Genomic DNA, 60,948 nt, shown 5'->3' with positions numbered 1-60,948 from the left:
GCAATAAAACCCCTCAAATCACATTGAATTTAGGCTGCCTCTTGTCACAGTCAAGTGCATGGCACCTCCTTGGAGCAGGTCCTTAAATTAAAATATTGTAAATTTTTTTGCAGTTCAAACACTACTGCAGAAACATGAGTGGCCAAGAAGAGAGGATTTTTTTTTTTTTTCCTCCTGCTGGAATTTTTCACTATAACCATCCTCAGGGGAATTCTCATCTTCAAAAGAAACATTCTTTCTATACAAGCTGCAAAAAGAATTATTTAATGACATCATAAATTAATACAGAGAGGCACAAATTTTCCAAAATGTGGAGAGAGAGAGAAAAAAAAAAAATAGCGTTTGCCAAAAACACCCCAGCTCTTCCAGACTCAGGCCTCTCTTGAGCCTGTGAGCTGCCAATGATACCAAATTGAATGGTGGGGCTTTTGGCATGACTTGAGTTTAGCTTGTTTAAATTTTGGCAAATATTCATATTACTCACATACTCAGCAAGCTGATACAAATATTTGTTCTATTTAGAGTGAAGTCCAAACTCAGTGCTGGCATAAGTGCTGTTGGACTCGGTGGAACTAAGCTTGCTTGGGCCAATATTAAATTTGGACATCTACCTTAAAGAAAAACAGAATAAAAAAATCCCCTAGCCTTTTAGTGCAAATTAGAATACATCAATGGAAAACAGACCTCATGTGTTTCCAAGTTTTCCTCGCTTGCTAATTTTTGCCTTAATCTGATTTGAAATGGATCTAGTTTTTCTGCGTTTGGATTGCCGTTCCTTGCTACGATGCAACAAGCCATCTAACCAGGGGCTGGAGCTGAAAAAGCCTCCACACACATGAAGTTCTCCACATTCTTGAGAAGTAAAAGCTGTTTAAACTGCAGTAAATCAAACCCGGACACAGTAAGCATACTTGATCTATTTTAATGCTGTGCAGGTTGTTGGGATTTTTTATAAATGATGTCCACAGTTTAGTGTTTCTGATTTGAAAAACAAATAGAGCAAATCCTCAAGGGCCCTTGGATGTCGCTGTGCTCTCTGTTTGCCCACGGCTGGGCAGCCGGGTGCTTGACAGGGACTCACACACTCACCAACTGCCAGACTCACCCAGATGGGAAATGCAGCAGAAATGAAGTGGAACCTGGGTGCTTCATCTGGACAGAGCAGTGCTGCCCGCCTTGCCCATGAGCTGGCTCTTGGGATCGGATACATAAACAGATTAGAAATTTTGTAATATGTAAAAAAAAAAAAAACAACAAACAAACCCACAACCCAAACAAATCCAAACCAAAAAAGAACACCACATTTCCATTCCATGAATTAATACAACCAGAACATGCTTCAGCAATGTGCTAGCTATGGATTTGTGCTCAGGTCGACTGTGATTTGTAAACTGACCTCCATTTAATGCCAGCTGAATGCTTTTATCAGTGTCACGTAGAAGGGGGATGCCACTAACTTAACTTTAGCCATTTAGAAAGGGGAAATCTAGTTTAAGTGGCTGAGCTAGATCCTCTCTGAGTGGAAAAAGATCATCACTAGAGGATGATTCATCCCATTTTAATCTAAACGTCTGATCTCTCTCCACTGACTATAAAAGGAGCCCAGATGACCAGATTAGCATATATCCAAATTTTGCACATTTATGTGCTAACTCAGCCTTTCACAATCAGGCCCTGTACTCGCAAATGTCATGTACTATTTTTAGAACTAAAAGCTTTTTCTTTGCCACAGGGTTTCACAGGGCACTTGCTCAGCCCCAGTGGCTGGCCTGGGACCGAGCCTTGGCTCTGCCCTTTACAAAAAAACCTGAGAGCAGTGCCTGCTGGGTGCCCCCAAGTTAAAACTTGGATTAATTACATGTTCAAGTCTCCTCTACAGCCCCTGCATTAACTGAAAGCTGCTGGAACAATTCTTATAGGAGTTACTTTTTAAACCGCCTTAAATCAATAAATATTGCATTGATGAGCAGAAGCTATATGAGAAATGGCTAAAAAAAAGCAGCAATGGTTATTCATTTAAAATGACATTGTTATTCTGTTAATCATATTTGTAAAACAGGCAAAAGATCTGGTTTATCCTGTCATTTGGACTCTGGGCTGCTGACCCCATTAATTTTTAGGTTATAGTGGCAGCATTTGTCTTGTTTGGTGTTGATTCAGTGTCACTATGAGAAATGAACCGAACATTTCAAATAATGGTTAGTGACACCCTCAGACCTCTCCCCCCACCTCCAACCTTTAATTCTTCACTATTGCCATTGTAACTGGTCTGCACTAAGTATAGGAACATCATTTGGGGGCTCTTGTTATCAGGCCAGTGGCTGCTTTTAAGTTAGCCTCGTAGTGCTCGATGTATTCAGCTCAATTCATGTGTCCATTAAAAAAAAAAAAAAAGAAACACAAGATACCACAAACAAACCAACCCCCTTTAGTCTTGCAGTGGGCAGTTAAAGCTTGATGGTGTAGCTATGAGATGGTAAAAAAAGGGTCAAGTGTGCACCCTGGGGAAGTGTGAGGTTGGTATATTCCCACCGTAGGAGACAGAAGGGAGACGAGACATCCAGTAATTCACAACAGAACATTTTTATACTAATTATTGAAATGCACCCAGAGACAGCTTATAGTAGTAAAATGACTTTATGTTCTGATATGTAAAATAAAATGTCCATGCTATGTAACAAACATTTAAAAATTCCATACCACCTGTATCTAATGTGGTTTCTAATAAAGATTTATCTGTAGTATATATGTTTTTTTTATCTAACCAATTCTTAGTTTTTACATCAAAGGTGTGTAATAAAAAAAAAAATCTTAAATAGATGTCTTTCCAAAAAAAAAACCTTGCAACATTCATTTTTATTAAGTATTTCATTCATAAAAAGCAAAGCTGAATTGGACACGTGGCCTGCATTTGTGATATATATATATTTTTATATATATATATATAATATATATGTATATAAATAGCTATTCAGCATGCAAAAATTGTAGTGATTTCCAACATCTGATTACAAAATCCACACCGGTCACACACGTAGTCTGCTGAATGGGTGCATGAGTTTATCCTGGTTGAAACGTGACCTCCACTTTAGTGGCCTCAGGGTTGTCTCACTGCAAGGAGCCGCCCTCATCCATCAGCCTCTCTTCACTGGAATGGATTCACCAAAACGCAGAAGTACCTCCCAACTTCCAAATCTCTATTTCCGCTTTTTGCCTTCGCCCATTTGGGAAGCAGGGGTGGAGGAAATAAAAACCCCACTGTGCCTGACTCAAACTTAAATATTGTGCTCTTTAGTGGGACCAAACTCCCAGCATCGCCTCAGCGTTGCCATCCCCTGGGACGGCATCGCCTGGATGCGCAGCGGGCTGGAGGAGGATACATCCCAGCTCAGGAGCATTTTGGGTGAAGGCAATGGGAGTTTCGTTCCAGAAAGAGCCCAGCTTGCTTTCCCACGCGAGGCCATTCCACGCCGTGGCTGTTGCTGAGTGATCCCTCCTCACCTCGCAGGGACACCGGTAGGCAAAGCCAGCGCTGAAGGAGTCACTTCGAGATACTTCCACAGTAAACAATAGTAGCAACGTATACACTGGTTACAGTTTTTTTACCTGTTCTACAAATATTTGTACACTGTAAAGCCTGACAGGTAATGGGAACTCTTCCCACCCCACCCCACAATTAAGAAAATACGCCTCCTTTATGCTGAAAACAATTCTTTCTGAGTTAGCTGCAAAAGAGAAAAACATAGCACAAAAGGCACATTTCAGCTGAATACGAAAGAAATCAAGGACCAGCAAATACAGAAATCGTTTCTGGAAAGTATTAGCAACTTTTAAGCTTAAAACTTCATAAATATATTGCAATAAGCAAGTGTGATTCAATCAACGGATGGGAGTCTGAAGACACTGCATCTGTTCCTAATGCTGCAATTAATTTGCTGTTTGGCCTCGGGCGTAACGCTTCACTTCTTAGTTTCCCACAGCCATAAACGATGGTGGTGTGGGGGGAAGAAGAGACATTTGTGCATCGGTGCCTTCTCCTCTCGGTGCCATGGCACGAACCCTGTGCTGCGCCGGGGAGGTACCAGAGTGGCACCACAGCTCCCTGACCCCACCGGCGAGCCTCCCCGCCGGCCCCTGCGCTCCTATGGCTCCATCACTTCCAGAGGAAGAAGTTATTTCTACAGATAAAAGAGCTAAAGATGTGCTGCTACAGCAGTCCTTGAACTACACAACCGAATGGATCGCTTTTTCTTTTGAGTTTTGGGATGCTGTGACTTCACAAACCGAGTACCATAAAAAGTGAAGCTCGTGGGGGTTTTTTCCCAAATAGCCAAAATTTGCTCATGGATGTTTAATATTACAAGCAAAAGAAAATGACTAGCTACTTCACTTGTTAGTCATGAAGATGATTTCTACTGGATCAGTAATGAAGACGCGAGAATTAATTTATTTGGGAGTCAGTAAGAGACTGATGAATCCAGCCCACCGAGACAGGAGATGTGATTCTCTGTGTGTCTGAAGATACAAGCTCTTCACCCACACAAATCCCTCTGGAAATGCACATTTGTCTCACCGAAGTGCAAGTTACCCACAGGTATCAACACTGATTGAACACTGTCCTGGAGCAGTAACGTTGGCTGTGGCATCGCTTGGCCGTCAGAGTCATCCGTCAGTCCAGTTCTCCACAGTCCCCATCCCTGAATGATACTGCAGCGACGACTCCCTCGACAAGGAAAAGCTTTGTGAGTACAGGAATTCGTTCGCCGCGTTTAGGTGCGGAGAGGGGGGTTTTCTCTCGCACACAGACGGGTGCACCCTTTCCCTTGGGAAGGACGAAGCAGGAACGCGCTCCCGAACCTGAGACTGGGACAGCTGGTTGTAGACACTGAAGTGGCTGTTACCTGGTGGCTGCGAGCCTTGGCCCGTGATGGACGGGAGCCGTGGCATCATGGTGGTGGCAGTAAAATGAGCAGGGAAAGGCTGGTAAGGGACAGTTTCCATTGTCTGAACACTGTAGCTGGTGTAAGGTGCGACAGAAGTCCACATATTGCAGCTCAAGGGGGGAGGTGGAGGCGGCAAGTCGTCGACCGCTGAGACACCAGCAATTTCAGCCCCAGAACTAGAGTACATGCACGCTTCCCTCGGAGTCACCTCGCTGCAATAGGAAGGGCTTAGCATCTGCTGGTCGTACGGAGGCGGGGAACGAAAATAGTGATCGTCTCCTACAGAAGAGGAGGCTTCCAGGTAGGAGCGTTTGCAGGGCAGGTCCAGGTGCCGAGCACTTTCTACAGACAAAAAAAAAAAACAAAAAAACGAACAACCCATGTTCAGGAGCAGCTCCCAGAGCAACGGCGTTTCACAGCCATCTGCTAAGAGCCCGTGGTGGTTTTATGGAGTCCCCTTAGAAGCCGAGCATGCAATCTGTGATTATTTTGCTAAACAACTGGTGCTCTTTTTCAGATTAATCCAGTTAAACCATTTTAGTTTGCAAAGACAATGTACAACATCAAAAAGACATTGTGTTGCAAATGTCAAGCTAATCCCCTCAGCCTCAAAGCGTTCTGGTGACATTTATCAGGTTAAGTGAGTGACTTGGGCTACTATTCTCACATCAGAGATTACTCCACGTTCATCCAGATAACAGAGGTCCCTGACACTCTTGCAGTGTTACTCCTGACAAATTCAAGAAGTCTCTTAAAGGGTCTTATCGCAGCCTGCCTTCCTGTCGTTACAAAAATGGCTATACATTCCCCAGATATTCATGTCAAAAGCTGCAGAAATATTTCCAGATAAAGGAACCCTTTTCCAGTCATCAGTCCTTCCCCTCAGCTTTAAGCTGTAGCCCCTCTCCTACAGATTACCATGTCCGTGGCCGTGTTTACCAACAGCTTTGTGTTAGTTGTTAGGAATATTCTCTGGATGAATTAGTGAATTCATCTGCAGATTAAACATCTGCTAAAATGACACATTTGCCTTGCAGTCCTCATTACTGGTGGTGTTAAGATTCTTCATTTGCCCATGATCAGAGGATTCTCACAGCTTAAAGAAATTAGTGGCCAATGAGACAGGCAAATAGAAGGATTTTTTTCTGTGCAAAATTTTTCCGTTTAACTTAAAACATGCCATGATCTCATCCAACGCTGGACTAAAAGGAAGAGAATCTAGTTACAGCTCACTTAAATTCGAGAACGAGTGGATGAGAAGGCAGGGATGCTTACAACCAGCTACCACAGTCCCACTAATCTGCAGACATCGAGAGAACTGCTAATGGCTTCATCCTGAAAAGTGCTGAACATGTGTAACTTCATTAATGCTAATGGCAGTGTCAGAACGTCTCAGGATAGATAAGGGCTCCTCCAAACAATTATCAATTCAGCTGATTCTGACAGTGGATGATTTTCTAGCGTAGCTTTGTGCCATCTGAATTACACGTTCTGATTATTTTTTCCAGCTCTGACTCCGAGTCTGAGTTTGCCTTCTATGGAACAAACCCAATAATAACTGCCCAAAAACCCAGCTCTTGGGCCCTGACCAACCCTCCAAAACACTTCGATCTCATCAGTATCTTTGAAGACCAAGGCCTAAGAGACCGATCCAAAATGAACTGGAATTACCAGTAAACTTTCAGTGCTCGTGCTCTTAGGTTTATTTGCTGTAGTATTTTTCTAGCTGTAAACTCAAGTTACCTCTTCTTTTTAGGCAATGATAGAAGAGCCCTGAATCTCTCTGTGCTGTGAAGGTGTTGAGTGGCAGATCTTGAGTATCTGAAGCTGCAAATTGCATGTGAGCACCATTCTCATACTGATAATGTTGAAGGGTCTGGTGATTCCCATGAAGTGGGTTAACATCTGGCTTTGTTGAAAGCTGGCCATGACTGGACACCAACCTCTGCCTCATGATGCTTTTGGAAATTACTGGATATTCTTTGCTAAAAGAGGTGAGAAAAATTATTGCCAGTTAGACAGCAATCAGCATTAATAGAAGGATGAAATACTAGTTTGGCTTCTCTAGAGCATCTCCATCCAATGACTTCAACACCCTTTGCCAAACACAATGAACTCATCACACGCAGCTGGGTGTGGGCAAGTATGACAACAACACATCCAGTGTGTCACTGAATCCCAGGAAGAGCTTTTCAGGGGTATAAATGGCATAAAAAACCCTAATGCCTTCAAGCACAAGAAAATATGATGCTCCCACAGCGTCGGCACCTTTTAAGTTCTTCTCCAAAGAGGTGCAGCACATCAGCAGCAGAATGAGGATGAAAGCCCAGCTATGGGGCTTGTTTCTGCACAGGGCACGGGGCTGAAGGGTGTGATGGCCAGCTGCGTGTCCGACAGTGCCTCAGTGCACCCCCAAGCACCCCCTGCACGCGGCAGCAGCTCCCCGAGCCCCGTGAGCGGGGCAGGAGGTCTCCCCGCAGCCCCTCTGGGCGCCGTCCCCTGCCCCGCGCCGCTCGGCCGTACCTTTGCAGCCGCGCCACGCGCAGGTCGCTGTCATCGCTCCCCCTGAATCCCTTGGCAAAGGGGTTGTTTTCAATTTTCAGCTGGGTTATCTTTAAAAAGAACAAAACCGAGCAGAAAGTGTTTGACAACGGGTCAGAACAAGAGGTGCTGCAGCGGGTCCGTGGGTCTGCAGCAGCCCTGTCCGACGCGACGCCCCGCGACAGGCAGAGTCCCCCAGAGTTTCAGCCCTCTAAAGACGTGGTGGCAGGGACAGCGTTTCTGCATCCAGTGCTGAGAGAGAAACTGAGCGGTGAGGTTTGGTGCTAGATCTTGCAGAAGCAGCTTTTAAAGCTGACAGAATTGCTGCTTATGGATGAGGACAGGAATATTTATAAATTTCCTTAAACCTGGATCCTGTGTTGGCGCTCGTTAGTGAGAATATATTTGTCTGATTTAAAAGACCTATATCAGACACGCCTACTCCTTATGGCATGGCTCTCCCTCATTTCCACACCAATTTTATATATCTTTACCTTCTTCATTCAGTCATTTTTCCTCTGTGAAAAGACTTGTATCTCAAATAGTGACTTGTCTTTGGGCAAGGGAAAGTTGCTGCCTTTTACAAGAGTTTCCTTTCCCACCCGGAGCTGCATTGTATTAAAAGGGTCAAAATGCCTTAGAATTGACTTAGATTAGACTTAATTTTGATGGAGCTCAGCTTTTGTAAGGGAACTGTTGAAAGCTCTGCCATTTCGTGAAAACTCTGTTAAAAAAATTATGTGTGAAATTTCCTTTAAAAATACTCAGTAGTTCGTCTGTCTTACAGCTCCAATAAATATAGTTTTCCCTTGCCAATCCTGCCACCCGATCCCTTCCCTTTATAAGGTAGGTACAAACCAAAGCCGTACAACGGTCAGGAATGCCGGGAAGAGGCACTTGACTGCCCAGTGAAAAAAATGAAGATAAACCCCCTCATAACAAAGGATTTTGTAAAGGCAAACAGGTAGTGAACAAGATCATCTGAGCAGCTCTCAGGAGCTGCACAATGCCAGAACAGCACTGGAACATTTGTAGGGACACAGGAGCTCCTTAAAATATCCCTCGTCCACCCCCAAGGAGATGCACGTGTGTCTGTGCACAAACGTACGCCCAAGGCTCCCTGGCAGGAAGGTTACAGACGGGTTTAACACATCTCACGGACAGAACTGGTCAGAAACGTCTTATCAGTGTCCTTCCCCACTCAGGGACACCAGTGGGTAGAATAATCTCCTTGGGGACTTTTTTGTGAGAAGGGGGTGCCCGAGGAGATGGTGACAAGGTGACAGCGTGGCAGAGCGCTGGTGGGGAGGTGAGGACACGTATCTCCCTGCAGACCCACTGCCCTCGGGGCCTCTCTCTGCCAGAGGCAGCACAGCCCTGCTCCCCCAGATAGCCGGGGGGGCACTACTCTGCATCTGATTTGAGTGGTGAGGATAACAGGCAAGTTCTGTGTTCAGAGGATTTTGCAAGAGTGTTGCTATAACAAGCAGCTACACTTTTAGCAAGGTTGAGAAATAGCCCTCACCAAAAAACTCCTGAGAAAACAGCTGGCCTGTATCTGTGATGGAGGAGGAAGGTGGTGACATGTGAATTTAACCAGCCTCGAGGGCCTGAGCTTTTCTGCTCTGCTCCCGCAGCCCCCAGTGGCTCCAGGGGAGTTCCCAGTCAGCTGATGGACCACGAGAACCGTAGGGCCCTTCCTAACCCACAGCCTGCTACCAGGTTTGTGCATCTTAATTTAATTTTGTTATTTAGTGAGCACAGTCTTCCTCTGACATGAGCAGAATCAGGGCTTCGCTCCCTCCTTGTCACCTTCCTCTGGCTTCATCCAACCCAGGAGGGAGTTTGAGGCAAACATCGACATCTTCCTCACGAGCTGCGCTTAGGGGTAGCCTCTGTCCTCGGCTTCCCACCTCTGGGAGCCCACAGTCAGCTCTGTAACCACAACTCTCACCGCTGTTTAGAAAGACAATATTTCACAAAGGACACTTCTCGCTAGAAGGATATTTCCGAGCTAAAAATAATGCGGTGGTTTGTTTTTGATAAAAGATGCCCAGACCAGGTTTTTAATTGTTAATGCCTAAGAGATTAAGTAAAATCATTTGGCTATTTCTCTGAGGTTGCAATTTACTCGAGACCACAGTGAGGTCGTGGTGAGACCTTTTGCCTCCCGCTCCCCCACTGCAGACCGCCGTGCTCCCCCCGGCCGGGCAGCATCCACCCCCCCCAGCCTGTAGACCACAGAGCCAGGGCTGGGCAGCACCGGGGTGACTCCTCACAGGGTCTTTGCAAAAGAATTAAGGTTCATCCGGGGCATTCTCCCTAAATCTGTCAGGTTCACTCCGTGCTGCCACCCAAGTACCAGTCTCCCCCCAGCAGTAGCTGTACGGCAATGACAGCGGATGTGTTAAGTTTATGAAGCACTTTGGGAACCTTAGGGATGAAAGGCACTATTGACACGTGAGACATTTAAAGTAGGTATTAAATAAGCTCTTTTGAGCCTTTTTGATTAACCGTGTTTGGGCAACTGGTCATTTTACACCAATGGCTACAACTTTTCTAACAGGATTCACTTCAGTGTCCAAATAGGGACTTTTTTTTTCCCTCCCCTGTCTTACCATAACACACACATCCATGTTTCTGCTCTGAGTCTTTTAACTGGCTCACTAATTGCAAAATCTTGCAAGGACCCTATGCTTCAAGCATCAAAGGGCATACAGGCATCCCGCTTGGGAGGAAAAGGTCTGGTCAGATTATTGGGGAGGAGGAATTTCACATATGTTCCCGTTCCTGTAGTATTGTCCTATGAACGTGTAGAAAAAGAGCTGATACAGTAACAAAGGGCAGATTTCACATTCAGGGTGACAGAAGGGCTCCGGTGGTGCTACTCCACTCTGCACCTTTATTTATGAATCCTGATGTACTTAAAAAACTCCAACTAAGCCTCATCCAGCTCTTCACTGTTAGGTAAAACTGCAGGGGAGCAGAGCTGGTGTGAAGGCAGGCACATCTGTAGCAGGACTGAAAATGGAGCCTAGGATCCTCTCCTTGACCTGGCGACTGTCACAGGGAGGTGACAATTAACTGTCACGTTGCTGTCCACCCTGCTAGTAACGGGGGTTGGTAAAACCCTTGGAACACTACCACCGCTACCAACATACTCAAACAAGAAGAGAAGCCAAATTCTACAATACAGGGGTATCTGTGACACACACCCAAAGCACAGAACCAAACCCTTTGTACTTTATATTCCCCCCAAAACAAACCCAAACCCCCTCCTGCCGTCATGTGCTGACCACAGAGCAGGCTCTTAGCTGCGTTTTTATGGTTACATTCCTTGTATGTCTCACTAAATACACATACTATAATTACTTTTCACTGTAGATTTATGAGCAAGCTTTACTAGTCATTATTAGATTTGCTTGCTGGTTTGAATGACATCTTAGCGTTTATGAGCACGCTGATTCATTAGTGTCTGGGCTCGCAGGGTTTGCCAAGATATTGTTACCCAACAATGTTCACGCTGCTCCTTAGCTGCATCCTCTGGCTCGTCGCTCGTGCTTAATGCTTGCAGGGCTGGGATGGAAACTTGTCTTTTAAAGCAGGCATTTTCTGCTGCACAATAGGCTTTCCCCCCTCCCTCCGAGCAAACAGATCCTGCTCATCAAAGCACAAGACTGCAGCGACGTCGCTGCGCTGCTGCAGTTGGGAGGATCATTTCACAGCCGTCGGCAGCAGAGGGCTGCGAGTTGCAAAAGCCCACAAACAGAAATTAAGCACCTTTAGCCAGAAAAGCTCCCTACCTTGTGATTCTGGTAGGAGGTCACCGATATAAAGGAGGTCTCTGGAAAAACATGGGTGCAGAAGGCTGTGTTCTTCGACCCGAAAGCGTTGTTCTCATCCGCCTTCACAATATGCAGTCGTGGTTGGTATTTATGCATCGAATTAAGAATGATCTGAAAAACAATTGATGCTAAAGTGAGAAATCCAATTTTTTTAAAAAAAAAAAAGGCAAGACACACTTTACTAGCAGGACACAAACTTCTCAGCTTTAGCTTTGCTTTCAAATTAGCTGGGAAAATTATATTATATAAATGCACATGAACCAAGACAGAAAAGGTATCTGCTGCTCTGGCAAGCAGAACTGAACTTAAAGCTTTCCTGGTAAACCCTCATTTTCTTATTGCTATTGGACAGAGTCAGTCTGGGTGGAAAAAAAAGTCATAAATTTTTTTTTTTCCCAGCTCATGCTGAAACTGTACAATATGTATAATTCACCAGCAGACTGGTCCATAAAGATTCCTAATAAATACTTTACTGAGCTGAAAAATACACAGTTTAGCAGAGGAAAAAAAAAAAAATCACACAAACCAAAGGAGGGGGGAAAAAAAAAAAAAAAAAAAAGGTAAGCTATTTTTCTTTTATCTGCCGGTAAAAGAAACCTACAAAAGAGGAGATTTGGAGATTTCTTTTTTGCCTCCTGTTTGTGGAGCGGCTCCGCGCGGGTGGCTGGGTCCAGGCACCTCTCGCAGCTACTCCACAGCTTCTGCCCCTTTGTGAGTCTCTGTGAGTGAGAGGCAGGAGCCAGCCAAGCAGGTTTTTTTTTTACAGCGGGTGCTAGGGGAGGTGAGAAAGCGCTGAGGTCTGGTGGATTTTGCACAGCCGGGGCATCAGGGGCCGAGTGGGGAGCGGCCGTGCTGCCCATCCCAGCCTGGCCCCCAGCACTGATCTGCCACAAAGCAAGGATGTGCCCAGATACAACAGAAGAAAATGGTTTTAAGAAATGGAATTTCTCTTAAGAACTGGGAGGGTTTTAAGAAAAGCCTTTATTCCTTTTATTGGGCAAAGAAGAAATATTGCTTTCTTCTAGTTTTCTTGGCATAACCCCTTTCAATCTCTTCTTCCCTCTCCTAAACTGGCTAATTGAGTCCGTTCTCCCTGAGCCCGGCTGGTCCTAGAGGCGAGGGAATCTCCAGCCAGGCTGACACCCCTCCCTTTACTGGGGTGCCCAAAGCAGCTCCCAAGGACACGTGTGTCCCCGATGGAGACACGGGCAAAGGGCCAAGTAGGGAAGACTGCAACGGGTGGTGTCTTCAGCTGGTGGTAGATACACGGATGGATGGATGGATGGATGGATGGATGGATGGATGGATGGATGGACGGATGGATGTTCTCAGTGCAGCAGAGCAGCATCAGTTTACACTAACCGTGGATTTAGCCATTTTTAAATGAGAATTACCAACAAACAAGACATCTGCTCTGTGATCAGCTTTTGTGTTCTGGAACCCTTTCTATTTCGTGCCCGTCCACGCTTGAGGAGAGCTGACGGCGGCAGCGCTGCTCCACGCGCCCCGGCTGGGACAGGAGGCAGCGTGTGGAGCTTGTGCTCTTTAAACCCCTTCATCTGGCTGCACGTAACTCTGCCCACAGTAGCTGGCTGCATTATATACCACTTAAATGCAATTTTTATTGTTGACATTTTCCAGACAACCCTCCCTGCTCCCCAGGAGAGAGAATGAGGAATTTTTGGCATTTTATCAGCTTTGCATCAGGTCTCTTAACCACTTTGTGGCTGTTGATGTGCAGGGTGTAGATCTGAGAGGGTCGGCTCAGGTTTGGGTTTGAAGCCTTTTCTCTGCTTTCATGTATCAGCCACTCGTAAAACAAAGCCAAGATGAATCATGCCAGAGGGCTGAGACTTTCATAAGAAAGGGCATTTTAATTTTCAATTAAGAGTTGAGCCAAGCTGATAAATAATGGTTGTCTGGAGCAGAAGCTGGGGTGTGCTAAGCTCTCCTCACTGCCTGTCCAGGTCTAACAAGGAGGGGTGACTTGTCCCCAGAGTCAGAGCAAATCAAAAGCAGGACAAAGAAAACAATCTTGAACTGAGATTTCAAAAGGGAAAATTAGAAGCCCAAGTTTCAATACTCTCTGGTTGAATAGTCTGTATTTCCCCCTCCAAAGTAGTATCCACTGGACTATAATGTCCCCCTTTTAAAAATCTTTTTTTTTTTTTTTTTAATCACCTCTTTAAACCCAAGGTGTTCAGACAATTTCTGCAATAGCAAGACATTACTTTTTGGAGCCTGCTAGACACATGCAGGAAAGGATTTCTGACAAGATGCTCAAGGTTACAGCTGTGGCTACAAACCTGCCTGGAGGTTCATGGTGAACTGCTTGATATCTGCGGGATGGGATATTTGGGGGGGGGGACACCCTAAATGGTTTAATTTTGTCACTTCATTTACAAGGTTGGCATTTCTGTCCTTTGCACCAAAGGGAATATTTGTGTCAGTACCCATCGGAAAGTGCCGAGTTTCTCAGAGACCCCCTTGAGATGTGCCAGATCAAAGGCCGACAGCCATCACTGAACATGAAACGTGATTAATAGATACGAGAACCGCAGAGTGCTGAGGTTAACTTCATCGAGTCAGTGTCCAGCAAAGCAAAGCCCCATAAAAACACGCTGTTCTCATATGACGAAGAAAAATCCCTTCAGCTATTTGGCAGAGCAGCCAGCACGTCCGATCGGGGATGAAAATGGGAAGTTGCGGTGCTGTGTTGGATGGCCTCCCTGTTCCTGCTGCATGGGTGATTGCTCACATCTTTTTCAGGGGGCAACAACCACTCTCTGCATACTCACAGCCAACATTTCAAATCTTGAAAACAAGAACTGCTGTACAGAGGCTGTGTCTGCACACACATCCTCCTCACCTGTGCTCGCTGTAAGCCTTTGTGCATTCAGAAACGCCACAAATCATTCAAAAAAAAAAAAAAAAAGCTTCCCAACTCATAGCTGCAAACACTGTGCCTGTGCAAAGTGAAATGCCAACAATTCAGGCTAAATAGTTTTCAAGGCTGCTGTGGAAAACTAGTCACTGGCTAAAAATACACAAAACAAATGTAAATTCCACTCTGATGACGAACATCAGTGGAAAGATTAACTTAAAGAATTGTGTCAAAAATGAGAAGTATTTTAATTGATGGGACAGAGCAGGGCTGCTGCTGGTTGGTGCTGGGCAGGCAGAGCTTCAGCAGCAGCACTGAGCAGGACAGAAGGTGATGTAGGAGCACCCAGCCTCAAAGATGATGCTAACCCAGTAACTTTGTATTTTCTTCCACTTATCTTTTTCATGGCGAGGGCACGGGGAGATTAAATCAGTGTCAGACACTGTCACACACGTTTTCAAATTGTTTTCGGTATAAAATGTAGGTGGTTGGCTACTAAAAAAGAAACGGTGTTTGCCATGTCTTGCCACTGAATATAGTTACTAGTGGGAAGTTAGAGAGGAATTTGAATGTGATAAAGGACAAGGAAACAAAATTCATAAGGGAAACCGGCAAACACTGTTTCTTGAGCAGCACTGAGGCACACTGGCATTGTAACCCAAAGCCTCTCTCCACAACTTGGTGATCTTGTCTATTTGGCTATGAGGGAAACAGCTCAGCTTACATGAAATGGCAGCACATTTAGGAGTCTAATAAATACAGTTCTTTTTCTGTATTAAAAAAATAAATAAATAAAATAACAACAAAAGGTAAATCAGATATCTCAACCAGAATCCTCGAATTAGATGGACAACCCCAAATTTAGGAAGTGGATGTTGGCTCAACGTGCCGACACAGGCCCCTGTGGGGATGACACCTCCCACCACCCAAGCACTCTCCCTGCCTGGAAAACACCCATTTTCAAGAAGCAAAATGGCTGCTAAAAAAAATACCCACAATGATAATGGCAACCTTCTTCAAGAGCATCAGTGCGGGCGGCGCCAAGAGGCTGCAATGAATCACCTGCACTGCTGCAGAGACCCAACGGTGGGGACCCTCCTCGGGCTGCTGGCTGAGACCCAAACAGCTCCTCCAGGATCCGAGAGACATTTAACGTGTCTTTCCTCCCAAGATGGTCACCACCATGCCCAGCCTGAAGCCCGCGGGGGTGCGCCCCCCCCGCCCGCCCCCCCCGCGCCGCTGCGTCGCTCCGTTAGCGCTGGCCAGAGAGGAGCCAAAGCGGATCTCGAGGGTGATGTCACTTCTACCCCCTCAACGTCCACATGCGGACCAGATTGTGAGAGAGAGAGACGAACTCCGAAGTCAAATGTGAGCTTACACAAACATTTTTTTTTTTCTTAAACCCCCCCGTCTCCCTCCTTTTGTGCTGATCACAGAGTTGGCAGCTGGAACTTAAGCTGTAATACAGCTCAACTTCTTTATTTTTTTGGCATTCCCTGGTCAGCAACAAATGTCAAAAAAAATGGTGTCATTTGCTCCTTCCATTTAATTTTACTTAGGAAAACATACTCCTTTAGCATCTAATCTCACACACTGCTGAGTAATGTCGGCTTCAGGGCTTGAATACATCTGCCAGTTTGCAGGATTGGGCCCAGAGGCCAGAAGCTTAGCGGGGTAACGGTACGGCATTGCTTGTTGCAATGCAAACTTGCCTTGAAATCACCAGTAAAATGTATTTACTTTCATATGAAATTTGGGGAGTTGATTTAAGAGCGCTCCCTGTTTTGCCAAGGTATCAAATGTCATATGATGCAGTGGTTGTTATGGCAACTACCCTCTTTATATTGAATAGTAAATGGCTACGAAAAAGCCATATAATTTTATGGTTGCTCCCAGGGGATCACCTAACTAATATAAAATCTCTCATTTTAATATATTTTCTGCTTCTTTCTTCCTTCCTTCTATTCTTTCAAAGTGAAAAAGCCTTTGAGCTGAGGCTGGGCCTTGTCCCACATCAGGACACTGAACTGAGGCGCAAAAGGACCAGAACAAAAACCTGACAATTCAGTCTCCCACATGGAAAAAAAAGAGCGTGGTAATCAATGAGGCTCTTCCAGTTCACCTTGATTAATATTTAGAGCATTTGATGGCATAAGCCATCCCAAACCCAACTTTTCTGTCTGGGTAAACAGTTCAGATACTCCACATGTCAGTACGGAGTTGCCCCCAGCAGCACTGCCCGGGGCGAACGGGATGTCTCCGTGGGACGGACGATGGGAGCGCGGTGCCGCTGCCCTCGCTGCATCCACCTCAGGAGCACCACCCCAAAGCAAGCACTTAAAATCATGTAGGTTGGAAAAGATCCATAAGATCATCGAGTTCAACCAAATCTGCTCAGACAACCTCTATATTGAGCAAAGCTCAAAAGCAGCTAAAACACTAGCTCTAAAATGACCTAAAGCTCATCTTATCTATTTTCAGTCACCTCCAGGAAACAATTCACCTTGCCCTGCCCAGAGCCAGGGTGGGGAGGGCTCAGCCCCAAAGCTGCTCCCCACCGGGCTGCTGGAGGAGGAGCCTCCCAAACCCACACGTTTGTCCTGGCAATCCGCACAATGGGGAAAAAAAGAAAGGCTGGAAAATCCTGGGAAAAGATTCAACATGAGCTCAGACAAATTGTTCCTTACGAGAGGGCCAAAGCTGGGAAATTTTTTTTATTTTTTTTTTTTTTTTCAGTCCTTTTTCATCTAATGTCAGCTGAAATTTGTCGTAGTGTTTCCTGGCCTTGTGATAGAGCTTTGGTGTGGAGGAGAAGTCCACCTCCACGCTACCTTGTGAGCATTTGTTTCTGAGAGGAGAGGACAGGGCGGACCCCGCGCGAGTGATTCTGGGACATCCATGGGTGTGAGAGCCAAAACATCCCTGCACCACCCCACACTGCCGCGGGGCCTCGTGTCACCCATGGACACAAAAGGTCTTTGGCAAGCTGTGACCTCTTCGCTTGCCCTTCTCCAGGCCAGCTCCCCACCCAAGACTGGAAGACAATTTCAGGATCTGATTCTAGTTAAACTTTACTAAAATCCACTGCCTTTGACTCATATAAACCAGTAATGTAACAACAAAAAGATTTAACACAAGAGATGTAAATCTTCTTTTCAACCAAGAACTCCACTGGTCATTTCTTACCCAGCTATTTAATTTGCACACTTGTGATCTATTCAACCCTGCAAAACAGATGCCACCCCCAGCAGCACAGAGCTCCGCTCCTTCGTTTGTGCAGGAACAAAGAAGACAATTTAAAACTTCACATCAGACTTTATAATTTATTTGGGCATCACTATTTCTCAGATAGGCTGTAAGACTTTTCCTAAAATAGATGGGTAAAAACAAAAAAAAAGAAAATAAACTTTTCATTCATATGAAAATTCTTCTTTCAGCAGAGGACTTAGTGATGCTCAAAAAAACTGACTTCAAATTTAGGGCTGGTCAAAAGGGTCGAAGTTTTAAACGGACTGAGAAAAGAGCTAGTTTAGTAATGGGAGAGATATATATATGAAATTCTTAGATATTTCTTATTTTTAAATATAAATATAAGAAAAATATATTTTTATATATATTCCTTATATATATGTATAAGAAATCACACAGATATAAAAGAAATCATATATATATATATATATATATATGTAAATGTAAGAATAGTAGCTGACGATAAGGATGTGAAACTGCTCTGTTGCTACAGAGATACTCCAGCGTGAGGACAAGCCGGGTGTGGTGAGGCCACGTCTCTTCCCACCCAGCAGGACTTTGCCCAGGAGGTGCCACGGCCCCATCCCTCAGGGGCAGGCGAGCCCCAGCACCGCAGCAGGGCCGTGGGGAGGCACAGAAACCTCACACCAGCCCCCAGCGAGGAAACTGCTTGGCCACAAGTCATAAAGCAAACAAATAAAAAAAGAAAAAATTCTAAATAAAATTTAGGGTTTCGTAAGGTTACTAGGACATTAACCTAATTAAAGTGCCTGAGCGTGCCCGACGAGCAAAGGCAGAAAAATGCTAAAATTGAATTAATTGAAAAATGAGAGGGAAACTCCAAGACTAGGGGAAAAATTAAGTCTTTCAGTGATAATCAAATAAAACCAAGTGTGCAAATAGTAAAACTGGAGAGAAATAACAAACTCATCAACATTAAAGAGTAAAGCCATTCAGCATTAAAGCCAGTAAATAGCAGATTTGGGTCAAGAAAACCAGGAATATCACTTAAAATGCTATCACAAGTGGCAGGCCATCTATAACATCCTGTAGCTTTAACCTACCTCAGCCAGTTACAGCTCAGAAACTAAAATAACCTCACACTTTAAAAGTAGATAAAGTCCATTATGGCAATTAAAAGGCACCGTCAGCAGCCAAGGAGCAAGGTAGGTACAGGGTATGTAACATAACCCAGCTCAGCAATACTGTGTTGGGGAGGTGGGGATTAAATTAAATATCTACTTTTGTTTGTCACGATCTCCACTTCTAATCTGTATTTATCACTTGTCTATTTTTTTTTTCCATAGGAATAGCTTTATATATTCTGTAAAAAAAAAAAAAAAAAAAAAAAAGGAAATCATTTCCAATAGATCTGGTCCCAGCTGAAGCCTGCCAGAAATACTGATGTGATGCTATCGCCCTTTCCAAGCCAGCCTGGCTGCAGAAGCCCATGAGAAAGGCTGATTCCTCTGGCAGAGGTTTAATTTCAGTGGAGTCATGAACAACAGCAGCAACAACAAAAGCAGAAATGCCTGATGCGATATGCTTGCTCCTCTGCCGTTTTCCAGCGTTACTCCACGCCTACGAGCGCTGGCCTTGCGGGGCTCTGTGTGTTCACAGCCTGCCTAAAACCAGGGGGAGAGGGCGCCTGAGAGTGAGATCCCATTTTCTTCCAGATCCACTGCATCTGGTGAGACGGGCTTCCCTCGGAGCCGCCAACCAGCTGGTCGCTGACTCCTCTGGATACTGAAGACCCCACTCAAAGGGCCTCAGAGGAAGATCCCGGCAAAGCTGGGCTCCTGCTCCTGCCAGCACGTCTGGGCCAGCTCAGGAGCCACCGACCCGCAGCCCTCCTAGAGCTGGGAGTCTTCATGACTCGGCCTCTCACCGATGCCTGAAAGACGCCCTCATGTCCTCCCTCTCCACCACGTACAGTGTCAAACCAAATTAAAGTCTGCCCTAATTAACAGTCTCCGCTTCCCTGCAGCAGCCCTTGTGTTCCAGGACACTGCTCACCCCTTGCGGTGTGTTCCAGCCCTTGCTGCTCACCCTCACCACCCCTCGAGGTGCGTTAAGTATCTTTATGGACATTATCACATCCCCTGAGCGGGAGGGCTGGCTGGGCTGGGGGTTGCTGGCTGTCGGGCAGGGCTGCTGCCCGGTGCCGGGGCACTGCAGGTGCCATCCCGGGGGAGCAGGGACCCTTCCTGGCCCCCTCGCCGGCTCTGCCCGCTGCTCGACCCCGGGGCAGGGTCTCAGGGAGCCAGGGCTGAGGGCCTGAGCGTGCCGCGGGGTTATCACAGCTCTCTGTGCCCCAGACACTCGCGCTGTACTGCTCAGCACTGCAAGGGGGACAGAAAACACATGATTTTTGCTTCAGAGAGCTGCCAGTCTCAGCAGCTTGAATCAAAAGATGAAGAAAAGCCCAAACAGTGAAACAGCAAAAAAGCCTGATTAGCTGAAACAAGTTGCACAGGAGAACAACCTCACCACGGGTCCGAGCCGAAGCCCCTCAGCAAACCCCCCGTGCCCCTTTGGCAGCTTCACACCCTCCCTGAGCATCCTTCACCTGCTGGGCCGGGAGCAGGAGCTGCCCACACCACCCCGCAGCTCGCCGGCCATAAGGACCATCTCACAAGCGCCCTCCCCCCTCCTGTTTACATACTTTAAACCTCTGAAGAAAGTGGAATTCCATTCATGAGCATTTATCACTACAGAGATGCTCGTCAGGACTCACTCAGTGTTTCCCCATATGCCCTGAGCCAACCTTCTGAGAGAAACACAAGTATTCCGTTATCCTTTCCCACGGAGAGGTTGGGTTTGTGCATCGTCTACGGCCGTTATTAACCAGCTGATCTGTTAGTGCTTGCAATGATATAACCTGGTTCGTGATGAAGGAGTCATTCCTGCTTTTCACCTGGAAAACACAGCTCGGTGCTTCCCAGGCAGAACACCCTGGGAATGGGTAAGGGCTGTGCCACCCTTGCACAGCTTGCTGGCACTCACGGAGTGTCTTTGCCTCCGCAGACAGACCATATCCAACTGCCCGTTATTCGCGTGGCGTTAGAGAGCGAAGCATTGCCTCGGCCAGAATCACTAACCCTGTCACTCACCAGCCCTGCATAAATCAGAGGCTCTATCAGCCTGATTATCTCTGCATGTAAAGATTTGAAAATACATAAATTAAGATTTTACTCTAAGCATAGGTGGCTTACAATGCTTTCTTTAGGCTCAGATAGACCTCGCCCTCGCTAAACATTACAGCGGCTGCTGATTTCTTAATCCATTCTCAACGTGAGCATTTCTCAGTTGTTAAGCCCGGTGTGAAAGAAGCCTTTCATGGTCAAAAAATCCCCCAAGAGGAAAATATACAGCCTACATTTTCAGGCCATGGTGCGTGAGCTGGGTACAGGCTTACCTGCCCCAAAACCTGCTCAGCCAGAGGGGCTTGCAGGAAGATTACAGGGCTCTGCACTTATTTTCTTCTTATTTAAAATCTGCACTTTTTAATGTGTCTGCAATGAAAAATATACCTCCCATGCCTCTGACTGTAACAAATAATTTACCACAATAGATAACTGGCCAGTGGAAGAAGCAAGAGTGGGTTTTTTGAGACTGAAGAGGAAGGGTTGGTGGCTGGGTTTTATGGGCTGAGTGTCACAAAGTGAGGTTTGCCAGCTCCACCTGTAAGGCATCTCCCCCCCCAACACAGTAAATAATCTTCAGTCTAATTCTGGGGATTGCAGCAAGGGCTTCAGCTCCATGTCTTATTAATTAAGCTGTTTAACTTACTTATTTTAAGCTTCAAATGTACCTACACTTCTCTTTACAGACTCCATCGGGCTGCTTGTCCCTGATGTTGAGTGTTACAGTGCACAGAGTCGGGGCATGGATTCATTTATCAACGAATTCATTGAAATAATGCAAAATTTCTGCCTGTTTATTTTTCAGGTAAGATCCCAGGTACTGGGCTCAGAGGAGCTGCACCCCATGCCAAGCTGAACCCCCAGGATCAGCTCCCCACACTCACTGTGGCAGGGGAGCTGGAAGAGCTCCTTTCTTTTTTTTCACCCTAATAAGGGTCTACCAAAAAAAAAAAAAAAAAAAAAAAAAGGTTAATCCAGAAAAAGAATATTTAGCGCAAAGATATTTCACCATGCACCTCTTGCCCACCTCCTCGCCCCTCCTGCCGCCAAGCAGCAAGTGGTTTCTGCCCCACCCTGCGTATCGGAGCATGGCATGAGGGATTGCTCAGACACGGCGAAGAGCTGCAGGTGGCTCTCCAGGATTTTGGGATGCCGGGAGGAGCTGGAGCCTGGGATAGTGGGATCCAGGTAGGGAGCCGGGTGCTGTGACACCTGCAGGTGCCCGCAGCGGCCGAGGGTGCCGGGGAGGGTGAGCTGGCACGGCTCTGGCTGGGCAGCTGCCCGCACACCAAAAAAAGCACCAGCAGCAGCCTGCAGAAATCATCCCTCCGCGTGGTTTTGAGGTTTGGAGAAAATCAAAGACAAAAGGAAATGTCAGGCAGGCTTCGCTGGAGCATGAGAAGGCAAACAAACCCTGTGGGTTTTGTGACTTGTTTTTCTTAGGGAGCTTTAAGAGAGTGTTTGCAATCGCTGGGAACAAATTCCTAGAAATGAGAAGCTGTTATTATTCATAATGCCTTCGCAGGCAGGGCTGGGAGGACTGCGCCGGGCAAACGCCTCGCAGGCTCTGCCTGGCCCGGGGACATCGCTCACTCCTGCAGCAGCAGGACAGTTCTCAGCAGGAGCTGATGGGAAGATTCACGCTCGCCTGGTACAGATGCCAGCTCTCCTCTGCGCACACAGCAAGAAGTGGGGTGCCACCTCTCTAAAGCAGATAATGAATATAGAAGCCTAACAAGGAACAGTCCGAGAAGGGGCTAAATCCCATTTAGCCAGGCAGGTTGTCAGTGCCTGAGTCACACAAAGACCTTGGGCACTTAAACCAGGTTATTCCAGGCTTTTCCCAGCAGCACAAGACGGAGCGTGCTGGGCTGGGCTCGAGGCAGGACGCGCATGGCATGAGGGGGCTGGTTTGGAGCATGGTCACTGCGTCGTGCTGCAGCTGTCACACCAAAACGCAAACCAAAGTCCCCTCTGTGTCACTAGGGAAGCTTTGTGGGAGGACAAACAGGCTGGTTATTAAAAGGGGGCGGCGGGGGAATCTCCCCTGTTAAAATGCGGTGTTAAAATCGCAGTTAAAAAAAATGATAAAGTCAGGAAAAGCAAACATTTAAAGTTGCAAAACCAACACTGCACATCCTGTTTGTTTTACGGCCACATCGAACATCCTGTATGTTTTATGGTTTACATTTTACAACGTAAACAGCCATATATTAAGCTACGCAGTTAACCAAGAGAAAAACACAGGAATTAAAAAAAAATGCCACGTGCAAAACAAGCAGGTCAGTACAGCTGCCGACACCGAAACGTCGACATTTGTGGGCTTTATGTAACTTTTACTGTGCAACCCTTAACACAGTTCTTTTAATTTCATTTCTGTGGTGCTTTGCCCCTTAAAAAAAGAGTGAAGGAGCAAGACAGCCTGTGATTAATAACGTCAGCATTAAATGGTCCTGATTAGCCTTTGAAGTTCACACATGTTTCACTGGGGTCAGTAGGTTGGGGAAGAGGGTCAGTTCCCGGCGCGGCTTTGCGCGGGGCTGGGTTATCCCCGTGTCACGCTGCCAGAGCTCGGCTCTGCCGCGGCACCGTGGCAGCGATGCGCGGGATCGGCCTCTTTGCTTTTTGAAGTTTGAAATTCGCAGAAAATTCCGAACGCAGCAAAAATATCGATTTTTTTTTTTTTTTTTCACGGCGTTTTAAGCTAGTGGGGTCACCCTGCCTCTGGAGTCAAGCCCCTAAAGCTCCTCCTGATTTAGCTGTGTCAGAACTGCACTTTCTGCACGGCTTCTAGATGGCATCAGGACAATTGGCTCCACGTGAAAAACCTGCTCTTCAGAGGCTTGATGCGTGGTCATTTTGAGCAAAACAGCTGCACCCCTTCTTCCTCTGCACCCTTCTTCAGGACCTTTTCACAGCCCCCCCTCACCCCCCAGACTGCTGCTGTTTAAAAGAGTGGCAGGTTAAAAACCACATTTGATGAAGCAAAGTAGATTCTCTTACCTGTGTTACTAGGAGGACTGATGGCACTAAACTTAAAAGGATTTTAAACTCTATCTTCCCTTCCTCCCGCCAGCAAGGTTTGTTTATTTTTACATGACTTTCAGCTCAGACACTGCAAACCAGACAGGTCCGTATTTTTATATGCATTATCTAAGCACTCGTTTGCCTGGCAGGCTGGAAGGGCCCTTGTGCTAAGTTATTAAACGCGCTGTGGTAGATAAATGTGTGCTTCCCACTTTCGCATTTGCAATACACATGAATTAAGATTTTCCAAATAAAATACTTCATCTTTGATACAGCTGCCAAAGCCAGCTTGGAAAATAAGAAGTTTATGCAACCTGTTTCTGCAAGCTGTATGTACAGCGCGCAGCAACAGCCGGGCTGAAAATCCCACAGCGCTGCCTGGAAAGTTCCTGGGCAGAAAAGGTCGGTGGCATCCGGCAGGCAACGACTGTGCAAGTCAGAGGCTGCGTTTCCAAGAGCAGGGGAAGCACACAGGCAGCAACGGCAACCCCCCTCCCTCAGCATTAAACACTCCCTCACTCAGCTGCACTGGCAGCACAAAATAAATGTTGCTCCTCGTTATTAAATTTACTGAGACATCCCAACCAGCATCCCAGTCCGGACACAAATTCAGCATCGCGGGCCCACCTCTGACCAAAACCCTTGCCGAACGTCTCTCTTACATGTCCGAAGGGATCCAGGTGGTTGTTGGTGAGTTTTAGCTTCTGAAAGGACACCAGCTGCCGCATCCAGTGCGCTCCCGTGGCCGGTGAGTCGGGGTGCACGTACAGCCGCCCCGGCATGGCCGGCTCTGCCTTTCCAGCCACCATCCTGCAAACACAGCGGTTACAGAATTGCATCACCTCGGCAGCGGTCGCCAGCCTGGATGTGGAAGAGCATTTTGTCCTTGGACTCAACCCAGCAACCCTCCCGTCAGCCCTGGGGGGACGCGTTGGGGCACGGGGGCTCAGAGAGGCTCCTGCTGCTCGTGGGGTTCCAGGGCTCCTCACTGCAGCACCACGGGCTGGCAGTGACACCGACTCTGCTCCCCTGCGGCATTTCCTCGGGGCAGTGTCACTACATGGCAATTGCGTTGGCATTGGTCAAGGAGGAAATCGCACCGGGGGGCTTGGAGAGGATGGAGGCTTCAAAGGCCATTCTGCGAGGGGAGATGGTCTCACACACTTCCCCGGCAGAAGGTACCCGGGAGCAGGACAGGTTCTGGTGTCAGTCCGCATCCTCCACCACCACACAGGGCTGCCGCAGCCCCCGGCCAGGCAGCAGCTCCGCTGGGCAGGGGCTGCTCCCCGCTCTGGAGCTGCGTCCTGGCACATGGTGCTGCCCCTCGTACCCTTCTGCCAGCTCCCCTGGCCCCCACACCACCACCACCACCAACTCTCACGGACACAAAACCCAGACATAAGACATCACTTAATGGCAACTCCTCCATTACTGTGCATTGTTCTCCTCTTAAAAAACACCAATAAAAGCAATATTACCAAAAACAACAGAGACTTTCCAGCAGCAATAAAATGAAAAGGGGAAACAGCTCTAGGGCTGGCAAAAGCTAAATTAAACAGAGTTAACAACTATCCATCTTCAAGGGCTTAATGGTTAAAACACAAAGTGGCCACCACGCCACGGAGCCCCTCAGTCCACTCCTCTTGCCCAGCGGCACTCCAAGACAAAAGCAAGCGGAAAAGGGATTTTTTGAAACTAGAGCAGCCTCAATGTGCAAGTAAATTGTTACAGTTTTATAGGATGTCACCAGGCTCCTTCCCATTAAGATGACTATGAAGTTTTCCATTGCTCATCTTTTCACCAGGCAGCACTTGGTGGAAGGGTTTGGGAAAAGCACAGAATAGTTGCAGTGAGGGAGGCTGCTGGGCGTATTTGGGGAAAAAATTCCTTTGTCAGAAAGCAAAAATCACAGCTGCCTCTCGGGTAAGTAACTTTACTATCAAAGGCATGGGAAAGGGAATAATAACAGAAGAGAAAGAAACTCCAGAGGAAGAATTAATTGAAAGAAAAAAAACCCCTCTAAACTAGATCTGGCTTTGGACTGTGATAGGGGGAATTGCTGCTCCCTTCATTTGCCAGATCAGCGTGGCTTTGAGTAAATCACCTCACGTTTTGCTTTATAGACTAAAAGCAAAATATTACTATAGAAAAACGGAATTTTAAACTTTTCTCGACTCACATAGATACCTAATTTTTAAGGCCAAAATGGACCATTAGATCACCTAGTCTGGCATCGTGCAGCCTGTGGCTTTATTCTCTTACACCTGCACATGGCCAGATAACCTATGCTTGGCCTAAAGCATCTCTTTGAAAAGACATCCAGTTGGAAATGAACAACACACCACCTCCATTAGCAGTTTGTTCCAGCAGTTAATCGCACAGCCTGTTACGAGTATTTTATTTTATATTTGTCTGGTTTTCACTTCCAGCCATTGGCTCTTGTATCTATCGCTGCTCCACAAAAGAGAACTCTGGGATGTTGGCATCTCTCCTGTGGGAAGGTATTTGTGCTGGTTTCTGAGTCTGCACAGCGAACAGTCAATCCAATTGCAATTTTCTGATGGAAAAGAAGGCAAACGGAAATGTTCTCTTACCATTTGTTGTCACAGAATTTATACCGGTGGTCATCAGCCGGGACAATGTCAATCAACAGGATGTACTTGGTCTTGGGGTTCATTCCGGTCACTTTAACCTTGTAACTAGGAAACATCCTCCTTAGGAAAAGCAAAGGGTTAACTCATTAGTGAGAGACCTAGAGCAGCGCTGGAACTGATGCAAACTTGGAGCAGCACCCCAAAAGGCAGATCCACCGCGTGAGGAATTCACACTAACACAAACGAGCTACAAAACATTATTGCTACTTATACATCACCTGAATTAAACGGACACTTTCCAGAGCGTGGGCTGCACGGGGCTAGTGCAAAATGGGGCACAAGGACGGGTGAGGGTATACAGAGTAGGGTTATGGGCCAGTGCCAGGAAAAGGTGGGTGTAGAGAGAGATATGGGGGGTCAACACATCCCTCCTTATGGGACATTCAGACAAGGAGCCCTCATTACCCTGGGAGGCTCCACATGGCTTACGGCAGCCTCAAAAATGTAGATTTCTTGTTGTCACAAAAGAGCGTGAAGAGTCATGAGATCTGACTCCATGTCAAAAGAAACGAAGCACATTCAGCTTTCTCATTCACACGTTCCCAGTGTCCACGACACCGAGTCCCAGCACTACTCCTACGCAGTAGCTGAACCTGTGATCCCTTCAACAGACTGAAAACGGAGGATCAGTAAAGCCAGAGGGGGAGACTAAGGGTTAAACCCTGCAGTGGTGCAGACAGCCACTGCTTCTCTGGCCTTCCCAAAGTTCCCAAATTCACAGCAGTCTGTTAAACCTTGTTGGAGCCAGGAGCATGGCAGAGCTCTGTGCCAAAAATGTGCCCGTCCCACTGATCTACCGTTGACTTTAGTGGACATTTAGCAACCAACACCAAAGGGGGACCGTCACAAAAACCAGCGCATCATTAAAGAACATTTACATAGATCTTACATATCTAAAGAATCTTTGCTATATTAAAGAATATTTTTTTTAGAAAGCTATGGCCGTGAAACCAGTATATATCATCACGTCTTGCGATCCAAAGGAGATGGCCCTGATGGGTACAGGCGCTGCCGTAGGCTTCCCAAGCCCTCGAGACTGCCTCAGCAGCCAGGAATTGCAGGATCAGGCACTTCACATCCTCAGAGTAACTATTTTCTTGGCTCCATCTTCCCAACCTCCTCCTCATCCAGTAAAAAAAACAAGTCAGTTGAGCAAACTGGCTCACCACAGCCTTCAAGCAACTAGCCAGAACAGAAAATTCTCCTTTCCACCGGCGTAAGGAGAAGGAGGATGAGAATTGCTGGAGTCATTCTAATTACCCTAATTAACAAGGGCCCAAATCCTGATGTCGTTTCTCCATCGGACATCAAGGCCACTTTGCCCCCCACCTATTTCCCTTCTCCCCCTGCACGTTGCCCCCGTGCCCAGCCGAGCTGGCCCAGGTCTGTGGCACCATTTTGTCAGTGCTTGGGGAGAAGGCAACAAAATGGGCCCTGTTCGAAATCATTTCAATTGACTCTTTTAACCGCCCTGCATAAATTCCAGATGTTTACCATGTAATTAGCCGGGACTAAAAAGGGGTGGTTTACCAATGTCCGTATTTGATTTTCATTCATAAACTCTGCACTCCTCTTAACCTTGTCCTCCTACAGGTAAGCACCTGGATAAATACAGTAGGACATTTCAATTTGTGAATACACAGCCCAATTCACGCATTGAAAAAAATTGCATAAGGAATCCAATCTAAATGCCAAGATTTTTTATTTTAAAAAAAAAAAAAATTAGGCCTTAAAATGACATTTTAAAATGAAACAAAAAAAAGACGAGAAATTGATTCAAAACCAGATGATTCGACAGTTACTGCATCGTACCAGGCAAACATCCTGCATGGGGGATTTTTATAACATCTAGCTTCTGAATTTCTTTTTTTCTCAATCATTTCATTTACTGTAGTACATCCAAGCTGCTAAAGTAGCTGGACTGATATATTGTAAATGTTAAGTGCTTTTTTAATGGCATTTAAAATTAAGCTTCAGCATATGGAGTTCATATAGCATGGACATGCCTGCGTTTATAATGTTCTTTAGTATAGCCCTCTAAAATAAATACAAAGAGCCAAAGTACTACTATAATATATACAGCAGAAATTCTTTAAGGATAACAAATGGGGACTCACATCTGATTGAAGGTGTTGCTTAACTTGCAAACCGCTCGCTATCTTGCAGTGGTAGCATTGTACTCGGCAGTCGACAGACCCAGCTACAACCAAGTTTGCCAACTCTCCGCATTCTTTTCCAGGAAAACATGGGGTAGATTTTAGCAATTTGGCTGTGCACGGACATTTCATCATTATTATTAGCTGCTGCATTTTGGCCTTAAAAAAAAAATATGCGACTAATGTGCTGTCCAGGGACTTGTCAGTTTAATTTTCTTAATGAAAACATATTTCTCAACCCCTTGGCAGAGGCTCATTTAGTAAATATCTCTTTGCAATACGATACAAACATGGGTTGTGCATTTCTGGTGGGAAGGCATGACAAGCTGAAGAGCTGGGTCCAAGAAAATGCAGTCATAGAGTTTCAATTAAGGGGAAAAAAAAAAAAAAAAAAAAAGCAAGAGAGAGCACCTAATATCATGTCCTGGCCCTTATTAAATGTCCCATTTGAAAGAGAGGAAATAAAATCACGGTGGAGGCACTGGGCTGCACCAACCCTGCCCGGGAGCGAGACCGTGCCTACAGTGGGTCTATACAGCTCCCTGTCAGCCCTGGGAAAGGGCCAAAAACCTGCCTGCTTCCCCAGATTTACTACAGGTCAATGGAGCTACTCACAGCCATGGGCTCCATGCTCAGTAGTAGCTTTGCATAACCAGCCCCTCTGCCAAATCTCTGCAGGCAGGAGCTCTGGGGCGGATGGGCGTCTCCGCAGAGGATGCTTCTCTTCGGCCAGCTTTCCCTGACAATAGCTTGCTTCATCATCTATTGCTCGGGGACCAGCAATGGCAGAAGAATAACCCAGTGCGGCAATAAAAACTTGCCAATGTCTTGCCAAGCTCTGGGAAAGCTCAGCCCGGCTTTGGTGGGAGGTCTGAAGCAAGACCCGAGCACATCCACAGCTTACCCACCCTCCTGCCCGCTGCCACGCAAGACTCCAAATTGGGTGAGAGCTTCGCTGCGCGGAAACCGGTTACAAAAATTGGGAATTTGGGGCTTCCCGGGGAGTGTGTCCGAGCAGGCGGCATCTGATTCTCAGCAACGCCTCCCGTGCCAAGCGGGGAGGCTCACCGGGGTTAAGCTCTGGGCAGGTGTGCAGCTCAGGATAAACCGATTATTAGGCGAAGTTTCAGCCACCAGTAATCAGGAGATTAAAAGCAGCAATTCCTGGCTTCATCGTCTTTTGTTCAGACCCAAAGCCTGGTCAGACACGATGTCCAGGGGCTGCAGCAAATGCCCTGAATGTGCAAACGCTGCTGCCATCCCTGGGGCCGGAGAGTCCAGGAAAGGACCAATTTCTTCTCCTTTATGCTCTTTTTTTTTTTTTTTTTAAGCCAGACAAGGTGTGTGTCTAACCCACCAGCACACAGTAGGTGTGATGGCTGCTCCCAGCCAACACCAGGCAGCCAGTGCAGCTGCTCAGTGAGCAGGAGCCACCACCGGCCCCGTGGCTTCCCTGCCTGCCCGTGGACCGGCCACAAGCCCATGGCACGCCTGGGCTTGGCACAAGCGGCCAAGCATCACCCCGACAGCCTCTTCTGCAAAACACCGAGACAGACTGCAATTTCGGACACGTTCAAAAGCCACTTCTCCCTCCCTCCAGCTCAAGGCAGTGAAGAAGGGACCATCCAGGCTCCTCGGCATCACCCTGATGGTCTCCTACACCCCTCAAAGCTCTCCGCTGGGTTTAGTGTCTCTGACAAGCATTTTTCTACCTCCCTCCCCACACTGGCAGGGGCATAGCGCTGCCAGCAGCAGCTCTCACTGCCCTTCAGAGGGGAAAACTTAAACCACTTTTTACGTTCTGATGCGGAATCTGCCCTCAGAGAAAGCAATCACAGGAAAAAGGCTACGGTGTCTCACTCCTGTGTGAGCAGGACATCTGGGACAGAATTAAAATCCCACGGTCTGGCACCCGGTTGCTGGGAGCTGAAGTGCAGGGTGATGCCCGGGGGAGGGCAGAGGGGCTGAGCCTGGCTCTGGGGACCACAAGCAGCAGGAACGGGGCCGGTGTCACCGGGGCTTGGCACTGCACTGTCACAGCCCCGGTTAAACCCTTCCCTGCAGCTCCGTGCAGATGAAATGTAGCAAAAACAGTAAAAGCCAAGAAAATAAACAAGCAGCACAATTCTGTAGCCCTCCCAAGCTTCAAAGATGATGTGCGAGTGAATTATTTGCTCTGATAATGAAGCAGTCATTGCTTAGCTAAGTTTATGCTAGGCACATTTTATCTCTGCATGATATTCACAAATTGTTTTAAAATGAACTGTTAGAATAAGCATCTCTTGTTTATTTATTTATTCTATTACTATCCAATCCCCTTAACCATGGAGCAGTTACTGACATGGAGCCAAAGCTTCTATTATGTTCAAACAAAGTTTAATTAATGTGTAATTGGTTGGTTGGATTTGGAAGCGAGCGATAAGAGGAAAGCTTTGCTTTGCTTTCGTTCGGGGCAGCAGTTCCCAGTCTCTCAGGCTCTACAGGCTTGGCCACTTCGTGGGCATCTTGTGTTTTAATCCCCGTGTGAGCAGGCCTGGTTGCTCCTGGAAAGCTGGGCAACTGCAAGGTTCCCAGGTCCTATAAAGTCTTATTTTTGCACAGGGGACAGAAATCCAGTGCAGCCAGAAAAGCTGAGAGCATCGGAGCTGACCGAAGAGCTCAAAGCACTCATCTGAGCACCAACCGCCTGTGGCACGCTGCACGCCGGGACCTCAGTGTCCCAGGGACGCTGGCGCATGGCTTGGTACTGCTGGGCGACAAGGTGGCCTCTGCAAACCCCTCAGGCCCCACCACCCTCCTGCTCACAAGGATTTGATCGAACTTTCCATGCTTAGATGCAAACATCATTTCTGATGCTCCTACTCATACATGGGAAGGGGTTTCTCTGACCAGCACGCGGTAAGCGGGGAAGTTACGAGGAGCTCAACTGGTATTTCCATAGAGAAAACTGCATGGAAACAAGACACCTCGGGGGCAACCCAAGTCATGTCCTCACCAAAGGCTGTCGGTGCTCTCTGAAGCTCTTAGGAATGTGCACACTGGTGCTCACTGCGTGTCCCTGTGGTGTGGATGATGTTTCAGATACTACCAAGAGCTTCCTTCTGTCCTTTCAAGGGTAAAAATGTCCCCCAGCCCTTCAGCAGCTCATCGGCTGAAGTCCCATTTTCAAAAGGAGTTTCAGTAAGACAAAGCCTTCCAAAGACAAACAGCGATTTTACAATCCTCAAGTGTGGGGTGCTCAAGTAAAGCAACAACTGGATTTTCAGAAGCTGTCTGGAAAGGTGATGCTTATGGCATATCAGGTTCAGGTGAAAGGATCAGAAAAACAAGAAATCACTCAACATCTTGGCTAACAAGCCACATCATGGCTGAAAGCCCACCTCCTCAGAAGCTGCTGGGCATGCCAAGATGCCTCCAGAGATGGTTTCAAAGCACCAAGGCAGATGACATGCCTACATCCCTGATAATAACTAATGCGGCCCCAAATTCTTCTTGAGAATTGGCCATGGCTGCTTAAGGATGCTTCTCCATGTCTTCATTGTTAGGAGGGAAAGGAATGGTGTGCAGAGGCTTCAAGAACCACGTTTCCATTCTGATGACCTTTCTGCTTTTTTTCCAATTTCCCTTCTTTTGACAAGTATTTCTTCCACTGACTTAACGCATCTTTAAAAATAATATTCTCCGGGGCAGATTAAAACAAATTTGGGGATGTCAGCTGTTTCTTTTAGCCTTTTAAAATGGCATTTCCTTTTTGATAGATTCTTGCTTTCAGAAAATACTTTAAAGAGATCAAAGAGTTTTTCAACAGGGTCCCATTTTCCCAGTGTATCCTAGCCCTCAGTCCCTTATTTCTCTTATCACCCACGCCACTCCGCTATGACGCTCTGTATACAAAGTAAGAGCAGTTAACTTTGAAGTGCTGGATTAGCCCATGCCAGATCCTTGCCTCAGAATAACAAACAATACAGGTTCAACAGGAGTTCTCATCAGTAGTTCATTTTTCAGCCCCAAATTCACTGTCACTAACACAAGCAACATTGAACTCTCAGTCTATGGACAGATAGGAGAGATTTATCTGGTGGCAGGACCATGACCTAGTGATGAGAAGGTCAGACAGTTAAGGGATTTTTATATTTTGGAATGGCGAGGTTATGTTTTTTTCTTCTGGCTAGCGCATCTAATTTTTAAATAAAACATTGTTTCTCACATACTTGAGAACTTGGTTCGCTGGATGGCTGCTTTCATGCTCTAGAAACATTTCCTCTTTGCCTCATGGTAACTTGAAACACAGGCAGGCTTCTTGACATGAGATGCTTCTCCGGTGCTTTCATTTTGCGGCAACTGAAGTTGAGCAGCAAAGGTCCCACAGTGCCAGAGGACGGGCGAGGTGGGTGCCCGGAGCCCCCGGCAGCACAGCCCAAAGGTACATCAGAGAGGACCTGTGCAAGAACGTGGCCAACAACCTGGTGCTGTAGCATTTCGGGGCAGGTTTGCTCCCTGGCTAGGCCAGCTCCCTCGGCGGTGCAGCCCCCCCCCAGCTGCGGGGGCTCCGCGGGGGCTTTCGGAGGAGCCGTGGGCAGCCTTGGCCATGCGCTGGCTCATCGCTGCAGAGCGGGCGATGGCCCGCAGCCCCTGTGCCCAGGAGCCTTCGAGGCAAAGGCAGAGCCCCAGCCATGGCGAGGATGTTCCCCAGCTAGTCTGGGCTTAACCAAACCCTTCCCTGCAACCCTGGCCAGCTCCAGCCTAAGGACTAGCCGGGAAAGGTTTGGGAACACCCTTAATCATGAGCATCCCGTGTCTTTAACAAACTAAAAGCAGGGATTGCTGTTTGAAGAGAGAAGCGTGTTAAAAACTAAAATCCCATCCCTGCCCTACTCGGCGTGCATGAGCTCTGTCTTCCCTGCCAAAGCTGTCGACATCTTTAGCAGCACAGCCAAGAGCCATTGGAGTTTGCTCCTGCTCCTTTCTCTAAAAGCAGGAGTTTGCCCGAACAGGGTAATTCCAGGACCTCGAATTTAGGACTAAGCAGATCAAACATTCCTTAAATATCTACTTTATTTCCAAGTTTTAAATTGACGGCTCGCATTCCATCACAGATCTTGGATATTAAGGTTTTGCTTTTGGATCAAAAACCTTTAGCAGAGATCTTGTAACTGCCTCAAAAGATTCTGGACAAATATTTCCCTTTAATTGTAATGAGAACTGGGCATCCATATGCCCTACAGAGCCATGGAAAATTTAACTTTTAAAGGATTATTCACAGAGGAAAGCTGCACCAGCTTAGCCAAAGCATTTATACTTCTTCAGACCTTGATGTCCTAAAAACTAGTTTTATTTTGGTTTACTAAAGTTGATTAGGAACAGATTTTTTTGAACTGAAATAAGCCACTTTTAAAATGAAACTTGAACATCTAAAGGAGGTTTGCGTCTTTTCCACACATGCAAGCCGCTTTATTGATTTTTTTTTTTTTCTGTGCAGTATTTTCCTACATACTCTTCTTAAAACCTGCTACCATAAAGACCGAAGCTATCTTTGTACCTGTGCGCATCCTGCGCTCCAGCCAAAACTTAACTTCAGTATCTCCAGCTCCTGTTCACAGCTCTGGGATGGTTATGCTACCATAGAGGAATGAAACATTATTTTCTCCTCAGTAACTGTTCACAAAAATGTGACTCGACATGCTGTGAACTGGTATTTTTTACTGATTAGCTTCATCAAATTATTTGTGCCTGGCAATATCTGGATAGAAACTGCAATGCTGCAAAGACTGGCACCTTGGAAAGAAAACTAGGGAACAACTAGAGCTAAATAAGAACTAACAGAAAGAAAGAAATCCTGAGCCAGGAAGACTGTGTAAGCAAAGATTAACTCCCGGCAGAAATAAGGTCTGGAAGATGAGATTTCACAAAGAATTATGAGACAAAGTGGGGTTTGCCTCAAGATTAAAAAAAAAAAAAAAAAAAGAAAAATATTACAATTATTCAGTTAAATAGTAGCACGTAAGAGCAAGAAGATGAAATCGGATTTATAATGAAGTCTCGTTTTCTTCCTGTTTTACCCACCCCTCATACAACTTCATCACCGCGGACTGCCTAAACTCCAGCAGGAAAGGTGCGCGCCTTGCTAGGACGGGCTGCGGCTCTGCAAAGCCCGACGGGCAGGTCCGGAGCGAGGCAGCGCACGGCGGGGCTCAGCTGCACCCCTGCATCTCCATCCTCCAACACACCCTGTGCCCCTTCTTACCATCTACACTGATTTTGTTCATTTGATTTAATAGGACCTCGCCGCCTCGGAAATGCTGCTTTTTTTTTTTTTCTTTTTTTTTTCTTTTTTTTCCTTTTTTTTTTCTTTTTTTTTTCTTTTTTTTTTTTTTCTTTTTTTTTTTCTTTTTTTTTTAAATAAACAGGAGGATTTGCGAACAATCATAGGCTTATTTATAAACACAGGCATGCACAGCTCGATGCGGGTGCTGGGCTCATTCACCCCTCCCGAGAAGGCGACCCTGCCGAGCTGGGAGCGGGACCGGGGACCGGGGACCGGGGACCGGGGAGCGGTGGCAGCCGCCGCGCCGGGGCTCAGCGGTGAGAGGCTGCTCGGAGGAACCAGCCGGGCTCGCAGCCACCCGAACAACGGGGTTTCATCTGCAAACTTTTTCCGAAAAAGCTGCTCTGCGAAATGCCACTCGCGATGGCCAGCGCTTAAAGAAAATCACGCGTGGCCGGTTTTCTTTTTGTTTCCCTCCGGTTTAGGCAGCCCTTGGGTACCCACAGCTCCAGGCAACGGCAAAGATGGGGCAATATTTGCACTATATATAATTCAGCCTTTAAAAACCATCCACAGAAAATCCTCTGGAGCAGAAATTCATAATTAGAACAAACCTCAAATAGGAGGAACCTGATTTATGAAGACCAGCGTCCCATCCTCTGGGCGCTGCGATGGGCAGGATTTTATGTCTGAAGGAGGCGAGCGGTTTTATGCAAAGTTCAGGGAACTTTGCTAACATAAACTTTTTATCTTGTGATGATCCTTTTAATATAAAATAATCTCTTTTTTTTTTTTCCTCCCACAATGAAGCAGTTGAACATTAAAAAGATAGCGAGCGCATTTTAAAGATGTTTCCACTTTATAAATCAAGTTTTCTTGGCAACAACATGATTTCTATTTCAATGCTGAGCTTGCTGTGTTCTCCTAATGTCTCCTACAGATCAGTCCTAAGAGGGAGTAATAATCCCCCCAAAGTAATTCTCAGCCCTAAATTCTCGATAATTTATAGTTGGCTCGTTCTGTGGAGCTCTACAAAGAATGAAACAAATGACTCCCCCTCTTTCCCCCCCCCCCCAAGTTATCAATATTTGCCTTGTTTATACAAAAAGGCTATTTTACACCATTGCCATGGAATTAACGCTTCCGCTGAGCTTTACATTTCCTCTCCATTGAGTGAACTTGTCATTAAAGTCACTTTTTGTTGTTGTTGTTTGAAATTTTAAAATCAGGCTTCAATTTCTTTTCGTTTGTGCCCCTTGAGGTCAGACAGACCGACATTTAAGTGATTTCAACTAACTGCATTCAGGGACATCTCTGTGCCTGCTGGGAGGGGGATTAGAGTCCTAATTAGTGCCTGCAATTAGCCGTTTTCCCTCTCAGCCCCCCTCACCTCTCCCCCTCCCCATGCTAAATGCAAGTGCATACAAATCTCTATTAACCATCATTTTTTTAATTGGGTCAAGAGGAGGTTTATTATTTATACTCTTTATTTAAATAGCTTGGGTAAAATAAAATCTGCATGGAGTAATAATTTTCATTTCATCATTTGCATTACAATTAAGGGCACATTCCTGCTTTTGGGCTGCCCTGCTCTCAGTCACGAGTGGCTCAGCCTGGCACTCCGTACGAACGAAGAGACTTCAGCGATCACGGGATTTCAGTTGTTTGATTTTATTTTAATTTTTTTTTCTGTCGTCTTCATACTAATTATTTTGTGCTTTTTTTTTTTTTGTTTCGGTGCTGCCGGAGAGCCCGGCCCAGGCCAGGGCAGGATTAGGCTCTGCCCAGCCCCAGCCCGGCAGCATCGCCCGGGGCCAGCGGCTGCGGTCCCGCTGCGGGGGCTCCGGAGCCGGGCAGCCCTTGCACTCACTCCTAACACTGATCAAAACGTTGCCCTTTATTTTAACACCCTTTGCAGCTGGACACAGAGAAAAGAAACTAAGTGTCTATTTTGTTTCATGTTATTCATCAGCATTTCAGCTATTTTTTAAAATTAAAAACTATTCATTAAAAAAAAAAAAAATGCTCTTAGCTTGATGGTGCTGCACTCATTTTCACAAATGGAGAATTTGGCTTAGGTAACTCAAAGAATAAAGTTTTGTACATCTTGGGGTCAGTCCCCCCCACCCACATGCTCACGAAAGGTGACTACGTGTGCACTGCCAGCTCCTCCGGACAAAGAATGTGGGGCTGAGCCCCATACATACGGATTTGTTTAAACGATCCACGGTAAGACTTACAAAGAGATAACATGCACATTTGGGATGCTTAGGGTCTAGAATTTGGTAAAGATATTACACGTCCCGCACAGACACATTCAGATACTATAAATTAAGGGTGAAATATTTGAGGTCTTGATCCCCTAGTCTTAGCTGACTTAGGTAGCAGACCTATCAAAACGAATCCGGCTCTTCACATCAGTAGACGCTACGGCACAAGCCCTAAGATTTTATACACCAAAATGTGGTGTGATAAGGACAGAATCGCCTGCACAATCACTTCATAAATAGGCCAAATAGCAAACAAATTGAAGATCCCCGGCACATACACCCCCTCTCCAGAGGGACTAATGGGAATATCTTGATTATTAGAGCACAGGTCCCCTTCACTGGCCAGCTGCTGCGCAGAGCAGCGCTGCCGGGACGGGGAGAGCAGAGGGAAACCGCCCATCACCCCCCAAATCCAAAGCCAGGGGCTGGGGTCCGGCTCTCACGGTGTGAGCAGCAAACGGAGGAGAAAAGACACACGCATACCCCGGAGCCCCCCGGCTGCCCTGCACGAAGGATCAGGAACCACAGGGAAAAAAGTCTGCATATGGACTGTGGGATTATTTTTCTTTCTCTGCTTTCTCTCCGTTATTTGACTGTCCTCCACAGCTCTCTAGCATGGTGTAAAATCAGCAATCGCAGGGCAGGGCAAAACAACACAGCCGTGTTAGAATGAAAATGGTTTTTAACACCTAAGCCTGGCAATTTTTCTTTTCCAGCGGCAGCAATGCGAGCCCGCTGCCGCAGAAGCCAAGGACAGATATTTCAGTGCCCACGGTAGGAGCTGGCTGGTTTTGTTGGGAACTATCCGATTCCCGGGCTGGTGATGGTGTGAGGTTTAATTGTGATGTTTAATTTTCTGACAGTAATTCTGCCATCTCCCACCTGAGCAGCCCGAGTGGGAAGGGAGCCCTGAGCAGGAGCAGGAGCAGGGATGGGCTCTCCGGGAGAGCGAAGCCTCCGTGAGCCTCCCGCCCGGGCCTGGGTGTGCAAGCTGAGAGGGCTCTGATTTGTTAAAAATCATTGTTTTCCAAGGCAAGGCAGACATATTATTTTTCCACACCTAACAGGATAAAAGCAGTAGTTGTCTCTCTTTCGGTTCTGAGATTAAAAGCATAGCCTATGCCTTCATATTGCTAAAACTCTGGTGCAAAGTATCCCAGCACAGGTCTGTGCAGAAAAGGGGAGTGGGATTTGCTTTGCGGGAAAAAAAAAAAAAAAAAAAAAAAAAAAAAAGTAGAGCTACAATCATTCTAAGATCCTTAAACAAAACAAAACAAAACAAAAAAACAAACAAACAAAAAAATAAGAATTACCAAAGAGAATTGGGACTAAATGTAGCAAATTACACCACAACTCTTCCTTGCATCCACAATCTCGTTGTCACAAACACATGCACAGTTTACACCGAATAAAATGCTTTTACTGAAATCTGCAATCACAATAATGGTTTTTTTTAAATGCCACTGATTGCAGTAGCTCTGCAAAACCCAGTCTCGGCAAACAGGGACATTTCACATGGATCAGAAGCAATATATATTGGCGGGGAATTTTCACTAACCTGCCTGCTTTGGTTATTATCATTTCGGTGCCAGCTTCATGAAATTTCTTCCATAGCTCCTTCTCATGGAGATAGACTTTGATATTTTCTATTGTCTGGAAAAAATAAAGATAATGAGAAGAGCAAGAAATGTCTGAGAAAACCTCGGAGGAGGGCTGGGAAGGGCGGAGGGGCTCGGTGGCTGCGCACCCAGGACCAGCGCCGCAGCCGAGGCGCCGGCCGAAGCCGCACCAGCCCCGGTCCTGCCTGTGCGGGAGGAGGATGAAGTCCCAAAAATTCCACTGCCCTTTGCCAAAAACAAGAGAAACAAACTGAGGCCGGTTTTAATTGCAGACTTTCACATGCAGGCGGGACACTGCGGCCAAAAGGAATTTTTTTTTCTTTTTTTTTTTCTTTTTTTTTTTTTTTTTTGGTAGGGATTTCCATGGCCCGATGGGGCAGACGGGCCGCGCTGTCGCCCCTGGGACTCCCCAAAACCGGGGTCAGGAGCATCCGCGGGGACACCCGGATCCGCTGAGAAATGTGCGCGTCCAGGGCAGCGGTTTCTGCGCGGATCCGCTCCTTTCCGCGGGATGCCAGGGGCAACGCGGAGGCGCCGGCCGGGTGCGATGTGCCGAGAGGCCTCGGGTGGACCCGGCGTTTTATTTAGCTGGGGAAAAACAAAATAAAACAAAACAAAAAAACCAAAACAAACAACGAAATCCACCACCGGGCCGGATCCTGGTCGGGAGGAGCGGTCGCGGCTCCGCCACCCGACGGGCCCCGGTGGCCGCGGTTCCGCGGATCTCGGGCTCGCCCCCACCGACCTACCGCACCCGGCGGCGGGCGCGGGGCGGCCTGCTTTGCCCAGGGAAAAAATTGCAAAAAAAAAAAAAAACAAACACAAACCACAGAAAAAGTAAAGAAAAATGCGATTTCCTCGCAATCCTTCCCCCCTGGGAGAGCTGCGCGGTGGCGGGCTGGCGGGGAGAGCGCGGGGCGAAGCCGTCGGGCAGGACGCGGGGCCGGGCGGTGCGTACCTGCTCGGGGTCGGGGAGCTGCGGGCTGCTGAGCGGCGTGCTGCTCCCCCCGGCTACGCCGAGGACGGGGGAGCCGGCGGAGGAGTCCGCATGGCCGGGCGCGGGGGCTGTTGGAAACCCTTCCTCGGTTTCAGACAAGCTTTTCTCCTGGAGCATTTCCTTGGAGGGGAGGGGGGGGGGGGAGAGAGGAGCACCGTTAGCTCGCAGCACCGGGGGCCACGTCCAGCCCCTGCTCCCCTCCTCCCCGACCCGTTTCGCCCCTCCAAGCCCCGGCCACCGCCACCTGCGGGGTCAGGCCCTCCCGGCCCGGCCCGCGGTTCCTTCCTCAGGCGGCGGCACTCGGCGAGAGTGGGACGTGACACCCCCGGCCCCGGGGGAAAGCCGCTGTGCCCGGGAGAGCCGGGCCGGGCCCGCCTGCCCCCGCGGGGGAGCCGCCCACGTGTGGCTGCGCTCCCGCTTGAGGCCCGGGCAGCTCATCTCAGATGTGGCCGCAGACACCCCCCCCCCCAGCCCCGACCCTTTCTCGTCTCTCCCCTCTTCCCGTTTTTTGCCGCCGTGCGGGGCCGGTACCCGTGGGGGAGGGCAGCCCGGCCCGGCCGGTCGCTCTGCCCCGTCCCGTCGGGGTTGTGGAGGCTCCACGGCGAAGCGCAGCGGCGGAGCCGGGCGGTGTAAACAGGCGGAGTGCCGGGCTCCGAGATAAAAGGGCCCCTCTTAAACTTGGACGGAGACTGGGAAACGCCAATAAAGATAAGGCCTGACAGCTCCGCCGGCGCTGCCGCGCATCAACCCCGGCTTTTACAGCGCAGAGGGACGCGGCCGCCCGCCCCGCTCGACGGACGGACGGACAGACGGAGGCTGCGGGGGTCCCGGCCCCGGGGACCGAAACCGGAGCTCCCCCCACGGGGAAACGCTGACGGTCCCCGGACCGGCGGCCCCCGACGGAGCGCTCCTCTCCCCCAGCCCCGGTGTTCTGCGCCGCGCCGCCATGGCTGAGCCGCCGTCCGGGGCGGCGGAGGTGGAGGGGGGAGAGCGGGGCTGTGACCCCTCCAGCACAGCTCCAGCCACAGCAAAGCTTCGGAGAGAGCCGCGGCCATGGAGGGGGGCACACGCACAAATTCCCGTGCCCGTGCCCGCCGCGGCCACATCGGGGCCGGCAGTGCCCGGCAGCCCCCGGCAGCAGCGGCTCGTCCGGTGCCCCGATCGCACCGTCGGTGCCCCGATCGCACCGTCGGTCCCCCCCCGCCCGGCTCGGGGGGACGGGGCGGCCCCAGCCCGGCCGAAGCGCGGATGTTCCCGCACGGCGGGGCCGGTGACCCGGAGGAGCACAGGTGGGAGGCGGCGGCGACCCCCGAGGGCCGGGCTCCTGCCCGCGGGCCGGGACCCGGTGCTCCCGGTAACGGAGTAGGGTCGCAGGCCGGGGGCGGGGGGCGGGCAGCGGGGCAGGCTGGCGGCGGCCGCCCGGCGCAGGCCCCGGGGTCTCGGCAGGCTGCGGGGATCCTCGCACCCGCGGACCCCCCGCTCCCTCCCTTCCTTCCCTCCGCACCCCGGGAACTCACACGGCCGGCCGGGGGGGCAGGAGGCGCAGCGGGGGGCTCCGGGCTTCGCCTGGGGGCGGCTGCGGCATGAAGGGCATCCGCGGGGCAGCGCGGCGGCTGCGCGGGGCGCTCAGGCCGGGCGCGGCTCCGCGGCCCCCGATGGCAGCGGCGTGCGGGGCATCCCCCGCTGCGCGGATTCACTTTCCCTTGATCTTGGCGGAAAATGTTCCATAAAGATCCAGTTTGGGGCCTTTCGACTCCCTCCCTCTTTGTCTCCCCCCTCCCTTTTCCCTTCCCCTCCTGTTGCTGACGTTGCCGCTGTCAATCACATCCCCACAGACCGGCTCTGGCCCGCTCCGCCCGGCCCGGCCCGCTCGCCCCGGCCCCGGCCCCGCGCCCACCCGACGGTCCGCACCGGGGGGCACCGGCCGGGGGCAGCGGCAGCCCGGCCCCCGCGCACCGGGCCCGGCCGCGGCCTTCCCCGGCCTGCCCTGCCTGCTCGGCGCTGCGCCGGGCCTGGCGGCCAGCTGAGCCGCTGGCTGATCGGGGAACGGCCGGGGAGGGGAGGGGGGGGGGAGCCCGGTGCTGGGGGGGGGACACCCCCAGCCTCACGGCTCCCTCCCAGCCCCGGTGGTCCCGGCGCTCCCCGCTGCCCGCCGGGGAGCCGGGCCGGGGGCTGCGGCGGGGGCAGGAGGGCCGCGGCGGGCAAAGGCCGCGCTGGAAGGGCGCTGGGCTCGGTTGGACGGGCGGTGTGGGGCGGCGGGACCCCGCGGTGGGACCGGGGCGGTGGGGAAGGTCCGGGCCCGGGCGGGGGGTCACGCTTTGGGAGGGACCCGCAGCCTCCGGCGGCTTCCCTGGCCCTGCTGCACCGGGAGCCGAACTGCCGTGTCCTGCCGGCCTGGGGCCTGTCCTCGGGCGCGGGTGAGAGCCCGGGGAGGGGGGGCTGCGTTCATCGTCCTCCCCCGGTCGCGACAGAGAGGCCCGAGCCTTGCCCCAGCACGGGCAGGAGCCAGGCGTCTGCAGACAAAGCGGCGGCGAGGCCGGGCCCGGGGTCCAGCCCACGCCGGGGCCGCCCCGAGGTGAGCGCGGCGGGGAGGGGGGAGACGAGCTCCCGGCTCCGCACCCCTCCGGGCAGGAGCCCCCGCACCCTCCGGTCACGGGCACCGCCAAGCCAAACCCCCAAACCGGGAGGAAAACCCCGTCGGGAGAGTCCCCGAGTTGCTGTCGCGACTGAACGGGCCACTTCAGCTCTGCTGTCGTGATTACCGAGACACCCGCAGCCCTGCCGTCGGGGTGTGCTGAGGGGCCCCTCACCTCCCACCCGCGGCAGAAACGCGCCCAGGCTCCCGCGCTACCCCCTATCGCGACAGCCCCTATATCGCGACAGCCCCGCTCTACATCGCGCCCCTGCGCACCCTCTCTGCAGGGCTGCGCCCCGCTCCGCACCCGCGGGAAGGGCGGCGGGCGGGAGCCTCTTACCCGAGCCGGCCGGTCCCCGGTGGGCGCCGAGGTGCCGCTGGCCTCCCGCAGCCCCGGGCTCACAGGGACACCGCCATGAGCCGGCGGGGCTTCACGGGGCAGGATTTTTATCGGGGTTTTCTTGAAAGTGAATTTAAACCCAAACTCACTCCCACCGTCACGTGGTGCCGAAATTGGGAACAGGAGCAGAATAAAAAGTAAACTGGGGTCAACCTCTTAATGAACCTTTTTCCCACTCCTACCAAAAAAAAAAAAAAAAAAAAAAAAAGCAAAAACGAAAGAGAAAAAAAAAAAAAAAAAAGCCCGGGCGGGCCGGGGGATGCGAGCGAGGGAGCGGCGGGAAATTCCCGCAGGAACCGGCGGGCCGGGGCCGGGGCCAGCGGCAGGTGAGACCGGGCCAGCGGCGGGCCCCGACGTGCACCCGCGGGCCGGGGTGAGGGGGGACCCGCGCCCGTCCTGCCCCCGCACAGACGGGGCAGGGGCTGAGGGGGGCCCGGGGGTGAGGAGCCGTCCCGGTGGGGCCGCGGTGGCAGCGGGGAGGCCCGGTTCGGCCGGGGCGTGGGGGGGGGTTCCCGGAGCGCCGCTCCCCCGCCGCTGACCGGCCGCCGCTCGGCCGCGGTGGTTTCCGCGGGTCGTAGCTGCCTCTGAGCCGCGGCCCCGTGCCCCAACCCCACGGCCACGGGAGGGGAGAGCCCGCGGAGGATGCGCGGGCACCGCAGCCGACCCCCGCTTGCACCGCTCCGTCCCGCCGCCGGTTCCCACCCGAGGGCCGGGCTCTCCCCGCAGGCTGCGGGGCTTGGGGCGGCTGCGAGGGCCGGGCTCCACGGCAAAGGTGAATTTTTGTATTTACTCTGCGGCTGGGACCGGTCGCTCGGCTTTGTTTGCGTGACTTTCCGTCCCTTCCTCCCGCAGCTGTGAACAGCGGGAATTACGGACGCTGCCTGCGCTTCCCTACCTTAAATGCAATTTTCCCCACCTTGAGGAGAAAAAAAAAAAAAAAAAAAAAAGGCGGAGAGGACGATCCCCTAGGTGGGGAGGATTTAATTAAAGCAAAGCCAAAGCCTCCCCTTCTTCCCGCCAGCCCCCGGCCCTCCCCGTCTGTGCGGGTGCCGGGGCGGTGGTGGAGGGCCCTGTCCTTGCCGTGGGCCCCGGTTGAGGCTCTCCGCGCTGGCTCCGCCGGGCCGTGAGCCCGGGCAGCACCTGCCCGCAGCGGGCTCCGGCCCCCGGGGCCCCCCGGGGCTCCCCCAGCCGCCGCCTGCACCGAGGCGGCGGGTTCGGTGCCGGCGGGGCTCGGTCGGGGCTGGGGGAGGCCGCGGCCGGTTTCATCGTCCCCCGGTCTGGCGTGGCAGGAGGACGGACGGGACGGGTTCGGCGTGGAGGGGCGAAGCCTCCCCGCCGGACGGGGCCCCCCGGATGCGGCAGCGCCGTGCGCTTCCCGGAGGCTCCGGCAATTCACGGCGAGGCTCGAAACCAACCCGACTGTCATCACCCGGCAGATAAACGGCCGGATCCCCGACGGCAGGGTGGCTCCTATTCACGGCTCATCACCGCCGAGTCAAAGGAGCAGGCAGGGGGAGGATAAGCCCCGCTTTCAGGGACCGGCGCTCCAAACCACTCATCACTGTCACCGAGCTCGCTCATGCCTTGGCCCTAAACACCGGCGATTAATAAAAGTTTACTGTCGCTTTTCTCCAATATTTACACTCAAGTCTGCGGGCCGGGGAAAACCGAGCGGGCTTAGATCTGCGGGGATGCTCCACCGCTCTTCCAGCCGGCGCCGTTCCCTTTGGCTCGCTCCTTTTCCCCCCCAAGAAAACCTCCTCCCATTGCCCCAAAGAAAACCTGTCAACCGCGGCGGAGACGAGGGGAGAAGCGAGCCCCGAGCCCGCACCCGACGGTACCCGGCGGCCCCGACGGCGGCCGCGGCTCGGAGCCCCGGTGCGAGGCGGAGGGCGGCGGGGGGTCCGGCCCCGCTCCCACCCTGGCCCCGGCTCCCGTGAAGTCAGGACCGAGCCTCGGCCGAGTGGGTTGGCATAGATTTATTGGCTTGAGCGGAAACTCACCGGTTTACACTGCCGAGGAGGGTTTGAATGGATGAGGACTGAGAAAAAGTTGCCGAATTTGGCCAGTAGTAAGGTTGGAAGATTGGAGTGCTAATACTGAATTATGCATGTACTCGGGAGGAATTACACAGCATCAGACTCGGGCTTCTAAACAGGGACAGTGCCAAATTTCTAATAACTGTGTAATATGCTTATTTATACCATACAAGGACTTACAAACCTCATTGTGCATAGCAGCTGGGTCATATTTCTTTACCCTTCCATTCCTCAGGCTCTTTTGCCAAGAGACTGGTACCAAACACTTCTAGGCTGAAAGGAAAACACAAAATGAAATTGCAAAGAAACGATGACAGGAAGCATGGGTAAGATACGGGCTGACATGCGGCCCTTTAATCTTCAGCATCTGCCTAAAATAGATGCACTAAGGGGGTATTGAAAATATGCACGGTTTTAAATGCAAGCCATTTTCTGCTTCTAACCGTTCACTCGAATTATCCGCGTCTATTTGCCTGACTTGGGCACGTTTCTAGGCTCTAAGGCTTTGTTTTAGACCATTAAGTAAATATTTTAACGAATGTTTAAAAATGTTGCTAACGAATGTGTTAGTCTCGCACCGAGCTCTGCTGAAACTGCATCAATCAAACGAACAACCGTATTCCGATTTGTTTTTAAATATTTGGGGGCTATCTGATAATTTTGTCCCAGCGTACCAAGTATACTTACCTCTCGTAATTCCAAGCAAAGCTTTGTAGGATGCAAACAGGCACTGCTCACTATGTAACCGGTAATAATTACACTATGAACGAATATTCACGTATCTAGACATTTTTTAAAAGCTCGAGTATTTTACAAGTAACAACAAACAATTGTGGAATTGTTCTAATTTTTAAAATGAACTCTAATTTTGTCTAAATGCTCTGGATTTTTATTTTTGAATACGCCGTCTTACTGTTTTTTAAAGTAGCATCTAGAAAAATAACATTTCACATTTTGTACAAAACAGACTTTACCATGAGCTCAGCAACACTTTGTGTAAGAACAAATAGATCACTGCCCTGGTGAACGTCAGACTGAGGTAGTCCCCGACGGTCTTTCCTAGCCAAAGGTCTGATTTCACTTCAATATATAAAAACTAAAATAAAATTGACCCATCTGCTTTGCAATTATTTTTTTGTTTTTTGATGAAAAGAGCCCTAAAGCTACAGCATGCTGGAGCATGGGAGCAGGCAAACGGGGCCACGCCAAAATGGAAATAATGGTTTAAAAAAGAAAAGCAGAACAATGCCCAGCACTCAGAGCACTGTGATTTTTTTTTTGCAGCCTGGCTGCAAGCGCCGCAGTGGCCGCAGCTCTGCTCCGCTTCCCGCCCCAACCCGAAGTGGTGCTGCCGGGCCGGGGTGGGCGCAGGCCCCGCCAGCCGCCGCCGGGTCAGCGGGTCAGCGCCGCTGGTCACACCAGGGCCCCGCTTAGACCCGCCGTGGTCACCGGCACCACCGGGTGACCTTGGCCGAGGCCCGGAGGAGAGCCTGGAAGAGAAGGGACCTGGGCAGCGGCGTGGGGTCGGGGTGGCAGCCCGAGGTGTGCGCAGCGGCGGGCAGAGGGGAGAGCAGCCCCTGGGCAGCTCGGCGTCCTGCGGGGACCTTGGTGGAGTGGGAGGAGGACGCGTCGAACCTCCTGGGTAAGCTGCTCTGGAGCACATGGGCTACGAGAGAAACCAAGACGCACATAAATCCAAGTGACAACACTGCAAGTTGCTTCTCACCAGGCAGGAAGAAAAGAGAGGCTTGTCTCGGAAGCCTTGCATGGGAGCAGGAAACTGCCTTAAGGTATTGCAAAACCAGCCCAGCACACCCAGAGCAGCGCGTCGTGGCTCTGCACCGTGTGCCTGGCATCATCCACCCGGCACCGTGCAGGGGGCTCGGGGCTCGGGGTGAGTCCTGCCCCAAGTGATTATTTAATTCGTGCTGAGGAGAAGGAGGAGGTTATTGCTATGGGAAATCGCTGTTCTCCAGGGTGAACAGAGGAAAATGCTGGTTTGGGTGAGAAATTCCCAGCAGGGGGGATGAGGGCAACCAGCTGCCAGCGCTGCCTCTGCCCTGGAGCTGGGTGCAGACCCCGTCCGAGCCCCCAGTGTGCCACACCACGCTGCTCGGCCACAGCAACCGGGGCCAGCTGGGTCAAAGAGCCACACTTAAACATTACACCCCAACGCAGACCCTCACCTCTGGGACAGACCCCACTGCCCAACAGCCCAAGGAAGGCAGCACAGCAATGCACGAGCGTGTGCCACTAGTGCCTGGTGAGCACTGCCGTGCTTTGGGACAGCGGCTGCAGCCCACACTGTTTACCCTGGTGTCCCAGTTGCTATTTAGGCAAAAAGCATCATCTTGGCCATCAGCAAAGCCACCACCTCCTAGGCCGATGCACACAAGCCCTCACTCCCCACTGAAGCCCGTGGCTCTTCCTGGCCTTTCCCACCGTGATGCTGCCCAGAGGGAAACCTCCTCCTCCTCCTCCTCGGGCTTGGGCCAGACCCTGCAGCATGGCAGCGGGTTGAGCAGGGTTCTATAGCTACGGGTGGGGGGACACCCCCTCTTTTGGGCTCATGGGAAACATAAAGCCAGGAGCAAAGCGTGACCCTGGGGATTGAAACACTTGCCAGATGCCTGTGATAGCCGTGTATCATGCTCCTAGAGGTCAGTCCCAAACTGGGTCCTTGCTAAATCACCCAGGGCAGATTTAAGGGGCATAAGGCTTTCGGGGCGCGGGAAGGCAGCTGTGATTTAAAAGGGTGGAGGGGAGCAGTGGGCAAGGCAGGCAGGCAGCCTCCGAGCATAGGGGCTCACGGGCCGGAGCGGAGAAGCACAAACACGCGTCCGGATGTGGAGCTGCCGGCGAGGAGGCGGCCAGACGGGATGGAGGAAGGCGAGGTGAGAGGCAGATGAGAGCAGGGAGGAAGAGAGCTGCTCAGGGGTCTGGGGAGCAGGAGGCTGCGGCGGGAAGGGGCCGTCTCGGGGAGGGGTTTTGCTTCCCAGGGCAGCGCCATGGCCTCGGGTTTCTGCCCTGCAGACGAGGGGGGAGAAGCTGTGGGGCCAGCCCCAGCCCTGGGAGGCTGCAGAACTGCTGGGGAGCTGGTGGTGGGAAGGAGGGAGGGAGAGAGCGAGGGAAGGGGGAATAAAAGGTCCTTCCTAGGAAGCAGGTTGGCAAAGCCTGTCAAAATCCATCACCACATCCCTCTGCCATCAGAACACGCTGGCTGGGGTGGGATTTCCCCCCAGGGTGTCTCCCATGAAGAGGCAAACCCTTGGGCCGGTCTGGTTCCCAGTCACCCTGCTCACCAGGAAGCCACCCCACATCGCCAGCCAGCCTCTGGGATGTGGCAACTCGCTCCCTGCTCAGTCACATCCCTCCCACGCCTCTGTCCCGCTCCCAGGACGCTGGGATGAAACACATTCCTCGGGCTGCAGCGGGGCAGGGCCAGGCCTGGGACAGATGCTGTTCTCCATTTTGTGCATTCTCCTCCTCGCCCAGCCAGTGGGGTTGCTCTGAAAGCAGGGCGCAGCCTTCGGGGGGGCTTTATCCCCATGGCAAGAGGGGCGGAAGAGCTGCGGAAACGCATCACGTTCCTGTTCCTGGGGGGTGTTTCTCAATAGGAGCAAATGGCCAACTGGGATGGGGTCCAAAGCTGGGAATTTCCTCCTCATGGGACACAACTCGCTTTGGAACCCCAAATGCTTCAGGTAGAGGGAGGGAAACTGGAGAGAGGGGAGAGATGAAGTGCTGGAGCGGAGCACGCTCCCTCTCTTGCATCTGCCCCTGGCTCCAGCGAGTAGAGAAAGGATGGCTGAGATTCATTAAATAAAGAGACAGGAAAACCTTGCTTAAGGAGCTGTCTGGGAAAGGGGCCATTTCAGGCCTGCTGTATGCAAGTGCCAGTGATTTGGGGCCAGAATAGACAATTGCTAAATATTCCTCCGGGCTCTGCTGTGCAGGGAGCTGCTCTCAAGTGTACCAGTTACAGAAGTTTGTGGGGAGCTTAACGGTGATTTTCTGCCAGGGATGGGAGACCAAGCTGGCTCCATCGGGAGAACGGAAATAAAAAGATCCCCCAAATCAGCAGTTTTCCTTCTCACTCAGCAGCTCAGGGCATTGACCTGGTGGCACAGCAAGGCTGGGGCAGCTCCAGCTAGAGGGAGGGCATCGCATGGCCACAGCTGTGTTGAATGATGCAGGCACAAGCATCTCACCGTGAAGTGGGAACAGTGAGAGGGATGGAAAAGGGGCTTCTCAGTCCTCTTGGTCAACCTGCACCTGTCATAAACCAACAGGATGAAATCTGGGGAGAAGCAGGAGTAGTGGGGACAGCAGGAGATGCTGCTCTCACCCACAGAGCCCTGTTGCTCAGTGCAGCGGGATGAAGGAGGTTTGTACGACCAAGCTTCAGCACAACCACTGCTTTGGGCCCTGCCATTCCCCTGGGAGCCAGCTCCGGGAGGGGGCAAAGGGGGCTCTGCCCTGGACCCCAACCACTGCTCCATCACCAGGAGTTTGTGCCCAGGCTGGCAGCAGGGACGCCTCTCCGACCCTGACACAGAGAAACCAGGAGCCGGGGATCCCATCCTTCCTCTCCCCTGCTCTGCCGTGTTCCTCGCTGCTCTGGATTGAACCACCATCCCTAGAAAGTGTGAAAAACACGGATAAGAAATGTTGGTCAGTGCTCTGTGTACAAGCATCCTTCTCTGCCTACCACACATACTCAGCACTTCCAGCGAAGGAGGACACTGTGGTTTTGCCTCTGTGCCGGTGCCACCGACGCAGCACAGAAAAGCCACGGAGCTCAAGATAAATGCCCTGGAACAGATGAAATCAGCTGGGAACACCTGATACTCATTCCCACAAGGTTATGGTAAAGGTTGGGAAACGAAGGAAGTGCCGCACTGGCATGCTGGCAGCAAATCAAAGCAAATGACATTAATTAAAGCATATGTTAGGAATAGGAAATTAAGCTAAAGCAACATTTCATCTACGACGTCTTCTCTGGGCACTTTAGAAACGGTGTAAGTTTACTGTAGAGAAAGAGAAATGAGGAGGCTGGTGCAGAGGATAGATGTGCGGGAAGTTAAAAGAATTGGAGGAGAGTTTTAAAAGCTTTAGACTATACACTCAAGGTCACGTTCACTCCCTGTATTTATTTTGAATTGTGAGTGGATGGGAGGACTGAGAGTGCTGGCTGGCACTGCGGGGACCTCGGGCTAACGCAGACCCTGGCGCCCTCGGCGAGGGGGCTCAGCCCCAAAATCAGGACCCTGCACGCTCCTCCCTGCACGGCTGCGCCAGGCGCAGATGGACCTTGGCACCCGTTTGCCCGTTTTTGTGAAAATACTCATTCTTTCCCAGTTTTGTGTTTCTCCAGCTCACTCAGAACTTAGCAAAGCTCAGAGCATCGCCCTGGGCACCTGAGGCCAAGGGTCCCACTGTCCCCTGCGCAGAGGGGAAACTGAGGCACGGCACGACTAACAGTCCTGGGCATGCAGCAGGTGTGGGGCTGGGGCAACCGGCCAGGGCTGCACCCCAACCCCGTGGGGAAGCACGAGCAGCCCCCCACCCCCTCCCGTGCCAGGTCTGCCTCAGCCACGGGCCCTTCGCCCCACTCCCGCCCTCGGAGCTGGCAGCGATGCTGCAGTCCCGACCCACTGGGCGCCTCTCTGGGGCCGTACTGACTCACCAGCCACTCGTGTCATCCCAGGTCACCCAGCTTTTTTTAATCAGCTGTTTCAGGGCTGCCCGCCTGCCTCGGCTGTGTCGGGGCTGCAGACGGGGCCAGCCTGTGGCCATTTTGCCGCTCCACGTGGCCTTCGAGCCAGCTCACCGCAAGCACCGGTCCGTGTAGGTGCCTGATGGCAAAAGGCATCGGGGACCCAGGTGTCCCCATGGGGTAGGGTGACATCCCCACTACCCAAGCTGTTCTGGGAGCTGTGATGTGCAGTGGGAAAGGAGCATGGCAAACTTTTCACCCCGTGTTCTGAGCTGTGCCCTGCTGCATGCGTGCTCCTCACCTTCCCCGCTGCATCCACCACAGCAGGGGTGGCTGTGGCACACAGGAGAGCAACGGGCAGAATCAACGCCTGAATAACGCGTTCTGAGTGAGAGAACCCGGGCAGCAGCCTGACTCCAGGCGTGCTTCTCCTGCACTCTGCTCTGCTCCCAAACCGGCTGCTATTTTTCCTCCGGAGCCATAAATTGTGTGTCGGGGCCGGCGGCCCTCGCGCAGTCGCCCACTGCCTCCCCACCGCAGATGTCCCTGGGATGAGTTACGAGGAGCGAGCACCGCAGCCAGGGCTGGGCTCCAGAGCCCCAACACGAGTGAGGCAGCACGGCTCCCTCCACGTGCACGCGCCGGAGCCCTTTTCCTCCCGCTCCCACCCGGGACCACGCTGCCACCCTGGTGGGGTTCACCTCATGGGACCCCTCCACTTCACAGCTTTCCAAGGAGGGCTGGCCACGGCGTGGTGTTTACCTAGGGCGAGCAGGCAGATGGCTTGCTGACAGCTTCAGGAACACCTTGTAGCAGTTGCGGTGATTCCTGAGATCCGTTGCTTCCCATTTCAATTCACACATCATGATTTCTAAACCTCAGCTTGTACCTTCCCAGCAGAGCTCCCCACCTCCGCCCCGGCTGCATGCGCTCACGGCCGGCTCGGGAGTGATGGAGAAGGGGGACCCGCGGCAGCAGCAGCCAACTTGTCTCTGACACTGCCTCCTTCGATGGCCCGGGGCGAGTCCCTTAACCTGCCAAAGAAAGGGGCACAAGCAGTACAGGAGCAGCATGGGGAAAGCACTTTGAGGACATAAGGGGCTTTCAAGTTCTTCTTAGGGATGAATAATTCTCTTCCCATCACCCTCTCCAGCTGAATAATGGTTGCAAATATATGGATTGAAAACAGGGGGTTGCAGTGTCTGAGGTGGGCACGTGTGGGTCTCTCCTGCTCTTGATGCACAGCATCTCTGCTTGGGAGAAGCCCCTACCATCGACTGCTGGGGACCAGCACCAAGCCATCCCTGCTGGGCTGTGGGAGCCTCGTCCCCCCCAAAGGTGACTGGGATGAGCTCACAGCAGCAAAAACGGAGCGGAGACCAAACCTGGCCACGGCGGCTCCTAAACCCAGCACAGGTTTGTTCAGCAGGATGCTCGTAGCCGGTGTCCCCACCTAGGATGGCTCATGGCCCCCTCTGTTCCCCTGGGAATTGCTCTTGGGGCCCAGCAGGACCCCAGAGCCGTCTGCGGTTTGGAGGCCTCTGCGCTCCCACCAGATCCCCTGAGCAAGCCTAAACCAGAGCATCTTGCCGCTTGTATACATTCCCCTGCCCTCCCCACACTGCTGTGGTAGAGTCTTGGCCTCAGGGTGATAAAAGGAGTATGTTTTTCCAATTAAAAGAGCCAAATGTGTTTTCCTGCCAGTATTTAGTCCAGCCTAACATGCGATGTCTACATTTTAACCTTGAAGAAGCCTCTAGAGACACTGCAAAATAAATCAATACTGGTCCACGTGCTGGAAAACAGAACCAATAAATAACTTCAGAACAGCTTTTCTGTTTACCGTATGAAATTCCCATTCTTGGCCATGCTCTTCAAAACAGCGTCTCAAAATTAAAAAAAAATTTAAAAAAAAAAAAAAAAGAAAAGAAAAACAACCCCCCGAACCCTTAATTAGCAGCGCAGTGTGAGGCTCGCCAGCCAGGCAGAGCTGGTTTCAGGTTGCAGGTGCAGGGCCAATTCTCCACTGACCTCTGGGCTGGGATTTGGGATAGAGATTGCCTGTACAATGGTTTAAAAATATTAAATAAAAACATAAAAAAAAAAAAAGCATCCTGCATGGCTTCTTACAGCATGGAAGGTGCTGGAGCAAAACCAGCACCTGGGTGCTTAGAGATGTGTCTCCCTAGCCTGGTTCCCGAGCCCTGACCCACAGCTCCGTGTGCTGCACCCAGGGCCCCTCAGCTCCTTGAGCCCATCCCAAGCACCGGGGTCTGCACACAGTGAGCAGCTAGAGTTTTTCACCTGGTGTCATTGATATGTCCCCAAATGGGCCAAATGGCCCTCGACCTGCTGCCTCTGCTCTTCCCGAGTCACCTGGTGTGGGGCCAGCTGGGGACTCACCAGTTCTTCCTCCTTTATGACAATAATAAATGTGTCTTTAGCTTTAGCATAAAATAAGATTTACAAGAGCTATTAAAAGGAAACTTAAAGGCATTTTTCTGCATCCTGTTGCAGAGAGGTCTCATGTGGGAGGCAGGTGGGTCTGCAGGACCCCGGCGGGGAGGTGCTGCCCTGGACTGGGGGCAAAGCGCTGCACGGGCAGCAGGCAGGCGGTGAGCAGGCAGTGGGGCCCTGCCTGTGCATGCAGAGGTTTGCAACCCCCTCCCTGCACACACTCAGAGTGCCGCAGTGGGATAAACTACAGCCAGCCAGCGCTGCAGTTAACGGCCCGTGCTGGTGCCGCCAGAGCTGAACCCATGGTGGGTCGGGATGCAGAGGGGCATCGCCCACGAGGGACGAGCCCACGGCATCCCCCACACAGGGGCAGAGCATGGCACAGCGTGCCACCGTGCTGCATTGGGACGGACAGACGGACACACAGAGCTGCTGCAACCGGAACGGCAGCAGAAGGCGACTGTCTGGTTCCCCAGCACAGCGGGGACATAACACCTACGGGGAAAACCCATCTACTGGCCCGGGATAAATTTAAGCCATTTTCTTCATATCCCTCTATTTCTGTTCCCCTCCCCTGAGGCTCCTTGTTGTCAGCGTGCATTATGCAGCCAGGACAGCTCTATTAGTCATACACTTAATGACTGGAAAAAACACACGCAGCCGTTATTAGCAGGGCTGAGCCGCATACGCACGGATCGCTCCGGGAGGACAAGTCCTGGCAGAGCAGGGTAACCTGATGGAAAAGCATCCGGGGGAAGCAGTGCCCCGTGGGGATTCCTGGGAACCAGCCCCAGAAGGAAGCAGGAGGGTTTTTTTACATGAAGATTCAAGAGCAAAATATCTGCTGTCCCATCCCCGCTTGGAGCTGCTCCTCCTGGAGCAGATACGTGTTTCCTCGGGGGCAGAAGCAGCTAATGTCTCTCTGGGCTGGGCTCTGCTTCTAAAGCACTGACCGTGTCCTGGGAACTCCAGATCTCCTTCCCTAAGAAATCTTAGCAGGGAAGAGCAGGACCAGGAGTTAATTGTGCCAGAAAAATCAGTGCAACTGTTACAACCTCAGCGCTCAGACTGGTTTGGCACCCACCCCTGTGGCCAGTTTTTCAGAGCAGCTCAATTTTCACAGAAGCATCGAAAGTCGCTGAGTTCTCAGAGAGCAGCAGACTCAACACCGAGCTCTTCAACAACCAGAAATCCCAGCCCTGCTCCCACCTGCACATCTTTTATTCCTAAAGCCAAGCTCAGGAGGACACTGAACCCCTCCAGCCACAGCCCCATTGCCCCACGCCCAGAGGAGCCCAGAGCAGGACAGGACGTGCCCACCGCAGGTGTGAGCATGGAGTGGCTTCAGGCTCTTGCTGCTGGAAGGATCCGTGTCCCCCTGAGTGACCACGGATGGGTGCATGGGGGTACGTGTGAGCCCCAAGCCCAGCTGTGGGCTCTGCAGAGAGAGGTCTCCATGCCCTGCAGCAGGTTTTCAGGATGTCTGTGGCCGGTGGGAAATGGGATGGTGGCAGCGTCAGCTTTTTTAAATCAGATACCAGAAGAGAAACGCAGGGGAAAAGGGATGCACAAACCTGCAGTTCCTATGCGATGCGCCCTGAATGCGTCCCGGGTGGTGTTACACGGCTCACACATGCACAGCCCTGTCCTGCTTTGGTGCCACTGCTGCAGCCCAAGGTCCCAGCAGCACCGCTGCCACCACCCCACTCCTGTCCCCATCCCAGACAGCGAGGGGACAGGGGACAACCTCTCAGTGGCACTAGCCCAGCCACAGGCATGGTGTATGTCACACTCATCGTATGCCTCTGAAAACACACCGTGGATATAAACTGGACAGATTTAGCGACTGTGGGGCCTTCTGTTCTTCCTTACATCTCTGGACCATTTCCCCACCCCTTAAATGCTTTACATTATTTATTACGTTTCATTTAACCCCAGCCACGTCCTCCAAATAAAATTTATTTTGCAGCTGTCATTCAGGTTTACTCCAGCCTTAACCTCGTAATCCTATTGATTCCCTCATTATTCTCGGAGCGCGGGATTGATTTCATGCCTTCTGTGTTATGGAGAAGCCTTTGCTCATTAATCTCACACACATTTACAAACAGTCGATCCTGGTAATTCATTATTTTCTCATTCCCTACACAGTCAGGCTTGCAGATGCTTTCTGCTTTGTCTCCTTATTTTGGGGTACGGACAGAGACAGCACATGATCCCTCTCCTAAAAGGCATCATCCACCCTGCGCCCTCCGTGCCCCGAGGCAGAGGGCGATGGGCTCCCACACAGAGGCAGGGTACCAGAAAATCCCTGAGGCTCACGCCCTGTATCACCTTCAGGAGCTGCCCTGGGACAGCATCCCGCTCAGAAAGGTCACTGCAACCGACCGGGCTGGGAAAAAACAGACAACCAGAAGAAATCTGGGTTGGAAAGGACCTTGAGGGTCTCCAGACCAACCCTCTGCACACACCAAGGAGCACTTCAGAGTCAGACCACGATGCTCGGGACCCTACAAGTGCCTGGTGCGTGGGGCAGCAGTACCTGCTGCTGAGGAGGGCGCTCTGGCTGTGCGGGACAGAGGTACCGCTGACATCCACACGCGTGCACAAACACAACAGAACGGTGTTATTTATACAGTGTGATTAATCATCCTGAGTATTTAATATAGCCCCATCGGAGTGCACAGCACTGTACAGTATATGGAGGAAGACATGACCCCTGTCATAGAGGCTTAGAATAAAAAATAGGCAGACACTATAGTTCAGACACGTAATAAATCCCGCTGAGGGGCCAATCTCAAATATTTCAGCTGTTTCCCCCTCCCCCCACAATATATAATTGTCTTTGTTGGATCAATACAGAGGGGCTTTGTGGAAGGAACATGTTTTAAAGGAAGATTAATGTAGTGAATTATATATGCAGCTAGGAAGAATTCTAATATTTAACTTCCAGGAGGAGAAGGAAGGTTTGTGTGATCAAATCCTCCTTCCAGGATGGAAATGCAGCACCCGGTGGGTGCGGGCAGGCAGAGGAGGTGTGAGCTCCCCTCGCTCCCTGTGACCTGCTCCTGCGGGATGGGGGTAAGAGCTTTCCTGAAGGCGTGGACATCTCTGCCCAGGGCAGGTGGATTCGATTAGCAGCGGAGCTGAAAGCAGCCAGGCCATGCCAGGGCAGGGATGGCGTGGAGCAGGGATCTCTGCTGGCATGGGAAGAGCTCCAGCAGGGGCTGCCATTTCTATTGCCTGATGTTGGCACAGCATAAACCAGCGTGTCTGTGCAGCATCCCTCAGCCCCACTCCGGCCCTGCCTGGGTGTTTTGGGAGGTTTTGTCCCATCACAGCTGCCTGCAAGGCCATGCCAGACAGTGCTGGTGTGTGCTGGGCGGCTGCTCGGTGGCAGAGCATCTCGCTCTCTAGATGCAGCCAACAATCAGGGCAGCAAGGAGGGAGCAGGAATGACACTGATTACTAAATATCGTAGTATTTAGTAATTTGTGTAGTAGTATTTACCCACAGTAAAGCCCCTGTGGTCGTTTCCCTGCGTACATATACACACTCCCCCCACGCGTGGCTCAAAGCATCGTACGCGAACGAATACCCCTAATCTTATTAAATATATAATAATGTGTAATGACACAGGGGCTGAGCCCTCCCTCCGGCGAGCGGTGCGGAGCTCACCGAGCCACCCCACCACCTCGGCTAGGTGAGCATCGCGCGAAGCGCACGGCTATCATATGGAATAAATTTAACAGAATCAAGTTTTGATTAAATGCAATAAATATGATTGATTTGGTTACATACCCTCCTTATGACGGTTTGTTTAATTTATTTTTTCATTCTGAGAAGGGATGTTGCATTGATCCAAAACATTAGCTCTGACTACCACCGTAAATTCCCATTTTAGGGTGACGCGCAGCAGCCTTATTAATATTTTTACACTTACCCAGCAGTTGCCGGGGTTAACCCTTCAACAACGTGCCCAAATTGCGCTGTGCCGTGGGGGCAGGAGCAGTGACCTGACCTGTATTTTAATGCCACCGCTGCAAAGCCACCACCTCTCCAGCAGCTCCTAAACCTGCTCCCAGGACCCCTTAGGACCAGGATGGTGGGTGTTAACCCTGAGTCAGGGTCTGCTCTCGGCTGGGCTCTCTCCACAAGCCCTTCAGTAGCCAGGACCGTGGCCCAGGTGCTGCCGCAGCGTGTCTGGAGCGGGCTGTTTGGGATCTGAAAGCCCACAAACCCCAGCACACTGCTCACCCTCCACACCACGCTGGCACTTGGACCAACACTGCTACAGCTCTCCTTACAACAGCTTCTATATCTTTCTTTTTAACAAGGGGGGAAAAAATGCCCAAATATTTTTTATATTACTAATAAATTGAAAAAATGCTTTATGTTTTCAATATATTTTCAATTTACTGCCACGGTCTGTATCTTGATTGCTATGTATATTTTATAAGCAACGTCAATGATAACCAGATTTAGCTGTTGGTTTCTCCATAAATACCGTGTTATCCACCAAAAGCGATCTCTGGTAACACAGCGTCATTAAAAATAATGCTGAAAAGCGTCAGGGAAACACAAAAAGCAAAAGAATAAATTGCTTCCAAGCACATCTTGGAGATACTGGAATTTTTGAGGGTTTAGTTGGAAGATAAACTGATTTTTAACACACATTTTAGATAGATCCTGCAATCCTAGTATCCACAAAGCCCCAAAGAAACTCATGAGCTCATCACAGGCTCTCCCTGCCTGCAGGAAAAAGGGTTTCTATGGACTTGCACGGAAAACAGTGACAAAGCCACTCCGAGCACTGGCTGGGGGCCGCTGGGTCCCACCCTGGCCCTGGCAGACAGGGACTCTCCCGCCTCACGAGTCCTACAGCCAGGACCTGCTTTAAATCGTTCCTATCTGCTGTGTCATTTTATATCACTTCTCTCTCCCGCAGGCAGCTGTGCCTCGCAGCACATTGCTTTGCCACTACCAACCGTTAACACTCTACAAAGCAGCACCCACCTCACTGTTTCAGGTTATTTGTCACCTGCCAGAGCAGACTATGAGGAACTATCTAAATAGCCCCCAAAACCTTTTTTGGGGAAAATTTTACCAACAGGCAATAGAAAACACTAGGGAGTGGTGGGCATCCCAGCTGGGGGGAGTCGCTGGCTCTCAGGTGCCAGGGGAGCAGGGGAGCTGGTTTTGGGGTGGATGCTCCCCTGATGGCATCAGGTCTCTGCAGAACCCACTGCAGCTGCACTGGTTGATTGATTTGCAAAGAGCCCCATGGTGCAGCTCATTGGATTAATACTCTAGCAGCCCTAAAGTGGCCAAATGTAGTCTATATATTACTGAATAATTTAAATTATGACAAAATCATTGGTTTAGCAGGCTCCAGATAAGGATCTGAACAGGACAAATGCTGTGAGGGCATCTCTAAATACCGAATTATTCAGAGAAATGTTTCTGCTGTCCTCCTCTCAATACAATTAAGATATATGCTTAATTGCAAAGCACACTCCCTTTATTTTCACATAACAGCGGGACCTGGGACATGATTCAGTGATGTCTTAGGGAGAAGTCAGCTGCAGCAAGGACTTGGTTTAAGATTAAGATTCTTCCTACAAGTCCAAGAGTCCAGCCCAAGAAGGAGTTGAGGCAATGAAGTGATCTGCCCCTGAGGAGCAAAGCTGAAAGGGAGCTGCTTTGTCCAGGCTGGGTCTTTCCACAGGAATGTACCCAGCCCACTTGCCCCTTCCTTCTTTCTGAAGGCAAGCAGCACAAATTCACTCAAACTTACATCTCCCCTACCAGGCGAATTTTAGTCTCATTGCAGGCAGAAGATCTCTCACTCACCAGAGCTATCTTCTATGAGCCAGACAGTTTGTCCTCACTGAAGTCATGCCCATCTTTTCCAGTGGTGCTCTGCAATCAGGGCGATCAAGGGAAAGCATTCGTATCACTCAGCAAACGGCCCAGCACAGCCCCAAACACCGCAGGGCTCCAAATCACAAACGGTTCTCAGCTCTCCCAGACCTGGACAGGGCTGGGCTGCAGCTCTTTAATTAATAAATAAATAAACTAATTAATGTTTCACAAATTAATGAGTGTTCTGGGCTTCACAGGACCCCACAAACCTGATACGGGAGGAGATAAGCCATTGTACTGCCAGCCTCCAGCTACACAGAGGGGGGCATGGATGGGTGCTAGCACCCAGCACCCTGCGCGCAGCAAACCCAACAAGCCTCGTGCTGAAGCTCTGCTACAGCCCTGGAAATAAAAAAAACCCAACACAAAGCCATGGCAGCACAAGGGGCTTGCCTCCCTTCACCCCTTAGCAGGACCCTGGAGAGCCTCAGCTCAAAAGCAGTGAAGTATTTTCCCATGGCATGCTGGCTTTCATGCTTAAAAAAAAAATAAAAATTATTTAAAGCTTTCATAGCCCCTTTTCATCTAATATTTAATGTGCAAGAGTTTCTGCATGCCCAGGTTAGGTAAACATTAGAGAAGATTGTTTATAGAAATTATATACAGAGCGGTGCTGGTTTAATTTATCAAAAAAGGTTTTGTTGAAATAAATTCATTTTACAGTGAAACCCACTTAAACCTGTTAAAGGGGTGACCTTGTTTAAATGAACCTGTTTGTGCTTCACCTCAAAGGACAGCTCGAGCAGCACCACGATACCATCTTCCAGTGTAAATATTCCCCCACTCTCCCGGAGCGCGGCAGCAGCCCTGCGGAGGAGAGGGGTGCCCGGGTCAGTGACCCCCGCTGGGGACAGGAGGGATGCTGCTGTAGGCCCTGCACAATTTGGGGACCCTCGGCCACCGGTGGGATGGATTAATGCCACGTCTGCCCCGTTCACCCACCGAGGGAGGTGGGGGGCAGGCGGTGGCAGCAGGAGTTCAGGGGCTGAGGTTGGGGTGATCCTGGCTCTCAGCAGCCCTGTGACTGACCTCGGAATCGGGGGGACGAGGGATGGGGGAAACCCCCCAGCCTCTGCCTGCCCCACTGCTTCACCCGACGCTGCTGGTTTGCTGTTGGATTGGTTCCTATTGACACAGCTGGGGTTATCAGCTTGCTCTTAATTTGGAAAATAATAATAAAAATAAGCCAGTAGCCATTTTTCTCCTCTCCTGAAATTTATTGCAAAGTGGGGAAAAGCAGTATCTCTGCTCTCGCCTCCCCTCTGCTGGCTCCAGCCGGCTGCAGCACTTGACTCACCCGGTTTTGCTCCTCTGCTTTTAAAAGAGTTAAGCTCAGCGAGGCCAAACCCGGACTTTGCAAAATACTTGGGGGGAAAAAAAAAAAAAAATCAGCATTTCTCCCTCATGACACAGGTCAGATTAACAGGGGAAAATTAATGCTAGAACGTTTAACAGAGATGAAATGCTTTACAAATGAGCAGATGCATTAATTTGAAGCATGTGGCTATGAGAGTTAATCCTAGTACAGAGCGATACAGGGAAGCACTTCCATTCATTTGTCCATTCAGGAGGCATCAGCCAGGTACGGGGCTTTGTGCAGTTCCAGAGTCTGGCCTAATGGTCCTTATAACCCAGAGCTAAAAAAAAAAAAAAAAAAAAAAAGGATGGGATAAGGGAAACTGTGCTTTGGAAGTGAGCTACGCAAAATCCACCAAGGCATAATTAATATTGTCTCGTTAACAGAGGGAACGATTTGAAATTATATGGGAAAGGTGGATAAAACCTGGAAAGCATAAGAGCCAGCTCTGATTTCAAAGTCCATGGGAGCATTCCAAGGCAGAGCTTTAAAATTAGAAACAGCATGCAAAGTTACTTTTCCATTGAAATGTCATGTTTTCCTTGAAAAGAGCTTTTTCCATCTCAAGAACGCATTTTGTCACTGAGCAGTAAGTGCACTTCTCCCGACAGATTTGCTGAAGCAAGAGCTCTTGGAAAAACCAGAGAATCACATCCGGGTGCTTGGCAAACAAAGGCCAAGAAGAGAAAAGTCTGGGCAGCATGTTTCCATCAGGGAAGGTTTGCTGCTCATCCTCTAAGTACTGGGGGACAGGAAAAAAAAGTGCCTCCATCCTTAGGCAGCCCAGGCTCCCGACTTGGCCCCTGCGCTCCCCTGCGCCTGC

The 60,948-nt window shown here is 50.5% G+C and overlaps 1 protein-coding gene across 1 annotated transcript; it reads right to left on the bottom strand.

Annotated features, from left to right (window-relative positions):
* Positions 1 to 4,662: 4,662 nt before the first annotated feature.
* TBX4 (T-box transcription factor 4) lies at positions 4,663 to 44,866 on the bottom strand. The gene is made up of 9 exons (XM_074922924.1): positions 44,855 to 44,866; positions 39,558 to 39,716; positions 38,539 to 38,633; positions 26,230 to 26,349; positions 24,298 to 24,445; positions 11,288 to 11,440; positions 7,467 to 7,555; positions 6,687 to 6,928; positions 4,663 to 5,285 (listed from the first exon to the last, which is right to left on the bottom strand). The coding sequence occupies exons 1-9, from the start codon at positions 44,864 to 44,866 to the stop codon at positions 4,663 to 4,665; spliced, it is 1,641 nt and encodes a 546-aa protein (XP_074779025.1).
* Positions 44,867 to 60,948: the final 16,082 nt, after the last annotated feature.

Source organism: Athene noctua, chromosome 19 (genome assembly GCF_965140245.1).
Source record: "Athene noctua chromosome 19, bAthNoc1.hap1.1, whole genome shotgun sequence".
Classification (NCBI taxonomy): domain Eukaryota; kingdom Metazoa; phylum Chordata; class Aves; order Strigiformes; family Strigidae; genus Athene; species Athene noctua.
Note: the sequence above shows the minus strand (reverse complement) of the source record. Positions and strands in the feature narration are given on the sequence as shown.

What these genes read in the sequence shown, in the direction of transcription:
- TBX4 (XM_074922924.1), bottom strand. An exon ending in AGCTCCCCGACCCCGAGCAG is followed by an intron (nt 38,634 to 39,557) that starts GTACGCACCGCC and finishes TATTTTTTCCAG; the next exon opens with ACAATAGAAAATATCAAAGT. An exon ending in ACCTGGATCCCTTCGGACAT is followed by an intron (nt 11,441 to 24,297) that starts GTAAGAGAGACG and finishes ATTGTTTTTCAG; the next exon opens with ATCATTCTTAATTCGATGCA.